Here is a 71,772-nt window from a genome sequence, read left to right as displayed (position 1 = left end):
AGGTGAGAGGAAAAGCTGCCACCAAAGCTTTAAAGCAACAACCTGGGACTGAGATGTAATATTTTTCTTTATGTTTTTATTTTATTAAACATGCCTGGTGTCACAGTCAGTAAAAGCTGATGTGGCGTGTAAAGTTCAGGTGTTGGGCAGGAGCGAGTTAACAAAAAGCGAGCCTTTATTATGGCTGAAAAACACAAACAATAAACACGGAGAATAATGAAACAAAACCCAGGAAATACTAGAAACAAGGAAGATGCAGGGAAGCACACAAACACATGGGAAAACAAGACTCTGACAAATGAAAAGGGGAAGACTGAGACATTAAAAACAGAGAGGGATAATCAGGAAACAGGCAGCAGATGGGAAGCACAGCTGAATGTATCACTAGTCGTTACCAGTTAGTCCAATTATTAAGGTTTTCATTGATGCCCGGTGCTGTAAATGGTAAATGTTATGCAGCAATCTTCCACCAGACGGAGCTGCAGCCCTGACATCATTATAAAAAAATGCCATAACTCTGTTAATGTCGGGCTGGTATTTTTATTAGGTGTAATATTGTTATTCTTGAGGTTTTACAACAGTGCACCTCCTGGGAAACACCTTCATTTCCTCGCATTTGTAAGCAGCATTGAAAGTGTGATTAGTTATTGAAGAATGTGTTTGTACACAGAAGCAAAAAACTAGAGGGACAAATGTGTTTGTGCCTTTAAAAAGACCTGAACGTAGCAAAGAGTAGGACCCAGGAGGGAACAAGTCCCAGCATTTTATGTTTCTGTCGGCCAACACTGCATGTAAAACAGAGAAATGACTGAAAGGTAATTAACACATGCAACACACCTGCACACCCATAAACGCTGCAACAACATCAGCCACTTACACAGGTTATGCCATAGCTCTACAAAGACACAGCGCTGAAGCCTGACTCAGCCGTGAGCTGGATGGGGAATACCAGTTAATAATACTGACAGGAAATAGGACCGAGATATTTAGATCAAATAAATTTGCTCATATTTTAGTGACTCCCACAAGATCCTGACAGATCCTGACAGATCCTGCACATGTACTCAAAGGTTTGGTATTAACGGGGATGTGAGTCAAAGAGTTTTTGGGGGGTTTTTGGTGAGAAATCAGAGACCGGCGTGGTGCTAACTACACTCACGGAGCAAAGATTGGTAGGGATGTCTCCTACTTGCTAATCATGCCCCGTGATTATAGGGACATAATGGATGCTGCTTGATATTGGTGGGGACGTGTCTCTACTGTCTCTACCTAATTCTACGCCCCTAATTCCAGCCAGGCTGGCCCCATACAGCACAGAGCAAACAGGAAACATGTTCAGCTTCAGACTGAATCAGAATTATTCAGGCTGGCAGATACTGGGTGTACTGGCAGCCAATACTGGTTATGCTGGTTATAGTGGGAATGCTGTGCTGCTTTGTTCATTCCACTCTCCCAACAGGAATTTGCTGTCATATATGAGTCCTTATATTGATGCTGGGATTGTTATTCCTTATACTGACACCATGATTGTTTCTCTCTCACTGATAAATTCAAAAACTCTATAAAGAAGTAGTTGGAAATGTGCACAAGAGGAATCTGAACGGGCCAATCAGAATTGTTGCGAGCTGCATCGAGCTGACGTGTGGTTACGTTTCTCAGGAGGTGCATGTCAAGTTACACCAAAAAAAAAAAAAATCCATAGATTACTGTGTTGAATTCAGAGGGGTTTCTGGTTATGGCCTGAGCACCCAAAGAAGCATAATTCCTAATGTAACATCATTTTAATAATTTTTTTTTTTTTTTTTTAGTTTTTGTCAATTACACTGTTTTTGTGATCATTTGGAGCCAAAATTGAAATCAAAATTTGATTTTCCACAGCCCTAATTTCTTGCTACTCTGAGATTAAAATGAAATCACTTTACAGTGAGAAGGTTCATGATCACAAACAGCAGAAAATAAAATTTAATTTAGAAACACAGTCTCTGCTGAACCAGTTTAACCTTAACACTGACACAGACTCACATTCCTCTTTTCCACCCACACAGAGCTGCTGCAGAGCCAGGTCTAACTTTTGGAAACGCTCTCACACCCACAGAGTGAAACTGCTGATTATGAAGCATCACTATAAGATTTAGAGGAACCTACACTGTCATGAAGCTGTACAGTCTGCTGTACAGCAGCCTGGCAGTGGCTGTTGGGAACTTTTAGATTTTTAACTTGTTAAATTTTATGTTTGGATTTTTATTTTTTTAAAGCCTTTACTTTTAACTTATTGCTTGTGTGGAATAAAACTTCAGCAAGTACATTTTCACCTACTGAAAGGAATAGATGGAGTACACCAACCTCACTTTTTTTTTAATCTGTCAGTGGATCATTGTCCTCCTGATGATCAGCAGAGTGTTTGAGGCTCTCAGAGCTCCTTCACATCAACAGTAAGTATTTAAAATGACCTCTTTCAGCCTTTTAGCTGATCTGACTGAAGTCTGTGAGCTTCAGTGGATTAACAGATTGTTCATGTTAATGAAGCAGGATTAAAGCTTCACTTTACTGCTTCCTGGTTACAGCCTCCCTGGTTCTCCATGAAGAACAAAGATCTGCTCTCTGTGGCTCCAACACAACTTAAAGAGAATCAAAGGAGGTCAAAGTTCTCTTGGTTTGATGGAGGCTGCAGCTAAATGCTGCCTCCTCCATAGTACAATCTACATTTTTATACAGGGAAATCATTCTGAAGTCCTTGATGATGATGATGCTCTTTAGTATGTAGCTGATGATTTAGCTTTAAATTCTCCTCTTTAGTTATGACGCACTTTTTTTTTGACCCACCTACGTCACTCTAACGCGACTTCGTTTCAGAGCGGCTGAATCATAAATGTGGAGTCTGAACGAGTGTCTCAAAGTCAGATCTGTGCTCACAGACAGACTTTCAGCATCATTTAAACCTTAAATTTAATCTCTTGTAGTCAGGTTTTAAAGTCAGGTTCAGGTATTCAGAGACCATCGTCCTCACACAGTTACAACAATCCACGTGTTGTTCAGGAACACGGAAATGGCTGCTGGATCTGAGTCGCTCTGCTCGACTTTGCTGTTTGTCGGCCTCTTTGTGTTTGTGTCTGCAGGTGAGATTCACTCTGTGAGGTGGAGGAAAAGTTTCAGTCTGCTCTGCATATTAATATTTAATAAAGAATTACTTACATAATGATTCAGTTTGTCTGTGTGAAGGAGACACAAAGCTGACAAAGAAGTGTGTGTGTGTGTGTGTGTGTGTGTGTGTGTGTGTGTGGGTGGTGCTCACTGTGCTGAGAATGAACTGAAACAGATTGTTAAAAGCGGGTGCTGCTATTAGAACTGGCCGTCATTCCACACACCCCCACCCCCGGTTACCCCCACAGCACCCAGGGGCTCCGTCAAAATATTTTTGATACTTTAATCCCTGATTAGTGACTAAAATAAACCTGCAGTATAAACGTTTTTAGGAGAATGCTTGTAAATCCAAAGCATTACAACATCACACTCATGCAGCCCCCAGTTTTTCAACAAAAACACTGATAACACAGCAGCAGCAGCAGTTCGACCTGCAGTCTGTTTGCACGGGCAGGCGGAGCCTTTACTGAAAGGTGAGCTCAGAAGGAGCGAATGTAAACGGTTTTCTAGTGTACAAAGCAGCAGCTTTTTTCCCCCCCTGTAACCTCCATTTAACCTTTACTGGGAAACAGCTGGAGGTCCTTCATCAACCACCTGATCAGTAAGTGAAGAAAAGAACTTTGTAGCTGCTCCATCCACCCTGTTTGTGTCACACAGGGAAAAACTTCAGTATGGAAGTTAAAATATGCAGAAGTTAAAATATGCAGATGAACTGTTAATAAGACAGAAGTATTTCTTATTCAATTACTCGATTTAAGATAAGATGATGTATATTCGTCACATGCACAGTTATATACAGTACAATGCACAGTGAAATGTATTTTGTACCTGCAGCCGAAAATGAATAGTAAAAATATGCTTTCTGTAGGCCTGTGAAAATCAAGCAGGAACAGGACCAGGAGATCGCACGCTGTAAACAAAGCTGGCCCTGCCTGGTGTTCAATTGCAAATTGCTCTGAAATAATACTACAGTGCAGCGATCTAACCAGAGAAAGAATCAGAGTCTGGTATTGACGATGGGTCACAGTGTGAGGGGTGTGTGTCCACCTGCTAATTGCAGTGATAGTGAAGATGGCAAACCGGAGCAAGGATCAGCCCAGCTCAACCTGAATTCAGCATGGCACAGCACAGGGCTGGAAGCACGTGACCAGTTGTACTTTGACCTTTAACCTCTCTGCTTTGTATTGTTCCCTCTTTCAGACCAGGAAACCATCACAGCTGAGTCTGGACAGAACGTCACTCTGACATGTCGAGCTCCAAATCACAGCATCGACATTGTAGAGTGGAGCAGAGCTGACCTGAAGTCACAGCATGTCTTTGTATGCTGGGATGGTCAGGTTCTTCCAGAAGAGCAGCATCCATCCTTTAAGAACCGAGTGGATCTGCAGGACAGACAGATGAAGGATGGAGACGTGTCTGTGAGTCTGAAGAATGTGACGTTTAATGATGAGGGAACATACGAGTGTCGTGTCCAGAGAGAGGATGACAGTGTGGAGCTCATCAGCATCATCACCCTGAGAGTTGTTGCTCCTCCTCCAGGTGAGTGAGCAGAGTTCAGTGTGTCTGTGATCAGAGGTGAAGCTGCTTCCTGGTTGTTGATGTTTGTTTCTAAAGATGTTGTTGATGAGACTTTGTAGAAAGCAGCTGGTCTGAGTGATGTGATCAGAGTGCAGTAGATAATGTCTGACAGCAGTTTGAAGAGGAAATGGATTCTGTTCTGTTCTTCACTCATCACCTACCTGACAGCTGACACCTCACACCTGTTTCTACCTGCAGGTCCAACAGGAGGAACCACAGAGGATGGAGGATCTGTTGGACTGATCATTGGTCTGTCAGTTGCTGCTGTGCTTCTTGTTGCTGCTGTTGGTTTTGTGATCTACAGGAAACATGAAGGACAGCAGAGTCAGGGTTCATATCATCCTCCTGCTGAACAGCACAGTGTCTGAAATGCTTCTACAGCTGAAAATGAAACATTTTGAAAAATGTCTCATCAGTCTTGTTACGTCCTCCAATAACGCTCTATGGTTGCAATGTTGAATTTGATTATTTTTTAATGAGCGCCTTTTTTAGAGGGTTAAAAAGATCTTGTTTTAGTCACTCATTTCTTCCAGGACAGCATTGTTGATGTGGCAGATGTGCTTCTTGACACAACCACCAAAACAGCTCAAACCAGAGACGCTGTGCCTGACAGTCAGGGTGAAATATGACCGAATATCTTTCCCTTCTTTACTTCTTTTGCAGGATATCATTAAGGTCCAGTTTAGCCTCCATTTTAGTGAATTTGTTTGAGATTCCCTTTTCAAAGCCACTTTAATGTTGGAAGTAAATGTTTGAAGGTTTTTAAAGAAGCTGTCACTCAACACCAGAGGTGGCAAAAGTACTGACATTCTGTACTTAAGTAGAAGTACAAGTACTTGTGTTAAAAAATACTTTGGTAAAAGTCGAAGTACTGGTTCAACTTCTTTACTTAAGTCAAAGTAAAAAAGTACAGGCTCCAAAATGTAGTCAAAGTAAGAAAATAAAAGTAGTTCTTTGGAGGACGTTTCTACCAACTATTTTTCTGTAATGCTAACTGAACCTCATTATATATTATTGCAATCATATAAAATAATACATGAGAATACAAATGTTATTCCAATCTAAATTGGAATAACATTTGTATTTGTGTCCTACATAACAGCTTGAATCTGTTATGTAGGACACAAACAGTGAACGTGAATTTAACCACAGCTTATTCTCTGTGTCCTCCATAGTAGAGGGTGACTGTGCCTCCACCTAAACACCAACATGAGGATACTCAGGGGTTACAGTGGGATTCAGAAGGTGGAGGAACCCTAAGATCAGCTGTAGTGGCTCTGCATGGGGAGAAGAATCACAGCTTTCTATTGTAGCTGCAGTAAATGATGTTGGTGTGCAGGCTGTGATCAGCTGACCTGCTGCTGCTGCTCTGAGGTTTACTGCTCTGTGGGGATGAAGTGAACTCACAAAGATGTAACCCAGTATTTCACAGCTCTCTGAGCTGATCTCCATCCCCTACACTGACAGCATACAGGCTGTAGAAATGCTGGATTCAGTGAATGAATCTCAGCATCAGCAGCTTTGATTCAGACTCATCTCTGCTGCACTGATGTAACCTGTAACTCTGACCATGAACACAAACACTGTGCACCAACACAGAGCTTTACTGTAAATACAGTACAACAAGCTAACCTCTTTATTACGTACTAAACTGCAGTATTTTCATATAATCTTTGAATTACACAAAGTCAGCATACTTCAGTTTGTTTTGCAGTCCTTACCTTTAAATCTAACCTCTCTTCTTCCTCTCCTGTCCTCTTTCTTACATCTTTCTCCATCTCTGAGTGAACTTCTCTCTCTGTCTTTGCTCTCCCGGTAATACACTGCGGTCAAGTGAGCCGTCAATTCTGAGCTGCGGTCAAGCCAGCCGCAGATCAGCCACCGCTTAAATTTTCTTGCACTTCTACCCTAAGGTTTATGGTAATGCTCGTCCTTCGTTGCTGATTTCTGTACAGCGGAACAAAAATAACCTGTAGTTGCTTTTGATTTATATTTGTGTTCTCGTTCCGTAAAACACTATGACATATAAAAATAACATTTATTAAATTATGGATTTTAAGACAAAGTTGTGGTGTGTGTGTGTTGTTTTTGCGAAATTAAGAGAAGTACAGCCCCAGAAGTCCTATTTTTTTTCCTCAATAAAATCAGAAGAAATAAACCCAGGGTCAAGTTATAAAACAGTACAATTGTAATTATAAATTGACAATTCTGAGCCTATTTAATGAACTCAGTCCAGTGTGGTTATATTTTTTATAAGGCCATTAAAGCTTGTCATTGATAGCTGACATAAATATTTTATGTAGATTCAGCTTCTGCCTTATCCACTCTACGTGGCAGTGAAATTTCATCTAAAGCTAGTTAAGGACTCCACTTAAATTACAGAACAAATCTGCACAAAATTCACCAAGGTTTGTTCAATTTGGAAAATATCAAATTAAAAAATTCATAAAAAATCAGCATAGGAAGTTGACGTGGAAATCTCAACAGATTATCACTCTGGCTGACCCCCTCTGCACGTGGACCCAGTTTCATCACAAATAACTGCAGGAATCCACAGAAATCCAGCAACAAATCCATTCATATTCACCCAGGTCCATTCAATATGGAAAATATTTTAAAATAAAAAAATTCATAAAAAATCAGCATAGGAAGTTGCATAATGGAAACAGCAGCTGGGTGAACAGATGGCCGACTTCCTGGAAAAAATGAAATATTTTTGGAGTACAGACGGATAATGGTGTTTGTGCTTGTGTGTGCACATGTATATTGTTTCCTGCCTGATAAATGTCAGACAGTGAAAGACAGTTTGTTCCTGTCATTGAGCTGAACAGACAGAATCAATAAAGGTGGAAACCAGCCTGAGAGCCGAGGAGGTGGGAGAGAAGTTAATCCAGTACCTCAGAGCTCTGAAACAGGCTCTGACTGATTTGGAAATCAAATGTGGATGCAAAGTTTCACCTCTTATGGTCTGTGTGCACTCTCCTTTCTGAGCTTCTGTTTCAGGATTCTGTCTGTGTATGTGTATATATATATATATAAAACTTATAATAACTTGAAGTGTCTTTTCTCATCAATAATCTGTCTGATAGTGAATGTGAGCTGTCCTGCTCGATGGCTAGAGGATCAAACATCCATCGATCATCTTCCTAATTAATCCTCAGGACACTTTTGAAAGGAAACTTAGTGAGAGAGGCCTGACTGTGTGTTCACTGTTCATGAGAAACATTTCAGTGTGAATCATTTCCTTCTCTGATGAGTCATTTTTCTATTAAACTAAAAAAATATGTCTGAGAACATGTTTGTACTCTAAGTTTGTACTCTGTATTCAGCTATTCGAGCCTCTCAGTGTTTGGTTGCAGGCACCTTCTCACGGTGTCCTGGGATCTCTGCCTGCTGACCTTTGACCTGGTCTATCATCCATACGCCAGTCAGGCCCAAATCTTTTCAAATACCCTCAACAACTGCAACTTTATGGGAGTCAGAGAAAGAGACTATATGTCCGCCAACTAATGTCAGCAGAGAGACTCATTTCCTCATCATCCGCTGAGTAACCACTGAACCACAAACTCCCACAAACCTTTGTTTAAGTTTAAGTTTTCTCCGAAACATGTGTCACATTTACTCAATTATTACTTAGTTATTACTGATGAAATAGCTAAGCTTGTTGATGAGACTTTGGAGGAAGTGAGAACATAAGGAAACACAGTTTTGTTGGTCTGCCGCTTCTTGTCTTTGCAGTTCTTCTTGATTTTTTGATATACAGGCAACATAAAAGAAAAAAAACTGAGTCAGGACTCATGTAAACAGTGTATCAGACTACATTTTTTAAATCTTTAATGTCTGTCTGTTCACAGAAGAGAACAACTCCCACATAGTTTGTCTTCTCCTTTGTAAAGTCATCATGTGATCACAGTTAAAACATCTGAAGTGGGCAAAAAGCCTGGAGATTTCTCAGCCTGACTGGAATGAGTTACAGCTGGATGTCATGTGATCCTCTGTGAAACCTGTCAGCAGATCCTGACTCTGTAACTTCATAAGATGGTTTCAGACTTCAAATGTGGAGGCAAAGTCAGTCTTATTCATTCCTCATTCACCCAAACACTTTCTATGCCTTCTGCCTAACATTCACACACATTCACTCTGAACACATCAGAGCTACTTGGGGTTCAGTATCTTGTCCAAGGATACTTTGGCATGCAGACTGGAACAACCAGGAATTCAACGACAAGCTTTCCAGTTAGTGAATGACCCGCTCTACCTCCTGGGCCCTGCAACCGGCCTGACTTGTAGGCCCTGTTGAGTGGGCTGCCCCCACTAACCAGAGAGGAGCCCACAGTGAGCTAGGTGTGGGGCCCTACCAGGGTAGCACCCAGGCCCCACAATGTGGTGCCCACACGTACACTACATTTCATACCAGTACCAGGGCCCACAGGGGGCTGCCACCTGGACCCCACAGTGCAGGGCCGGTACATGGCCCATGTAACATTACCCTACCAATTAGTGTGAACCAGAATGTTGCTAAAAAGCTACTTTTAGCCACTCACATGGTTGATTTGACAGATTTTTTCCACCTGACACAACCCCTGTGGGGCCCTTCTTTAGTTTTTCCCTTTTGGGCCATGAAGACCCCGACGAGGGTTTTTGTGGGTGCATGTGAGCACACATGAGAGAGTTGTATCTGATGCAGGCATTGTGAGGGTCCTTCAGCCCATATTAGCTCATTATGTAAAAGTAAGCAGACAGCATGGTTTATGGTTTGAAGCTTCCCCTTCTCACGCACCACTGACTTTACTCAAGAAGCTGGTTTTGAATCACCATGAAGAAAACTCTAGATTTTTTTGTTTCTTTGTTTGTTTGTTTGTTTTTAAAAAAACTCTAGTTTATAGGAACAGGTGCTGTTTAGGCTGACTCACATGCAGCGTAATAAACAGCACCTTTATCTTTGACTTTCAGGAAAGGCTCTAGTGTCATATTTTTCCTGTATTGTTGGAGTCAAGTATACAACGAAAAGTACGTTGTATACTTGGTTGTAGTGGTTGTTGGTTCTGAGGTTTTTGCCCTGTTTTTAATCCTTTTTGGAACATATTTTTTATCTCTTCATCATGCGCTCAAGTTTTTTAGACGTTTTTAAGCTTTAAATGATAAATTATTAAAAGTAACAGACGTCGCAGACGTCAGTCTTTTCACCACAATGTGTTGGAAATGCTTCAGATTCCCTCAAATGGCCTTTTGGTGGATGGATTGTCACTACAGCCCCTCTAATCAGTCTGTGTCTTGGTCCTGGGTCCTGTTGTTGGATCTTTGGTTCATTCCAACAAATGATCTGAATACAAAGGAAACAGCTGGAGCTTTGGGGCCTTCTGAGTTAAACACTATGGGACAGCTCTGATAAAAGGGAGCATGGGTGAAGGCCTGTGGTTTTAGCCATCACCTAAGAGTTGGCAGGGTCTTTCCTCATGGCTGTTGTTGAGAGTGTGCGCCTGCAGACGGACAGCAAGTGATCGAAAGCTTTCTATTAATTTCTTCATTGTTTACAGTGTCAGTGATCTGTTACTTTGTTGCAACATGTTTGTCACTGTTATTAGAATGATGAGTTATTACCAAGTAAATCCTGTTCATACGACACAGTTTATAACTACTTTGTGAGTTATTGTGCACAGAGAAGAATAAAAACTGAGCAGGTAACCTGCACTCTACTCTCATTGATTAAAGTCTTGTAGTGAATGCATTTGGTATGATGGTCAAACACTTTAACACCGCTCCTAATTTAGACCCGACCTGCCAAATATGGTAACATCCTGGTTTTCTATTGGGTACTGCCCTTTCAGGGGGACAATGATTGGGATAAGGCACAGTGTGGGGCCCAGGTGTGTGTGTGTGTGTGTGTGTGTGTGTGTGTGTGTGTGTGTGTGTGTGTGTGTGTGTGCACCCACAGATAACAATGTGCATGAAATGCAGTGTGGTAGGCTAGTATGCAGAGTCATGTGCTTTGTATATGTGATGACTGAATCAGAATGCAGTAACTGTTTGCAGTAATGGCCAAGCGCCTCAGGTTCTACTGGTTATCTCCTGAATGTGCACAAGCGAGATGCCAAAATTCCCATCTTGGAAAAACACCGGAGTCCTCATCTGACAGGAAATGACCTCATGGTGGCAGCTGAACCATCCAACCTGGACAGAGATTAACGCTGGGAAAGCACCTTCATCTCTGTTTTCATCGCACAGATCAACAGTTTTAAAAGTAACCCTTTCTTTCCAAAACAGCCTCGTTTTAACCCTCAGTGGATTCCACCTTTTGAGTTGTTGTTCGTGTCTGTGACTTTTTCTCTCTGTGGGTAAGAAAAACCAAAATCTCTGTGGCTGTCAAGTTTCCTGTGAAAATGCATCACCGTGTTTGTGTCACAGTGGTTTCTTCAGTGTCGAGGAAAAAGTCTGTGAGTGTGAAATAAACCTCAAAGCTTCAGTGTCACCTTTTTCTCACCAACTCTGTGGAAACACTTTGATTCATGACAGCTAAACATTTCACATCCCAGTTTCTGGATATTCTTTAAGCCTTTAACTGCACTTTTTCCTCGGGAGCTGTTCATTCAGAGACTACACGAACCGAGACCCTCGGTCGAAGGGTCTGATGTAGGCACGGAGAATCTCCACTTTAGCCTCACTGAGGAGAAGCTTTAAGGTCATGTTTGTAAATGAGAAATGGTTCTCAAACATTTTACCCACAACATAAAGGTTAAAAGAAAGCTGTGGGTCAGAGACAGTGAGGCTCGGAAATCTGAACACAAACGCACCACTGCTTGAACTGAGCAGGTGTGATAGATGGAGGGCAGGTGTGGTCTGCGGTTCTGACCCAAGCAAGTATTATCCAGCTGTTACGCACCCCTGCATTTCAATCCAATCTCCAGTTTTCTGCACGTTGCTGCAGCAGTGACCAATGAAGCATCACATCTGCATTCTTTTTAACGACCAGTAGAGGGCGACTCCTGGTTGTGAAAAGATGAAGTGTGTGGGAAAGAACTAATTTTGATAAATGTGAATCTGCGCTCATTGTAGAAAAGAGCTGTTATTCAAACTGAGGTGAGAGAGGAGCAGCAGTTTTGAGACCACATCGAAGCAGAAACGTGCTGGATGCTCCATCCTCGTCTGTCTGAGGGGCTGAACAGCCTTTAAGAGTCACAGATACTTCAGTGTTTGATCCTCACTGGAACATGATTAACTCTTGCTGAATGTTTCATTTTCTCTTCTATAAGTCAACAAATCCCTGATGTACAGGCTGAGATTTTCTTTATTTGATAGCCTCTGTCTCTCTGCAGAGTACACGTGAAGAATCAACCTGTAAACTGGACACAAGCTTCTGGATTTTCAGTGTAAAACAGGAAAAAGGAAATAGTGCTTTTTTTTGTTTGTTTGTTTTTTAATCAATAAAGCAAAGTAAATGGGCCTGAAACCATCCTGTAACTGCATTAATGAATAGTCTGTAAAATGTTGCAACCTGGACCACTAACTGCTGATGGAGATCAGTTTTCTGTGACACACAGCTGGATGAGAATCAGGTTCTAAAACCAAAATGATTTGAGTCAGCTACTGTTAAATAAATCAGTTTATTTTGGTGACACTTAACATTTCTACTCCTCTGCACAGGTGAGAGAGCTGAGAGAGCCTTCATCTGTGCCTGCTTTACTCTGTGCTTTCAGAGAACTCCTGGTTCTTTAGAGCAGCAGGTTCCCTGGAAACTTTATGGGTCGATTGTGATCATGAAAAACATATTTATTGATACCTGATTTTAAAAAGCTGTCAGCAAGTGTTTGTTATGACCAAACCACTCAGTCCATCAATTAATAATATTCCAGGTTTAATGTTATGCTGCTTAAATCTGCACTTACATAAACTTCATCACACACAAAACAGAAACAATGAATCAGTTTTTACTCCAACAAAGGTTGTAAAATAAACCAGATTCTTAATTAACAAACTAATAAAGTTAAAGATGAGACCTGCTCCTCACAGTCACTGCATCCCAGCAGGTGATCAGAGCTCTGTGCTCCTATTGGTCGACCTTTTAGAACTGTACAGGTGGGGTGTGGTGACATCATCAGACAGTTCCTCTTGAAAACAACAGAAGTGTGTCAGAAAGGAGCTGTCCCTGTGAGGCAGAGGGGAGGGAAGGGAGAAGATTGGAGGAAGAAAAAGACAAAGGTATGTTTCCATGAGCAGTTACAATAGTTTAGTTTGTAACCAGCTCCAAACATACTTAGCTATCGCTAGCTGGCTAAGTATGGTATTTATCATGTCGCTGTGTCTGTCAAAAACAACCTGTCAGCCTGTGTCACCTTCCTTACTCTGTTACTAGTTAAGATACTTTTTGCTTGGATCTTATCATCATGGTCATGGGCTTATGACCCAGCGTTTATAATTTTAGGACTTTCATTTTTCAATTTTTATTGTTAATGTTACTGTTTGATTCCTAGTTTACTGTGTTGTTGCAGCTTTTAATTTTTGTCTTTTTCTGCTAATTCCTGGTTGGTTTCATTGTTTCTATCCTCAGACTTCTTAGTTTTCTGAGATCTGTTCTTGGCTGTTGTTCACTTTCTATTTAATCCTGTTTCAGTTCTCTGGGTTCCCCTGTTCCCGGTTCTGTTTGGTGTTTCATTGTTTCTGGGTTTTTTTCTCCTGTTAAGTGGATTTTAGTCCTGGTCTCTGTTCCTTGTGCACATTTTTTTCTCCTGAGTCCTGTGTTTGGGTCCTTATCCTGCCTGAATCATGACTCTTATGTGTCAGGGCTGTTCAGTATTTACAAGGTTCAGTGGACGGGACATGCTAGCTTTGCATATCTTGGTTTTATTCATGCATGTTCAGACAGAACTGCATCTGTGAGCTGTGGCGGTTTATCCTGGTTCAATCACTGTTCCTGTGGTGACAGCGTTTTGTTGTTTTCACACTGTGGTCATGTTGCATGGATAGACTAGTGGACCTCACTTTTATGTCCCATTTGTGCTCTTGGAGTGTCACCATGCCATTTTGTGGTATAGTAGCGTAATGACATTTACAGTACTGGGCCCAATTGTTGACCAGTTGTGTTTAATATTATTCTATTGATGCTCGGCATTTCTGTATGCTGCATAATTATTATTTATATATTACAAATGGCATATTTACTAGTCTTTAATTAGCTGCATTTGCACAGTTAACGACAAATATACATCTTTTGGATGAAAAGAGCATGCCCAACATGCCCAAAAGCAGGTCAAACACCCTAAATTACATACTTCCTAAAAAGTCTACGCCCTCTAGATCGGATATGGAATAAATTCAACTATGTCACGGACATAGTTTTGCAATGTGTATCATATTGAAATACATTGTTTTTCAATGGGCTGAGACTGAAACAGCGATGCATCCGAAAAAATTAATATTCAGCTTCAACCTTTCAGCATTAATAACAGTTAGGCTCAGGAGACAATGAAGTGGTATGAGGGGGGCCCCCAAATCAAATTTCGCTTAGGGCCCCTTCAAGGCTCGGGCTGCCTCTGACTTCAATAGTTTCTTCCTCCAAACCATCAACATGCCTGTTAACCCCACTCCTACAAGACTTCTTAAAGAGCTACCATTAATTAAGGCTTCAATCTTAAAGGATAAGCACATTATCAATGCACTACTTTGCACACATATATTGTAAATCACCGCTCGAAAGAACAAAACTGTTATTTTTTTATGATGTGGCTCATCAATGAGTGAGCAGAAGCTGTTCTGCATGCCCCTAATCAGTATTCTGATGAAACCTGGGACATCACCAAGCTATGCCTGGGGCTCCATTTGCCTCCTCCACCACTGTGCTCTGTCCTCCTTCATCTCCACCTCATCATCCTCCTTCCTCTTCACCTCAGGTCTCGTCTCCTGAACTAAAGTCAAGGCTCTAACACAAAAACATGAATAACATGCTTTTTATTCCTGATGTTGTCACAGTTGCTGATATTTCAGCAGATCAGACCCTCCAGACAGCTGTTAAAGGACAGCTGACAAGAGCCGGTGTTGTGCCAGAAAGAGTTCACCTACCAAAAAGTGTTTCTGTGTTTTTGATGTGTGATGTCTTTGCTTACAAAAATGTGGCAGAATTTAGGCCAAAAACTAATTCACAACAGTTTAAATGCAGCCAGTCATTTTTTGGCAAATACCAGAAATAATTTTCTGTCACAGCAACAACAACAACAGCAGGTTATACGCTAACAGTGTACCAGCTCATATTACCAGGCTCCAACATCCTAAAAGTCACACGCTCCCCCTGATAAACAGCTTGTTTACATTCTCACATTGTGTGAGTGTTTATTCACTAAGTGTCACATTAGATCCACCTCGAACTACTTATGTTAGGCGTGGAGGTGGCTTGCTGGGTTAGGGTTAGACAGACTGGAAGCAGAGCTTTATAAAGTCTCTGGAGCTTGAAAAAGGCGACTGGACTTCTTTTTGTTTCTTGAAGACGTTTCACCTCTCATCCGAAAGGCTTCTTCAGTTCTCAACCAAATGGTGGAGAGACCCAGGTATTTAAACCCCTGTGGGCGTAGTCCCCTGGAGGTGGTTATGACCCTCTATTGATCATGTGCGTGAACACATGTGCCCAGGTGTGAAGGGACTAGAGACTACTATGACCTGGATGACTGAGAATCTACACAGAGCTTTATAAAACTCACCAGGTGGGAAAACTCTGCTTTCATCTTTCCATGCAAAACCAGGAGATTCTTTTAACCCTTTTACTACCACAGGGGTCACGGCCAGCAGTGACCCCTGTGGTAGTAGAAGGGTTAAACAGGAACACTGAGCCGGGCTCACTCTGAGGTTCAGCTTCAACAGGTCTCATCTCTTGACCCGTGAACACTGGCTGAGCAACAATAATATAAACACCACACAAGGGCACACACAAAACAACTGATTTATTCAGCAGAGTATATTAAATGTAAGTTTTTAGATGGAGCTGAGAGACACTGACTGCAGAAGGCTGAAGATTGTAACTGAGTACTTTTATTTTATAAGTATTTATACTCACTGATGTGTTAATGCTGCACTGATCTGAACCTCTGACTGACCAGCAGCCTCAGCAGGAAAGGTTGGAGGACTTTTATATGAAATGTGTAGAGTTTAGTTTACATGTGTTATGCAGTTAAAGCATCACTGATGACCTGCTTGTATCCATGTAGTGTTTCCAGCCCAGCAGCTCCCTCTAGTGTCCATATCTAAAGCCTGTGGGAGGATGGTGTTAATCTAAAATGTGAATCATAGTGTTCCAGTCAGTCATCAGTGTGTCTCTGCACAGCTGTCATTAACATGTGTTCAGAGGGCCTCAGTGTGTGAATGGTTCCAGTTCAGCTCCATAACAGCAGCGTCCCTGGTTTGATTCCTGTGTTTCAGCTCATATCTGCCTCTCTCACTGAGGGGGACGTCCACACACACACACACACACACACACACACACACACACACACACACACACACACACTGTGTGCACCAATAGTAAAGCTGGTGCTCAGAGGAAGAGGGCGGGGCTTTACTTGGTGTCAGTGAGAGAAATGAAAAAAAGCTCAAATGAGTGAGAAGGACGATGAAGGAAACATCTGTGCTGTGTCTGCTCTGTAAGTAGAATCTCTGTGTTTGTTTGAATTATTGACCTTTGACTGTCTGCTCTCCTGATAACTGATGATGGAGGAGAAGACATGAAAAACTAATCAGGCTGAATTCAAGTTCAAACACCATGAGGACCAACTGCAGGTCTGAACTGACTCTTTATCTTTGCTCAGGAGTCCAGGAAACACAGCAGCTCTGATTAGGCCCAATACATTTTTAATTATTACACACATTTTGTCAATAAGCAAGTGTCAATAAAGTTTGTTAAACACACCGTTTAACAAACTTTATTGAAACTTGTTGCTGCATCAACTCTAAAATGAGCAGATCTATCAGAGAGAGACGAGTTTGTGTGTCTGTCAGCTGTTTGTGTGGAGTTGTTCTTTGTGTTCACCTCAAACCAACCTGAGTGTCATTTCTCTTTAGTTCTGATCTCACTGCTGAGCTGCACAACAAACCAAGGTCAGTAACCTTCTTCTGTCACAGCTTCAACCTGATAAATGCTCACTAATATGACCTGTTTGGCTTCTTGTTTCATTGTAACCCTCACAGCTCGTCTGACTGTGAGTCCCAGCAGCTCTCAGTTCTTTAAAGGAGACTTTGTGTCTCTGAGCTGTGAGGAGGACGACAGCTCTGCTGGATGGACTCTGAGGAGGAACACAAGCAAACAACAGAGGACTCAGTGTGGAGATGTGAGGGGAAAACCAGCTGGTTCTTCCTGTAACATCAGCTACATTTTCACACGGCACAGTGGAGTTTACTGGTGTGAGTCCAGAGCAGGGTTATAATAGTTTTGGATTTTACATTATAGTTTAGTTTTAATTAGTTTTTACTTTTTTTTCTCTAATTCAGTTAGTTTTAATTAGTTTTCAGAGTGGTTTTGCTCGTTTTTATTAGTTTTTATTTTTGGTTTTATGCTTAGTTTTAGTTAGTTTCAGTTAGTTTCAGTATTAGTTTTAGTATTTTCATACTTAATCAGGTACCCTTTAAAGAAATATATTCAGCAACCAGCTGTTCACAGACAGCAGAACTACATGCTAAATGTGTGTAATATTAAGGACACACATGAACATCAACAGGGAGAAACTGCTAACAATATGAACTCCAAAACTCGATAAATTCTACAATAAACTCCCAATAAAGTTCAGCCTCAGTGCAGCAGATTAACAACACCTACATGTGGTGTTTGACAAAAACAAACTCCTTGAAGGAGTCAAAGCTCAAATCCAGCTGCATCCTGATGTTCTCACCACCTGATGCTGCTTCTGTTTTGGAGCTAGCTTGGTTAGATGCTCGCTGATTAGACTTGCAGGGTCTTTGCGGCCTATGTAGCCTACGGAAGTGTCCGACCTCATGTCCGCATTTATGCATGTATAGCTGGATTGCGTGTGTTAATTACCTTGTGGTTGTGTGCTGGGTTTTTTTTTTGGTCCTCGCTCTTTGTGCTCAGTTTTTAGGGTGCAAACATATTTGTCCCTGTTTTTTCACTTTCTTCATTTCTTCACGTCCATTCCCATAGTTTCAGCAGCTCCCTCCAGGAATTTGCTGACATTTGTGAGTCCTTATATTGATGCTTTGATTATTAGTCCTGATTATTATCTGACTGATAAAGTAGCCGGAAACGCACAAGGACTAAACACAACGTTGTGGCTGCGTTGACCCGACGAGTAGTCACGTTTCTCTGGAGGTGCAGGCCGGGTTGCCTTGTAGGATGAGAGCGGTTTCCGTAGCTGCCTTGTGTGCGCTTCTCAGGTCTACTTTGATGTTGGTGTTTTTTTTCCTGACTAAGAAGTGTTCCGTACATTTTTCATCATCCACAACAAGACACTCGCTGCTATCTGTGCTATCATAGTAAAAAAAAAAAAAAAAAAAAAACAGTCCACATGGGACTCTCTGAGGAGCAGCGCGGTCTGCGCACGCACACACATGCGCACCCATTTGCCCGACGGCGTTCCGAGCTTAAACTCGGAGAGAGGAAAAAAATGATTTCATATCAATCCACAAGACTTTTGAAAAAATAACAATATCTATAATTTCAGTTAGTTTTAGTTAGTTTTGTAAACTCACAATTCAGTTTTACTTAGTTGTCGTTTCTTCCTTTTAATTTTAGTTTTTATTTATTTCAGTTAACGACAATGTTTTTTCAATTTCAGTTTTCGTTATTTCGTTCGTTTTCGTTAACTATAATAACCCTGGTCCAGAGAGGGCGCCATCAGTAACATGGTTAACCTCACAGTCTCTGGTAAGCTGAGTGTGTGGAGTTAGTGTTGATGAAGCTGTGTGTAAATGGATGAAATGCTGTAGTTTGTCTCTGTGTTGAGGTGGATCAGTGATCCTGCAGAGTCCTGTCCTCCCTGTGATGGAGGGAGATGCCGTCACTCTGCTCTGTCAAACAAAGACCACTCCCTCCAACCTCCCAGCTGCTTTCTATAAAGATGGCTCCCTCATCAGGAAGCAGCCTACAGGTCACATGACCATCCAGCATGTTTCCAGGTCTGATGAAGGCCTCTACAAGTGTGACATCAGCGGTCATGGAGAGTCTCCATCCAGCTGGATCACTGTCACAGGTGACACACTCACCTGTCTGTGTTTCTGCAGGTTTCAACATTCACAATGTGACCAGAACTTAATGACTGTGTTTGCTTTATTTTAGAGAGACACACCACCACACCTCCACCTACATCACTCTCTCCTCTTGTTCTCTCTGTGATCTCCTCTGTTGGATCAGTCTGTGTTGTGTTTCTACTGGTGTTACTGGTTCTGCTGGTGAGACGATGTGTTCACAGGAAACCTGAAGGTGAGACTCAGACTTCTGGACTCATGGATAATTTATGCTTATTCTCAGATTTTATGTTTATGGACTTTTTTAATATCATAAAGTCTACAATCATAAAATCCACAAATTGCATTATATATTTAATTCATTTTATTGTTCATTTTGAATCATTTCAGTGAATAAAGAAGAGCCTGGAGAAGATGACACCATGCAGAGTCATCATCAGCCAATCAAACAAAGAAGAGGTAGTGTTGAGGGCTGGTTTCTGAGGTCAACAGCAAAAACACATTGGTTGCCGTGACACTGCTCCCAAAGAACCAATCAGCAGCTGAAACAGCAAACATGTGACTCTGGCTCAGGTTGTTTAGGCTCCTCATTGTCATAGTGATGCTGCAGACTGAATGGACAAAATGTTCTTTGTTCCAATAAATGGACTTTATTAAAGTTGTGCATGTAAAACCACAGCAGCAACTTCCTGTTGTTGATCTGAAACAGTTGAACGTTCTCACCACAGTGTTACTGCTTTGGCCATGCTGTGAGAGCGTGTTTGCTTTGTGCAGCTTTGTGGTTGTCCACCTGCCTTTTTCTCAGAAACAGCCCCCAGTTCTCTGTGGTCAGTCAGTGTTTCTCAGCAGAGGTGTTAAGAGGAGCAAAAACTGTGAAAGCTGAATATGTAGCAGCTCATCAGGCTCATGAAGGACACAAAGAAAGTTACAAGTTTTCTTGTTGTTGTTTGGCTGTATTGGACAAACTAATGAGAATTAAAATCCACTGAGGAAAAACAACAGATGCCTCCATGAGCCAAAAGTCATCATTTACTCTCTTCATGATGCAACATTACAAACAGAACAAATGTTTTGTCTCATTTAGCTGCAGTGTAATGATACAGCTGTACTGCTGCAGTTGTTGTTCCTGCAGTCATTTAAATGTGTTTTATTCTGCAGACACTGATTCAGCTGCAGTCTACTCAGCAGTGACAACTGAAGACATCAGTTATGGACCAACAACCATCAGATCAAGGAGGCCCAGGTACAGCTGCTCTGTAACAGAGCCAAGCTAGCTGCTGTTTGCAGCCATCATGCTAAGCTAATGCTAACCAAACCACCTGCTGAGTGAAGCTCAGTCCCAGTTCATATTTACCAGTGTGAACTGGGACTGTGTGATGCAGAGAGGTGCAGGTTGGAGGTCTTGATTGAACTCCAAAGCTTGTAATCATGTTTCCTGTCATTTGAACCCGAGATCACTGATGGTCACTTTGACCCTGAGGTTGAAGATTCTCTGGTCTGATGAAACAAGAACTATTTGTCCACACTTTATAAACATTATGGAAACCAGGACCTGCTCATCACCTACCCAGTACCATCCCAGCAGTGAAGCATGGAGCCAGGCTTGAACCCCACTGAGCATCTCTGTAGAGACCTGAAAAAGGCTGAGCACCAACAGCCCAACCTGACGGAGCTCGAGAGGAGTTGAAAACAAAAATGACAAAAAAGTGACATCCAAGTGTGCAAAGCTTGTTGCATTATACTCTAAAGTACTCGGTGCTGTAATTCCTGTCAAAGGTGCTTCAGCTAAGTACTAAATAAAGTTTGCTACCATGTTTCCTGTTGTTTGAATTGTGTTCATGTTCACACCTTAAACCAGACAGACAGCATCTACCCCACAGTTTGAGCTACACTGTTGTAGGTGGTATAAGAATGGACATGCAGTTTGTTGGAGGTTTTGTACCCTGCGGCCTGCACAGGTCAAACAAACTGAACACTGTAAATAACATGAAACTGAAAACTGCATCATGTGGATGCATCTTTCATTTCCAGCTGTTCCACTGTTTGTTTTCTCCTCTCAGCAGGCGGTTTCCTCCCTCTATCTCCACTGCTGCTGCTTTGTGTGGCTGTGATGCTCACACTAAGAGGTTGCAGTGTCAGGGGAGGCTGGCGTTCTGCACTACCCCCTGGTGGATGATTGAGGAAATACATTAGAGCTGCTAAATCAACCAAAATATTTCACATTTTATTAGATTTTAATTTCAGTAAAAATAATAGTATTAATAGACCAGTATGTGGTGACTTTTACAGAAAGGTGACACACACACACACACACACACACACACAAACGAGAACATCTTTGTCCACTGTGTAACAAAATGAACAAGATTAAGTGGACTCCACTCATCACTTGCAAGCAGCTTTGCAGCATCGTGTCTCTCATCAGTCAAAAACACTTTCAGTTCCTCCTGCAGCTCATCCACGGGTCAGTACTGTACTGCCACAACCATCATATGGAGCAATGAGGTTTTATGTGCATTATTAATAATGTGTATTGTTTTAAAGAACACTTCATTATGTTGACATTTAACTACTAGCTTACTGGCTGCTTCTCTTAAGTACTAAAGTCTGTACGGTCTCACATGTGCTCATCTGTAAAAATCACCAGATTTCCACCATCAACCAAACAATGTGCTCGAGAAGATCCCGACAGCAGGTGAGGTCCTGATGAGGAAGGAGCGTCAGCGAGTGGTTCAACAGCAGCTCAGCTTTTTAAAAAGGGGGACAGGGTCTGACTCCTCTGAAATCTGACTGGGCTGTACTGTATGAAGCAACAGTAACAACAGCAGCAGCTGTCTCAATGAACTTTATTTTTATAGTAAAAACTCTACAGCATAATAAACAGAAACTTAACGAAATAAACAGAAACTTAACAGAATAAACAGAAACTTACTGAAACAGTGGTATAAATACACACGGGGAGTGAAAAGAGGAATAGTGCATAAAAACAGCATCAACTGAGTCAACAGGTCAGAAAGTCTCTAATAAAAGAACAGAGGCAGTCATCAGTGCAAAAAAAAAAAGAAACCAGAATCTGCTCATATTCAATACTGATAGGACGTACATTTGAAAATGGATCCACTCTCATCAAAATACAAGAAAAAGTGATGAATTCCCTTTAAAATTTGATTCAGAAAACTTGAACACAGGCTTCTGGCTATAAAGTGCTAATACTACACAGTCATATGTAAAGGGTTAATGCCAATATGTGACCCACCTTCAATGGGAAGCAGTGAGTAATATCACAAACTAACCAATTCCTATTACAATTTTATTTAAATTTTCATATAAATAAATACATTCATATAAATATATAACTGTACATACTTGTGAGTGCTATCAAACTGGATGTCTGTTATTACTGTGGCCCTCCTGTAGTACCACCAGGGGGCAGCGGCCCACGCTTTGGGAAGCACTCTCCTAGACAAAGGTTGTTACATATGGAGCTGCCAGGTATGAGGAAAAGAGGAAGCCCACAGAGAGGATTCATGATGTAGGACAGGCAGAGGGCTGGTGTGAAACTGGAGGACGCTGGGTGTAGATGGAGGTAGATGACCTGCTGGGGTGACCCCCAACAGAAGCAGCTTAAAGAAGAAGAAGAAGCAGGTGTGCTCTAATAAAGCTTCACAGTACATGTAGTGCTTAGAAAACATGAAAAAAAAAAAATAGATACAAGCTTCACACAATCAACTTTAGAGGCTATGATACATAAATATGAATGATGTGTGTTTTTAAACTGAAGCAGCAGATAGTTGGAATTTAAAAGCAAAGTTAAAGAGAGGCTTTAGCTGAGCAGGAGGCAGCAGGATGGACGAGCAGGTTTGGTCCCTCCTCACAGCATCAACAGTACTTTTGTCATTCATAACCTTCTAATACTCAAATACTAATACTTTAAACAAACTCGTCTTTTCAAAGAAGAAGAAGTTTTCCAGCTGGTGTTTGTGAAGGTTATCGATCAGACAGTGAGGAGCTAAAAAAAAAAAAACCCTCTATTTTTCTGTTACTAAAAAAATTCCCTTAATGCACGTTCACATATCAAACCTGGAAATGTTTGCTGACCTGACTGTCGATGTTTGGCACCAAAAAAAAATAACATTTAAGAAGTTGTGTCATTTTTCTTTTGGAATGAATCAATGTTTAGATAATGTTCTTCTACATGCAGCCCCCAGAATGATGAAGTCTTTCACAGAGATGCTGAACACCAAAATGAGGAAACTCAGGATTCAGGTGTAAAAATCTCTGAGATGATTCAACAGAACTGTTTGATTTGATTTCTGAAGATCATAAAACCGACAGAAGCAGCAACGAGAACCACAGCAAGAACCGAGAGACCAGCTATCAGTGCCACAGATCCATCCTCCTCCTTCCCTCCATCCCCATTGCTTCCTGCTGGCTGACCTGCTGATGAGAAACAGGTAACAGGTGTGAGGTGTCAGCTGAAACAAACATCAACAACCAGGAAGCAGCTTCACCTCTGACCACAGACACACTGAACTCTGCTCACTCACCTGGAGGAGCAACAACTCTCAGGGTGATGATGCTGATGGGCTCAGTCTTCAGGTCAGCTCTCTTCCTGCGGTTTGTTCCCCTCTGGAAGACACGACATTCGTATGTTGCAGTGTCATTAAATGTCACATCCTTCAGAATCAGAGACACGTCTCCATCCTTCATCTGTTGGTCCTGCAGATCCACCCGGTTCTTAAAGGCTGGATGCTGGTTTTCTGGATCAAACCGCTCATCCCGGTACTGAAGGACATATTCATCTCCCAGGTCGGGTCTGCTCCACTCGGCAACTATGATGGGTTCTTTGTTGTTTGCAGCTCGACACGGCAGAGTGACATTCTGTCCTGGCAAGGCTGTGATGTTTTTCTGCTCTGAAAGAGGAAACAACACAGAGCAGAGAGGTTAAAGTTCAGTACAGGTGGAAATACGAGTGAGGCATAGAGAAAGCGGGTCTCTGGTGTTTGGTGGTTGAAACCTGACCATCTGCTGTTCCTGACCAAAATCTGTTAGAAGCACACAGAATACAGATGGATGACAATGAGCCACAAAGCTGCTCCTGAAAGTCTGCAGTAAAACTTAAATATGAAATACAGATTTCAGGGCAAACAAAGCAGCTTCATGAACTGATAGCTGCCTTATTAATGTGCACTCTGGATATCAGTGTGTGAAAACAACAGGGAAATGTGTCCTGTGGAAGAGACACTGGTGAGGATATACCTCTGAGCCAATCACAGCGAGTCTTGCATCAGGCGAAATCTTTCCATCTAAAACACTTTGGTGAAAGTGCCCCATAAACAAAGCAGCTTCCTACCTTTAAGAGCAGCGGTTTCCCCGGGTGAGCGGAGCAGACAAACGCACAGAAGGAAAATCCACGCTGAAAGTGAATTAAGAGTCATTGCGTGAAGGAATCTAAATCCTGCTCGGAAGATGAAATGTTGTTTAGTGCTTCTTGCAGTGGATGCTGAACGTGTGTCTCTCCAGCTGTGTTTAGGCTCGCGCCTGCCTCGCGGCTCCAGGAATGCACGCGAGCTACTGGAGTTCACAACAGCATCAGCTGATCGACCGGTCGTGGATCTGATTGGTCAAGCCCCCGTGTGCTGATGTTGAGTAAAGCCCCGCCCTCTTTCTCTGAGCACCAGCTTTACTATTAGTGCAGAGGCAGTGTGTGTGTGTGTGTGTGTGTGTGTGTGTGTGTGTGTGTGTGTGTGTGTGTGTGTGTGTGTGTGTCTGACGCAACCAGTCGCTGGTGTTGCTCTGAAGGTAGTTTGATAGAGTTAAGGCGATTTTTTGACTCGCGACTGGATGTAAACGCCGCCGTTCGCGCGCGGAGCAGCGGGGGCCGGAGCGGGGAAGCTGGAGCGGTTTGCGGTGTGCGGGCTAAGAAAACAACCACCGCACACACTTCCAGGTTTTTGCCTCGCGAACATCAGACCCATCACAAGTAAAATCGAAGCCCTGGAGCTCCTGATCGATGATCAAACGACTTTATCCAGAACTTCAGCGACGATCCCCGACACCACAGCCTACATCGCAGCATCATAACAGACAGCTGCAGGCTTGTTGTATTTACAGTGACAATAATAAGCTTTAATGTGTTCATTAAGTTTGCTTTTCTGTATAACAGTGATCGGGTTTCTGCAGGATCAATAAACTTTGCTCTCACTTGTTCTCCTCGTGGTTCTGTGGGTTCCACAAAGATCTCTGAATGGAAGTGTGGGTTAGTGCAGTGTGATGTCTGCAGTGTTCTGCGCTCTACTACAATACAGGATTTATCCTCATGCATCCTAAATATTTAGACAGTGACAGTCATTTTCAGAGGTTAGGTTGATTAATAACTTAATAACAATAAGTTTTATGGTAACATTGTATGGACAGGACTGAACTCTACAGGCTGGCTCATAATTTAGTGTAAAATATCATTTTAAGCTTCTACTTCATGAATAAAGTCATCAGAAGGTTTCCTAAAGTATAAAAGTATGATTCAAATTCAGTGACTCAGAATATTCTACCATCATAAAATTTCACTCACACAGTCATAAGAAAATTTTCTTAAAAAGCTCATTTAAAGTTTGGAGGATAAAAAATTCCTCTTTATGAGTGTGAAGTTTGCCGGTGAGCTTTATGAAACTGTTTCAGTGTGAAATACAATGAACATCGATCCATTATCTTCATGTGTACCCTCCCTCTCACCCTATGGCAGCTGGGAGAGGCTCCACAATAGGCTTTATTTATGGTAATGTACACAAATGTACAAAAAAAGACTTCCAGCTGGTGTTCAACATTGGGATGGATAAATCTGCAGGTAACGTTCTTGAACATGTCCTGAGAACAAAGATGATGAACGCAGGATGTCGTGAACTTCCATTTCAGTCTATCCTCCTCTGTGTCTGCTGTACCAGCTCTGTTATGATGGCTCAAATAATTAGGATGGTAAACGATGGCCATTTGTTTCAGGTGTGTTGGATCAGGGACACATCTAAAAGCTGCAGGACACCGGCCCTCGAGGCCTGGAGTTTGACACCCATGTGCTAGATGTTCTTTAAAGTGTGTAATGAAGAACGAAGGAACAAACTCCCATGAATGCATGTACACACTCAGCAGAGATTAAGCGTGTCTCAGCTGCCCCACACATTAGACCTGACCACAGTGCGCACTGTTGAACACTGGATTTATTGGCCTGCTTATTGGCCAATAAATCCAAGAAGGACCAATCAGAGAGCTCAGATTATCTTAGATTAGAACTAAATTAATTAATTCTAGCTAAAGTCACACAACCTTTTTATTCTGTGTGTTTGAGATCAAAAAATAAGTTTGGTGGGTAAATAATCACAGCCACTTTTCCACCACAGTTTGATTTAACACAGTGTTTCCTTGTCTGGCGCACACTCAGGGATCAGGGCCAGTTTAAAGGTTTGGTGGAGGAGAGAGGAGAGGGTGGGGGTTACAGATATAATTAGCGTGGAGTCTGGCTCTGCTGAAGCAGCGAGTAAATGCCTGCAGATGGATTTAGCTTGAATGCTGATTTTATGATCCCTCAGGGAAGTTTTCACTCATCACTCTGACAGCTGATCCCTCACAGCCGAGTGCATGAATGAAGTCTGTGTGAAACACGAGATTACTCTTCTTTTAATTTTGTTTTTTTACATTTTTATTTTTGCCTAATTTTACTGCTTTGGCTGGATTTATGATCAAAGTAGGACAGCTACAGTATGATGATGTCATACTTATGAGAAGGGCACATCTTTGGAGTCCAAATAGAGCCTCAGCCATGCCAACAAATGTGGGAAAATCTCAGTGTCAATGAACTGGAGTAACCCTGTTTTAAGGTGAGGCCATACCTTCTCAGCCAATCATAGTGGGTCTAGAAACAGGCGCCCTGCCCTAAGCCAATCACCACATTTGTTTCCCTGCTGCTCATTCTTTCTTTATGACTAACAACTTCCTCCAGCGGCGGAAGTGGTTACATTTGTTTCCGTTTCCGATTCAGGGAGTTTTTTTTTTATCTCCTGAGGCTCTCGCCTTTGTGCCTGTTGGGCTTGTGTGTCATTGTGTGATTTATGCTACTCGTTCATTTGCAAAGTAAACTACACAAAGCAAAATCCCTGAATGTTGTCAGTGTTTGTGTTTACACACTGCATCTCTCAGCTTTGATCACTTCCGCTTTGGAGAAGTTGCAGGAGATGTGTGTGAGTATGAGAGCACTGAGGCATGTGGGCAGATCAGTGGTGTGGCTTTCACACAAACACACACACACACACACACACAGAAACACAGAGTTCATGAGCAAAAAGAGGAACAGAAATGAAAAAGCAGAGCTTCATTTTCTTTAATGTCTAAGTTTTATTTATAAAACATAAACAATAACACTCATATCAAGGCACTTTTTTCACATTAATAATCCTACCACCTCAATAACAAGCAGTTGTTGAAATAGTTGAAACAGTTGAAATAGTTGAAACAGTTGAAATAGTCGTACAAAAACAAATGAGGTATAAAAAGAGGGGAGAGGAGGAGGAGGAGAGCTTAGATAAAAACAGCTTCATCTTTAAGGTGTACATTCAAAGTGGACATGTGCTGAGGAGGAGCAGAGGAAGACCACAGTCAGGATTTATGGACATAGTGAAGGAGGGCCTGCAGAGAGATGGTGTGACAGAGGAGGATGCTGGGACAGGGTGAGAGGGAGGCAGATGATTGGCTGTGGTTACCGTAATGGGAGGAGCTTAAAGAAGAAGACACAGATGTGTTCCCGGGTTTACAGCTATATGTGCTTAGAAAACAGAAATAAATAAAAGCTACAAATAACTTTAAATAATTATATATAATCTATTTAACCTTAGGCAGGAAACTGCTGGACTTTAAAAATAAAGTTATAGAGAGGCTTTAGCTGAGCAGGAGGCAGCAGGTATATTATCTCCTTACAGCAGAAACAGTACTTTTGTAGCTGATAACCTTTTAATACTCAAACCTTCATGTAAACAAACTCATCTTTCTATGAAGGTCACCCAAAGGCACAACAAAGGTCTTCACACAGTGAAGCTTGGACACAAAATGACTCTGCACTGTGTGTCCATTACTAGAAAATGCCCTTAATGGACGTTCAAATATCAACCCTGAAAATGTTTGCCGACCTGGTTGATGGTGTTTGGCACCAAATAAAATGATTAGAATTTCATGAAATCTTCTTTTGGGATGGACAAATGTTTAGATAACATGTCTGAAAGACCATGATGGAGAACTTCACAAAGGTGCTGAACTCCAAATTCAGAAGAGACTTAATTTCAGTGAACAGTGAGAAGCTGGAAGAGCAGCAGGAAAATCAGACGTTTCTAACAGGCTGCAATTCAACAGAAGAACCCTGCAGCAGCTGCTGCTGCTGATGTTCTCTGAAGATCAAAACTACAACAACAGCAGCAACAAGAAAAAGAAGAAGCACAGCAGAAACTGAGATACCAACTCTCAGTCTGACAGCTCCGACCTCATTCCCTCCATGCTTTTCTCCTCCATCCTTCTTCCCTCCATCCTTTTCCCCTCCATCCTTCTTCCCTCCATCCTCTGTGAGTCCTCCTGGCTGACCTGTAGGTGAGAAGCAAAGTCTCATCAACAACATCTTTAAAAACAAACATCAACAACCAGGAAGCAGCTTCACCTCTGACCACAGACACACTGAACTCTGCTCACTCACCTGGAGGAGCAACAACTCTCAGGTAGATGATGCTGATGGGCTCAGTCATCAGATGAGCTCTCTTCCCGCGATTTTTTCCTCTCTGGAAGACACGACACTCGTATGTTCCAGTGTCATTAATCGTCACATCTTTCAGAATCAGAGACACGTCTCCATCCTTCATCTGTCTGTCCTGCAGATCCACCCGGTTCTTAAAGGCTGGATGCTGATCATCTGGATCAAACTGCTCATCCCGGTACAAAAGGACGTATTCTTTCTCCAGGTCAGCTCTGCTCCACTCTGTGACTATGATGGAGATGTTGCTGTTTGGAGCTCGACACGGCAGCGTGACGTTCCTTCCAGACTCAGCTGGGATGAATTTCTGGTCTGAAAAAGGAAAGGTTAAAGGTCAAAGGACAGCTGGTCATTTCCACAGCAGAGTGAGGGTGAGAGAAAGAACACTGATCTCTGGTGTTTGCTGGCTGAAACCCTCAGACCTCACCATGAGACCTGCTGACCACAGCTGTAAAGCTGTAAAGCAGCTCCTGATAGTCTGCAGTAAATCCAAAACATGAAATAATATTAATAACTTAACTCTTACCCACATTTTTATATTGGATCTATTTTGTTTCTATATGTCAGTTTTGCACTCGTGGTTGGCACACTCACTCTGATGTTCAGTTACTGTAGACTGTATTTTTTCTTGCTGCAGTAACAATAATTTCACTAGTGGGATCAATAAAGGATCTATCTGTACAGATTTCTGGGCAAACAAAGCAGCTTCATTAACTGATAACTCTGTTTTTTTTTATGTGCACTCTGGATATCAGATTGTGCAGAAACAATAGAGAGAAAAGTCATGTGGCAGATACACTGCGACACAAAAGTCTGTAAACAATATGAAAGACAGGAAGTGTGTATTGTTTACACTCTTTCTGTGAAGTGGAAGTCTTCACCTTTCTGTGAAGACCTCCATTAAAGCGTGTCCTAGAAACAGAAGCAACTTCTTACCTGTCAGAGCAGCATTTTCTCCACTTGCAGGTGAGAGGAGCGGATAAACACACAGTAGAATCCAGACTGAAACTGATTTAAGATTCATTGTGAATTAATTAAAATCGTCCTCAGGAGATCAAAAGCCTTTTACAGTGCTGCCTGCAGCACGCTTTGTTGTTACATTGTGAATGAGTGAGTCTGTTGTGTCTCGGCACGCGCCTGGAGGTAATTAAAGTTCAAACTGATCAGTTTGAACTTTAATTACCTCCAGGCGCCAGGCCATGTTGAACTCATGGTGGGCTGATCGTGGACTGAGCATCTTTCAGTTGATCTCATTGGTCAAGCCCCCGTGTGATGACGTTGGGGGCGTGGTTTACATTTTAGTTTCGTTTTTATCTACGCGGTTTAGGTCTTCAGCTCGTGTTCGTCTGAAGGTAGATCAGTTGAGATCAGGTGATTTCTGACTCATGGAGAAACCGCCGTCCATGCAGTGACAGGAGCGGGGGGAGCTGGAGAGGCTAAGAAAACCACCACACACACTTCCGGGTCTTTGCCTCGACAGATCTGGCGAGGCGAAGACCCGGAGGCAAAGATAAAGAAACAACTTTATCCAGATAATAGGAGAGCTGACGACATCCGGTAACCGCAGACCACCGCGCAGCCGCCCGGAGGACAGAAACGTGACTCGCTAAGAGCAGAGTGGGCGCTGTGCACAGATCTACCACAGTGTGCCAGCGGCAGGATCGTAGCCCACCATTGAACTTGAAGCCCTCGCATTAAGAGAACTGATGATCGCTGCTGTCTGCACCCCACTCTGCTCATACTAGCACGCGCTGAGTCAGCTGGCAGCGCCATAAACAAACAGCGTGCCGGCACGGCTGGGGTCAGGCTGTTGTATTTACAGTGACAGTAAAGACAGTTCAATTTAAGAACACAGTAATATTTAGACTGAGGGAGTTTGGTGACTAAAACTGCTTAGTTTGAAAAAGTCTCGCTTTAATTCAAGAGTTAAAATAATGAGTTAAATCTCACCTGCAGGTAAGGGGAGGCAGAGAAACAGCAGAACCCAGCAGAGTAAGGCAGATTTTCCTGCACCCATCTCATGTCTTCTGCAGATCCTAAAATCAGAGTGTTATGAAAGTGTGAGGATGCTGCTGTAACTACAGTATTACCCTCCAGCCCTCTTCAAGGTCGGTGGGTTGGGGACATCACTCTCCTTTTTTGGCATTGTGGACTGCAGTGTGATAGACATCCTGTTGCAGGCATTTGTTTTTCTCTGTTTCAGCCTGGGGTTTGTGGTTTGCAGCTTTCTCCTGTCAAGACACATTTACTGCACAAGTCTAGAAAAGGCAAGACAGGAGTACTCATGTGCCTGCTTGTAGTAAATAGAAGCCGTAGTATTCAAAATATTAAGTTCCATAATTACAAAGCCCATCTAAAATCTGAATCCTGGTGCTACATGAGGACAGACTGCAGTTTATTTTCAGTCTTTGCTCAGAAATCCACACACAGCAGCAGGCACAAATAAGTCAGTATGAAAACAGCTGTTCAGAGTTATTAGGAAGTAGTGGATATTCTGCATCCCTGAACTTAGTTATTAAAAGTAGTGCAGTGTAGTAGTATGCTATATGGTATGTTATGTTTTGTTATAACATGTACAGTGAGTGCTGTTTGCATGCTGGACTGTGTGGTTTAGTTAGCAGTAACAGCTGTGCATGCTAACTGAAAGTTTCTGGTTACCAGGCAGAGCTCTGTGGGCGGTTTTCAGCTTTCCTGTTTGTGTCATGTTTGATCCACGGACTTTTTTTTTATCAGTCTGCCGGACTGATAAAATCAGTAAAGAAGAATCTAAGTAGTTTATAATTTCTGTGAAAAAAAACAAAAACTAACCAATTCTAGTCACCTTTGACCTCATTTTGGATTTCACATTTATGATGTGAAATAATTACTGCTCGTGTTTCCATGAGATATTTTAAAATCACACTCAGGTGTAATATTTACACAGTAAGCAGACCAAGTGTCCTTTAACAGTTTGGATGTTTTATGGATGTCAAACTTTTGTTGTTTCTACTCAGGCTCGTGTGGGATTTGCCATCACAATGCTGATTATAGCATGTATGTAGTGTGAGAAAGTGTCTTGGTTTTGTACATTGTGTGTTTGTGTGTGTTGTTTTGTTCATTTTCCTTCTGGTGGTGTTAATATCAAACAACTAGAGCCAACAGAGCTGCTGAAACTGCTGCAAGTTTCTAAGAAATCTTTCTGTAATGCTTCATGCTGCAGCTTGTGTGTGTGTGTGTGTGTGTGTGTGTGTGTGTGTGTGTGTGTGTGTGTGTGTGTGTGTGTGTGTGTGTGTGTTTTGTTGCACAGACAGTGATCCAGCAGTGAGCACTGAAGAAGTCAGTTTTGGATAAATCATCATCAAAGACGTACAGCTGCACTTCTTTCAGTCCACCATGAATCTGTTTCCATAAAATTAGTGTATCAGCATTGTGTGATGAACAAACACAAACTTCATGTTGAAGTGTTGCAGCAGTGGCAGGAAAAGGTGCAGCTACATTGTGACTGAAGTTACAGCCTCGTCTTTCTTACAAAACTGTGTGTGTGGTTTTTTTTTCATACTGTGCAGTTTGTGTCATGATCCTATTTTTATCGTGTGTTTAAAATGTATCGAAACAAGGCTGCGTGTCTCTGCAGATGTTTCTGATCTGATGATTTCCATGTTTTGTTGATACACCATCAGAAAATGTGTCCAAAGTTCAACATGTCAAAGTATCAAAATCAGCACAGCAGTGTGAGCTGAACATGATCTAAATGAAGCTTTAAGTGCAGTTTGTGTCTCCTGAAAGCAGTTTGATCCTTCAGAGAGACCATGTCTCTGTGTCTGAGCAACAAGTGTGAGTCCATCAGTACGTGCACATCCATACACTGCAGACTGTGGAGCAGCATCTGTGGATCTTTGCTGTGACGAATTAGCAGCAGGAAAACAGGAAGTGCTGAGTTTTACTTTGATAGCCTGTAAATTCACTTTGTTCTTCTTCTCGTGGTTCTGTGGGTTTCACAAAGATCTCTGATGGAAAATATGAGCTGTTGTAGCTGACAAATACACACAAATACACACATCTCTTCAGAGCAGATGAAGAACAAACGTAGGTTAACCTCAGCCGCAGACCAACAGCAGCTGCTCACATGTATCTGAGTTACTGCAGTCAGTCTGTGGCGTGCTGCACTCTCAGGAGTCATAACCTATCAAACACCATCTGTCCTCATTCATCCTGAATCTGCAGACACTGTCAGTCATTTCCAGAAGTTACTGAGGTTGATTAAATAACTTCATAACAAGTTTTATGGTAACACTGTATGGACAGAACTGACCTCCAGTTAAACAGCTGGACTCCTGCATCTACAGGACGGCTCATAATTCAGCTCAGACCTCTGTGAAATACAATGACCATAAAAAATGTTAAAAAGTTTGATCAACAGCATCAAAAGCTGCACAGGTGAAATTTTCCTTCCAAGAAAACTGGCAGTGAATGTCTCAGAGGCACATCTGTCTGTGTTACAGCGCCCTCCAGTGGAGGGTTGATGCAACACTGGACACGAGCTCTGAGAATGCATTGTGACACCAGGACAGTGAAAACACTATTCATGACATAAAAACAAACAAACAAACAAAAGTTGTCTTGCTTCTGTTTCTGCAGCATGTAGCCCACTGCACATGCTCAGTGCACATGCTCATTAGTGTTTCTCTTCACTGAGCCACACACTTATATATCCAACAACAGCATCAAAGCTGCACTGAGGTCCAACAGGACAAGCACAGAGATGAGTCCACTGTCAGAGGCTGTGAGAAGATCATTGGTAACCTTCACTAATGCTGTTTCTGTACTGTGATGAATTCTGAAACCTGACTGAAACTCTTCAAATAAACCGTTCCTCTGCAGATGATCAGTTAGCTGTTTTACAACTACTCTTTCAAGAGTCTTTGAGAGAAAAGGAAGGTTGGAGATTGGCCTATAATTAGCTAAGACAGCTGGGTCAGTGATGGCTTTTTAAGTAGAGGTTTAATTACAGCCACCTTGAAGGTCTGTGGTACATAGCCAACTAATAAAGAAGGTTTTTCTTTTCTAAAAGAAAAACATTAAACATTTTTAGTAAAACAAGCTATTTTCAAAAATAAAGAGATAAATGAAGACTTCCAGCTGGTGTTCAATCTTTGGATGAATAAATCTGCTCATAATGTTCTTTAACATGTCCTCAGAACAAAGATGATGAATGGAGGATGTCGTGGACTTCCCACAGGTGAGTGAAGTGGAGCAGGGACCACAGGTGATTCTTGAAGCTTCTCTGTTCAAACCACTTCCTGGTTCCTTCAGAAACAGTGCAGGAGGAGCAGGTGCCGCATATTTGAATTCATTCCACAGGTCGGTGCAAAAAGGTTATTTTATAACTGAATTATTTTTTTTATTCAGGTATATTTTGCTTCGTGATGCCAGGATAAAGGGACCACATAAGAAAGAAAGTCAGTGAGCAGCTTTCCATCAGGTTTTAGTGGAATTTGATTCTTGTCGGGTCCATCATAAAGGCAGGAGTTTAGGACAGACTGCAGGTTTGTTCAGTGTGGTTTGTTCACTCTTCAGCTTCACATTAGTTTTATTTCTGAAGCATCAGTTCATCTCAAAGCCCTTTATCTTTACAATAAAGCTCCTGAAACATTTGCAGTGCACTGATTCGGTGCTACACACCTGCATCGACCTGCATCACAAAGTTCCTGATTAAAGGAGATTCATCTGTACAGGAATAAATAATCCCACCCATTATCAGCACTAACAAGCTCACACTTGAAAGCATAATGTTCAATACAACAATGTAACAAAGCCATCAGGTGCTTAGAATTAGATTATGTTTCTAATTCATAAACTTTTTTGTTCAATATGATTTCTAAAAGAATAAGATTAAAAAGCTCCGCTTTAAAAAATTTAAAAAAAAGAATGAAAACTTCCAGCTGGTGATCATGAAGGAGCTAAAGGCACAACTTTCACTTTGGACTACTTTTCACACGCTTAAAAAAAAGGCTAATAGAAGTAAAACAAACATTAAAACTGAAACTGAAAATTGTTTGGGATGCAAAGAAAAACCCACAAATAACATCAGCTGAAATACAGGACTCTCTGAAAACTGGCAGTGTGGCTGTTTCAAGATGCACAATAAGGAGGCACTTGAAGAAAAATGGGCTGCACGGTCGAGTTGCCAGAAGAAAGCCATTACTGCACAAATGCCACAAAGTATCTCACATGCAATGTGCCAAACAGCACAGAGACAAGCCTCAAAACTTCTGGAACAAGGTCATTTGGAGCGATGAGACCAAAACTGAACTTTCTGGTCACAACCATAAACGTTACATTTGGAGAGGCGTCAACAAGGCCTATGATGAAAGGAACAGCATTCCTGCTGTAAAGCACGGAGGCGGATCGCTGATGTTTTGGGGATGTGTGAGCTACAAAGGCTTCAGGAAACTTGGTCAAAGTTGAAGGAAAGATGAATGCAGCACGTTGTCAGCAAATACTGGAGGCAAATTTGAACCCATCAGCCCAGAAGCTGTGCATGGGACATACTTGGATGCTCCAACATGACAACGATCCAAAGCACAAGGCCAAGTCGACCTGTCGCTGGCTACAGCAGAACAAAGTGAAGGTTCTGGAGTGGCCATCTCAGTCTCCTGACCTCAATATCTGGGGACATCTCAAGCACGCAGTTCATGCAAGACAGCCCAGGAATTTACAGGAACTGGAGGCTTTTTGCCAAGAAGGATGGGCAGCTTTACCATGTGAGAAAATAAAGAGCCTCATCCACAACTACCACAAACGACTTCAGGCTGTCACTGATGTTAGAGGGGGCAACACACGGTATTAAGAACTGGGGTATGTAAACTTCTGATCAGGGTCATTTGGATGTTTTTTGTTGTCATTATGATTTAATAACAGAAAACACAGCTGTTTATCAATAAATGGTTTCACCCAACCACTAAGCATGAGTGGAAAACATGTTTTTGTGTTATCATTCATATTCTCTGAAAAAAGGCCAAGAAAGCAAGAATTCTGCTGAGGTATGTAAACTTTTGAGCACAACTGTGTGTGTGTGTGTGTGTGTGTGTGTGTGTGTGTGTGTGTGTGTGTGTGTGTGTGTGTGTGTGTGTATGTGTATATATATGTATATATTAGGCGTGGGACTTGATTAAAAAAATGAATCTAATTAATTAGGAGCTTTGTAATTAATTACTCGAAATTAATCGCATTTTAATCGCATTTAAATATTTAACATGAGAAATATTAATTTATGTTTGGTTGATGAATGAATCAATATACATAAGCTTAAACTTCAAAATCTTGTTTATTTTCCCACCAGTCTGCTACACAGACCAATGAAGGGTGGAAGTGCTCCTGTGATAAGCAAACTCCTGAAATTAAAGTTAAGCATCGTAACTGGATAGTTTTATTCAACATTAATGTCTCACTTGTTATAGTTGGAAATTAATCATTCTCTCAGCTGTATTCCTTGATGTTGAAATGTGTCATGCTTGTTTTAACAGCTTATTTTGAATAAAAGACTTCAAATTAAACCACAAAAAGGAGAAAAAGTTCGTTCTCCGTTTAACCAGCTGCTTTTACACAGCTGTGTTTCGCGCTCACGGTTGCTAGGCGACAGGAGCTACATAGAGGTGGGGGCAGGTGACGCTGATATGAAGGCGCGCCGCTCACTTCCGGCCTTTGCGGTCTTCGTGGGCTCTGAAGGCTACGTGGGCCGGGTCCTTCGCAGGATGCGGCCCCTGAATTTTTGACATCGTGCGTCGATATAATCTGTATGCCGGGAACTCGTGCACTGAGAAACGTTCCACGGTGCAAAGTGCGATTAAAATGCGTTAAAATTTTTAATTCGTTATTTTCCCCGTAATTAATTAATGGAAATTAACGCGTTAAAGTCCCACCCCTAATATATATATATATATATATATATATATATATATATATATATATATATATATATATATATATATATATATATATATATATATATATATATATATATATCAACTCTGACTATGTTCGCCCTGCGTTAGCGACACCATGATTCACCATGGCAACAAGTAAACAAAGACCGGAGCTTCCATTTTAATCTCTCTCTCTCTCTCTCTCTCTGGGATTAAAATGGAAGCTCCGGTATTTGTTTACTTGTTGCCATGGTGAATCATGGTGTCTGATGCATGTCTTTCTTTACTCTCGCACGCGCTAACTCAGGGCGAACATAGTCAGAGTTGATTGAACTGACTCTGATCAGTTGCCGATATCAGAGTTGGTCAAATCAGAGTTTGTTTTTAAACTCAGTTTGTTGAACATGCTTCCTGAAATAGGGCCCAGACCTTCTGTTTGCTGCTGTCTGCTCATCACTCTGCTCATTAATAATACACTTAAATTATAACGCACTTTACAGCTGAGAAGCTCTCGGAACGGATCGCTATCCTAGCAGTTAGCTAGCGAAAGCCCCCCCGTGACCGAAAGATACGAATTGCTGCTTCGCGTGCGTGTGTGCGCGCGCTAGTGTCTTTCATTCATGCGTGTTCGCATGGCGCTTCTGCGCGCGTGCTCGATAGTGCCGTGTCTGCGAGACCGCCGGAATTCTTTGATCTTATAAGATGACGTCATGCTCGGCTCAGACCGAATGCATAAGTACCGTCGCGACTGTCTTCATTGCCCAGAGAGCGTTTGTAAACAGAGGACCAAAAAAACAACGAAAATCATTTTTTAAAGTCATAAACAAAGAAAACTTGTTACAATGACAGAACCCAACGATAAAATTACAATCTTGGTCACACCAGAGGACCTGTTACCAGTTATTAATAGCTACTTTGAGAAGCTCTCTGAATTACAGTGGAGCATGATAGAAGATGGTGCTTTGGATTCAGATGTCCAAGCACTTCTGGCTGACATGATTTCTGAAATAATTCAGATAGCTTCTGCCAGAATCCTGAGGCTTTCTCTGCCTCAAATTCAAAACCAGGCACTCAGGGGAGGAAGTCCAGAGGATATAACAAAAAAAATAAAGTCAGTATTTGGAGACTCTCAGGAGTCTCAGGAGTGTACAGGAACAGAGGAGGACGCTCAAAGTTCCAGACCTCCCGGCTTAATACCACAAACACTTGTAGATGAAGTTATTGGTTTAATACGTGATCGGCTAAATAATTTGTACTCTTCTTCAGAAACAGCACATTGCACAAAAGATGAAGAAGAAACCTCAAGCCCCCAGCATCCCTGGACACTGGTTGAAATGAGTTATGCTGAGGCTGGGACAGTCACCAGTGAAAACCTGGAGCAGTGCACAGAGGCACAGCCTGAGACAGGTCCAGCTTCTGCTCCCACAGATGAACCCACCTCTTGTGTGATTCCAGCAGAGCAGGAACTCGCACAACATTTGGACTCATTAGCTGAGACCATTTCCAGGCACCTCGTGGTCTATCTCTTCACAAAGGTCATTTCAAAGTGTAGGAATTCTGGAAAACCTTCTGCCATAAGAGTCAGTGACACCATCAACAGTCTGACAGAGGTGATTACACCAGTTGTGAAGGTGGAAACCACAAAGTTCAAATCTGCGACAGAGCTCAAAAACAACATACGTCAATTCAGCAAGGCCGTGACAAAAGGCGTCATGAAGGAGTTCAGATCTCCAGACCAGCTCTTGGAAGCTGCACTGACTTCAGAAGATTCATCTTTGAAAGTGGCTCTCCTGAAGCACCTGGAAATCAATCTTGGTGTCTTCCTCAAGCCTAGAAAGAAGTCCAAAGTTTCCAGGTTCTTTTCAGCAGTGGGAAAAACTTTGACAAAGCCCTGCAGGTGCTGCTGTAAGAGCAGCAGTGAAAGCCCTGTCGTGCCACCATATTCAAGCAAAGAGAGCCTCCAATCCAACATCTCTGAATGGTTTCCCTCCCTAACACCTGAAATGGTTGTAAATGAGATCCGCAGTGCAATAAGGAAAAACGTGCATCTCTTACATCATGAAGTCAAGGAGTGCACAAAGGCGGAGCCTGAGGCAGGTCCAGCTTCTGCACCCGCAGAGCAGAAACTCGCACAACATTTCGACTCATTAGCTGAGAGAATTTCCAGGCACCTCGTGGTCTCTCTCTTCACAAAGGTCATTTCAAAGAGTAGGAATTATGGAAAATTTTCTGACAGAAGAGTCTGGACCATCATCGTCTCTCTGACACACAAGATTACAGAAATTGTGAAGGAGGAAATCACAAATGCCCAATCTGTGACAAAGCTCAAAAACAACATACATCAATTCATCGAGGACATGACGGAAGCCGTCATGAAGGAGTTCAGCTCTCCAGACCAGCTCTTGGAAGCTGCTCTGATTTCAAGAGATATATCTTTTGACTTGGCTCTCCTGAAGCACCTGGGAATGAATCTTTTTTCCTTCCTCTACTTGGAAGATGCCAGGTTCTGTTCAGTGGAGCCCATCTGGTGCCTTTTAATCTGTCACACCCTACAATGTTCAAGCAAAGAGAGCCAATCCAACATCTTTGACGAGTTTCCCTTCCTCACAGTTGAAATGGTTGTAGATGAGATCCTCAGCGCAATAAGGGAAAATGAGCATCTCTCACTTGATGAAGCCGAGGAGGGCAGAGTGTTAGGTTCGGACCACCGTTAAATAAAGAAAGACACAGAAACCCGTAGTTGATCTTTTTACCTGCAGGGAGAGTCTCAGTCAGCCAACACGCGTGTGTGTGTATGTCTGAGGGACAGTCTGAACCTTCTTCCTGTTTGGCTCTTTTATTTTAGCATCACCTGAGTTTACACAAAGCTCAGGTAACAACATCACTCACTTCACATGATGAAATCACATATGTTTACACAAAGCTCAGGTAACAACATCACTCACGTCACATGATGGCGTTACCTGCTTTCCATGTGCATGTTTATGATAAACACATTGTGATACATAGAAAAACAGTTAAACGTTTATCTATTCTAACACAGAGAAACCTATTGGGTGGGGGGTGCAGGTTATCCTTGTCTGTACAGTTTGTCGGGAGAAGAGGATGTTATGACATATTGCTAACGAGAGTAAATGAGGAGCGGGGCTTTCCTTCAAAACTTAACTTAATGATTAAAAGAAAACGATTCACATGTGTCGTATTATATGACAAACTGGAAAAAATTCTGCCATAAGAGTCAGTGACACCGTCAAGAGTCTGACAGAGGTGATTACACCAGTTGTGAAGGTGGAAATCACAAATCTCCCCGTGTTCTTTCCCCCAACCAGCCGTGGCAGTCGGCCACCCCTGTGAGCCTGCTTCTGCCAGAGGTTTCTTCCTGTTCAACGGGAGTTTTTCCTCTCCACCGTCGCCTAGTGCTTGCTCACAGGGCATCACCTAAATGTTGGGGGAATTCTTGCCAACACACCAGGGTCCTTACATTACATCAGAAAGCACCCTGAGGAAACCTTTGTTGGGATTTGATGCTAGAAAAATGATCTTGAATTGAACACAATTTTAAGAACATTTAATATGGCATCAAATCAATACAAAAACAGATGAAGCCTACTTAAATCATATTTATACCATCAAATAAAAAAAATAAAACAATTCTAGTTTCTGTTGTGTTTTCCTGTGTTATAAATGAATCATACTTTGGGAATCGCACTGTTGCAGTACTGGGCAGACTACATCATAACACAAGCAATACGTTTTGGAGAAGCATTAGATCTAATAAATATGAGCATTTTATTATGGTTTTGATTGAAAACTATTGAGAAAAAAATTTCAATAGTGCATTTTGTGAATATGTTTTGAGAAAAAAGTCAAAATGTGCAGATTAAAATGGTTGTGAGTCAAACAACTGCCACGTGACGACTGCTATACCCTCTCCAGAACGTCATGTAGATGAGTTGATGAAACTATACTTCAGAATGGGGTTTGGTAACAAGGAAATCATTTCTCTTTTAGCACATAAACAGCATGTAGTGATAAGTATGAGGATGTTAAAGAGATGGAGCAGAAAGGTGCCCAGATGACTCTGACAGAAAGAGGTCAGGATGTCCTCAGGATCAGCAGAGCTTCACTTGATTTGAACTCCTTTCACAAAGTTTTCCAGCCTCCTCCAGAGCAACATGTGGAACGTTCTCACCGGCACACTGACAGCTGCAGAAACTCACTGCTCGGTCATTTTTAGTTCAATGTTAAAGAGTTAAAGTGGATTTATATTAATAGTAACTCTGCTGTAGCCATCAGAGAGCCATCATCTATCAGTGAAGGCTGATCTTAGATCAGATTATAAATCACTGGAACATGAAAGCAAAGCTGATGTTTTTGTCTGGAAGTCTTCTGCATCTGTAATCACACAAGCAGCAACACTTCAATGAACTTACACTGAACACATCATTTTGTAGTGCTAGTGTCAGCAATCTGATATAGGGCTGCAACTATCAATTATTTTAGTTACTCGAGGAATCCTTGCAGCCCTAGTTTAACATACAAGAATAGGTAAAAATGCCTGAAACCTTCCATCCATGCATAAATATAATAATACTTAAAAATTTGCTTATTTAACAATTTACTTGAACAATTTCTGTGTGTTTGAGGTCTTAGCTCTGACTTTATGTGGAGAATTATCTGGTGCAATGTTCCAGTTTGACCTCATGGTGGCAGTGTTTTCTCACTGTTTCTATGGCTGCGCCCTTATTCACCGTGAAACACACATTTTAGTTCAGACATCTCTTCATGTTACCTTTGTGCTCTTAGTGAGACTAAAAATACCAAAGGTCAGCATGAAGCCTGTGAGTCCTGGCTACACCCTCTGACCTCCATCGCTCCACTGGTTCTGTGAACACAGCATAAGTCGTCACAGCAGTAATGAATGAGTGATGACTCGTGATGAAAGCACAGTGTGAGGGGGTCCACGTGCCTCCCAGCACCCTGCAGGTATTTTACTGATGACCACAGACACAGGGCTGCTGCTCAGTCGTGTTTTTACAGGATCAGGAGAGAAGCTGTCCGCACAGAGGGGGGCAGACAGTCATCTGGAGGTCTGTGTTTGTAAATGATAGATGGTGCAACTCCAGACATCTAACCATCAAAGAGATGCTCTGCAGTAAGGACATTGAACTGCTCGCTGTTGGTATGAGACCGCACTATCTTCCTCGGGAGTTTTCACATGTTATTGTGATAACTGTGTATGTGCCGCCCTCTGCTAACGCTGCTGCAGCCTGCGATGTCCTCCATGCTACTACCAGCAGACTCCAAACACAGCACCCACAGGCCCTCTTTCTGATCTCAGGGGACTTTAACCACGTCTCCCTGTCCTCCACTCTCCCCACCTTCACCCAGTATGTCACCTGCCACACCAGGAATACCAACACACTGGATCTACTGTATGCCAACATCAAGGAGGCATACAGCTCATCACCTCTGCCTCCCCTGGGGGGCTCAGATCACAACCTGGTTCATCTCCAGCCTGTGTACAAACCCTTGGTACACAGAGAACCAGTTGTGACACACACAGTGAAGAAATGGTCTGAGGAGACTGAAGAAGCTCTGAGAGACTGCTTTAGCTCCACTGTGTGGGAAGAGCTTTGTGCCCCTCATGGGGAGGACATCGACAGCATCACGGACTGCATCACTGATTACATCAATTTCTGCGTGGAAAACACTGTGCCCACCAGGAGGGTACGGTGTTTTTCAAACAACAAACCCTGGATCAACTCTGAAATAAAGGCTCTCCTGAAGGAGAAGAAGAGAGCCTTTAGATCAGGAAATAAGGAGGAGCTGAGAGCCGTGCAGAAGGATCTGAGAAGGAAAATCAGGGATGGAAAAAACATCTACAGGAAGAAGATGGAGGACCAGCTACAGCAGAGCAACATCAGTGGGGTTTGGAGGAGTTTGAACTCAATTTCAGGCCACAAACCAAGCCCTAGGGTTGTGGGAGACTTAGAGTGGGTTAACAACCTGAACCAGTTCTTTAACAGGTTTGACCAGCCACCCACCCCTCCCCCAGCCCAGTCCCCCCTGCTGGTAGCCCCACCATCTTTAATGACTGCCAACCTTTCTTCTTCTTGGGACCTCACACCTCTCAGCTCTCAGCCATCACCCACCCCCTTCACTTCTGAGGACTCCATCTCACAACCCCCATCCCCCACCTCCATCTTGTCCCTCTCAACTCATCATGTGAGGAAGGAGCTACGTAAGATCAAGGTGCGAAAGGCTGCTGGTCCAGACGGCATCAGCTCCAGGCTCCTGAGGTGCTGCGCAGATCAGCTGTGTGGCATCATGGGATACATGTTCAACCTGAGCTTGAAGCTGGGGAAAGTACCACAACTGTGGAAGACCTCCTGTGTGGTACCGGTACCAAAGACCAAACATCCAAAGGATCTCAGCAGCTACAGGCCGGTAGCCCTGACATCGCATCTAATGAAGACTCTCGAGAGGCTGGTCCTCAACCATCTACGCCTCATGGTGTCGTCTTCGTTGGACCCGCTGCAGTTCGCCTACCGGCCTGGCATCGGGGTGGATGACGCCATCATCTACCTCCTGCACCGAGCTCTGACCCACCTGGAGAAGCCTGGAAGCACTGTGAGGATCATGTTCTTTGATTTCTCCAGTGCTTTTAACAACATCCAGCCAAGACTTCTGAGAGACAAGCTGGAACTGTCAGGAGTGGACCACCACATCTCCGAGTGGATACTGGACTACCTCACTGACCGCCCACAGTACGTGAGGACACAGGGCTGTGTCTCTGACAGGCTGGTCTGCAGTACGGGGGCCCCACAGGGAACTGTGCTGGCACCGTTCCTCTTCACCCTCTACACTGCAGACTTCTCCATCAACTCCCCACGCTGCCATCTGCAGAAGTTCTCTGACGACTCTGCCATAGTTGGCCTCATCACAGGTGAGGATGACTCAGAGTACAGACAGTGGACTCAGGACTTTGTGGACTGGTGCCAGCGGAACCACCTCCTGATCAACGCCGCTAAAACCAAGGAGCTGGTGGTGGATTTCCGCAGGCGCAGACCCACCACACGGACACCGGTGAACATCCAGGGAGTGGACATTGAGATAGTGGACTCTTATAAGTACCTGGGTGTTCACCTAAACAATAAACTGGACTGGACTCATAACACTGATGCGCTCTACAGGAAGGGTCAGAGCAGACTCTACCTGCTGAGAAGGCTGAGGTCTTTTGGAGTGCAGGGGACACTCCTGAAGACCTTCTATGACTCTGTGGTGGCATCAGCCATCTTCTATGCAGCAGTATGTTGGAGCAGCAGCTTGTCTACAGCTGAGAGGAAGAGGATAGACAAGCTCATCAGGAAAGCCAGCTCTGTCCTAGGATGTCCTCTCGACTCAGTGCAGGTGGTGGGAGACAGAAGGACTCTGACCAAAATAACATCACTGATGGACAAGGTCTCCCATCCCATGCATGAAACTGTTGCTGAGCTGGAGAGCTCCTTCAGTGACAGACTGCTGCATCCTAAATGCACAAAGGAGCGTTACCGCAGATCCTTCCTCCCAGCAGCTGTAAGACTTTATAATCATCACTGCTCCCAACAAAAACCACAATAGCCTACACAATGTAGGATAATATATAATATACTGTAAATAGTCCGGCACATCATGCACATTGTATATAGTGTTATTATTATTAGTAGTATTAAGGTTAATATTGTTTGTTGATTTTATATATATTCTTTTCTTAATAGTGTGAATTATTATATCTTTATTTATATTTATAATAACTGCGGCTGCTGTTACACCCAAATTTCCCCTCTGTGGGACAATAAAGGCTGTTTCTTCTTCTTCTTCTTGTTCAGTTCAGAAGTTTCAGCACCAAGGACAGCGTGCAGCACTGGCCTTCAGCAGCACAGATGGGCCCAGACAGGAGAGCTGTCTCAGTAGCACACACACACACACACACACACACACACACACACACACACACACACACGCACACACACACACACACACACACACACACACACACACACACGCACACACACACACACACACACACGCACACACAGCTGCTTTAAATGGGAGCTGAACAGATTCCTGCTTAATAAATTGATGTCAATCAGCTGTTACGACCTGAGTCTGCTGCACCAAAAGGGGGTGGCACCTGAGACTGGAGAGAGGAAGCCACACCCAGTGGGTCACAGAGTCACAGCAGGCCCTGCTAGGGCTGTAACACCCCGTCCCATAAATTCAAACCAGTCTCTCTCTCTCTCTCTCTCTCTCTCTCTCTGTCACACACACACACACACACACACAAACTGAAAAACTGTAAAAAGAGCTACATGCGGGATCGCTCCTCCCTCACACAGATGCAGACAGTGATGAGCAGTTGCTTACAGCCAGTGTTGCTCAGAGAGAATAATTACACTGACAGACAGTGACAGGTCAGTCAGCCTGACATCAGCCTGTCCTGCCTCTCTTATGACCAGAGGTGGCAAAAGTACTGACATTCTGTACTTAAGTAGAAGTAGAAGTACTTGTGTTAAAAAATACTTTGGTAAAAGTCAAAGTACTGGTTCGACTTCTCTACTCAAGTAAAAGTAAAAAGTACAGGGCAGGCTCTGAAAAGTACTCACAGTAAGAAAGTAAAAGTAACTCTTTGGACAGAAATAAAAACTTTTCTCTGACATGTTAAAAAGTAACGAGTCTGTTTGAAAATGTAAGAAGTAGAAAGTACAGATACTTGTGAAAAAATGTAGGCAGTAAAAGTAAAAAGTAGTTAGAAAAATGAATACTCAAGTAAAGTACAGATACCTGAAAAATCTACTTAAGTACAGTAAGTATTTGTTCTTCGTTACTTCCCACCTCTGCTTATGACCACTGGCTGGAGGACACTGAGGGACTGTAGAGAAGTGTGTTCAAGATTCAAGATTCAAGAAGACTTTATTGTCATTATATGTAAACATATAATGAAATTTGCGTTCCAGAACACCCATTCAAGAGAGATACAAACACAGAAACAAACAGGGGGGGCAGGTGTCTGAGGTCATGCAGCCATTTTACCAGCGCTACCTTTAGCAGAAAAACAGAAAGAGATACACTGGGATAGGTAGGTTCAAAGAAATCATCTGGTACTGTGTTCATTATGAACACCTTACGAGGTTCCAAAAAAACACCTCAGCAAAAGCAGTGGAGTGCCAGTGGAGACAAGCAGGATACTGTGATGGCCAATCAGCTTCCAGACCAGCAGTTCATGATAATGTTCATGATAAGATGGTATAGTCAGCCTTGGTTGCCAGGATACCAGTTCATACAGGTCACAACACGAGGCGGGGGGGTGAAGAGCATCTGTTTACAAACATCTCCAGACAGCATCCAAGGCCGTCTGGGAGCCAAATTCCAAATAGTGCAATTCATTTGGTTCAGGCCGTCATAACTATTTGCTGACAGACTTACAGTTTTCTGGTTACTTCTCAGAAGTCCAATAATCCGAATTTGGTTCTACTCCACCATGTAGAACAGAGACTCCAACACTCCTCCAGATGTAATCCACTTCAATTCAGCTCTACTGAGTCTGATTGAGTTTGTACTGTTTCTGCATCCCTCATAGGCAGCCTTACTAGGGCCTGAACAGCTGCCCGGATACCAGGTATCCCCAGGTCCAATTCGGGAAAAGAAATCCTGGTATCAATATATATGCCACGTCCACACAGTGCAGCCAGGAACGTTATCTTCCATCCCCACAGGAATCCATAACATAACCAGCCGGGTGTGTAGTCGGACCAGAGGAAAGAGGGTTCCCCTTCTCCCAGTCTCCTCGTGATGAGAATTTGGCCATCAGTAATGTTGAGAGGCCAGCTGACCAGATCCATAATTTAATTTCCAGTTCGGGGATGTGTGAAGAGATGCTCTAAGCAGCGAAAAGCAGGGGTAGATAGGGAAGGCTGGGGAGAAGAGAAAAATGCGTCCGTCTCCACCGAGAGCAGCAAGAAAAAAAAAAAAAATTTCATCAATGTCCGGCATTGATGACAGTGTGAATCTGTGAAGTTTATTCACTTTCTGCCAAGAACACAGCTGTTACAGCAGAGAGACGCTGTCAGGCCTGCAGTGATAGCACCAGCAGCTCACTTCCTCTCAGCTAAACCACAGTCAGCTACAGGAAATGGCTTCTTCTACTAATCTGCAGCACCATCAACACAATCAGAGTTTGAGAGGAGGACGGTTTGACTTTCTGTGACTGTGAACTGATCAGAGTGCTGATGTGATATCACCGAGAGGCAGGATGGAGAAAACATCTGTGCTGTGGGCGCTCTGTGAGTATGCAGTGATTATTTTTATCTTTTGTTTCTCCATCAGACATGAAGCTGCACGAGTGTTTAAACAGCGTTTAATATTTGATTTAAAAAGTGCTGAAAGAAGCATTTAGATTCTTTACCTAAGTCTTATCTAATAGTACAAAAGGTTTTAGCACACAAATAATTGATTAAAGTTTAAAAATAAACAGTATGAAATACAAAGTGCAATATTTACATCCACCTACCCGGACGCCGCTGTGGGGCCAAAGATGAACCAGAGAAATGTTTCCGCCTTTGTGTGTTCACCTCAAACCAACCTGAGTGTCATTTCTCTTTAGTTCTGATCTCACTGCTGAGCTGCACAACAAACCAAGGTCAGTAACCTTCTTCTGTCACAGCTTCAACCTGATAAATGCTCACTAATATGACCTGTTTGGCTTCATGTTTCATTGTAACCCTCACAGCTCGTCTGACTGTGAGTCCCAGCAGCTCTCAGTTCTTTGAAGGAGACTTTGTGTCTCTGAGCTGTGAGGAGGACCACAGCTCTGCTGGAGGGATTGTGAAGAGAAGCACGACTGCAACTATGATCTCTCTCTGTGGGACTGGGTGGGGGAAACCAGCTGGTTCTTCCTGTAACATCAGCTCGGTTTTCACATCTGACAGTGGAGTTTACTGGTGTGAATCTAAAGGTGGAGCAAGCAATATCATCTCGCTCACAGTCTCTGGTAAGCTGAGTGTGTGGAGTTAGTGTTGATGAAGCTGTGTGTAAATGGATGAAATGCTGTAGTTTGTCTCTGTGTTGAGGTGGATCAGTGATCCTGCAGAGTCCTGTCCTCCCTGTGATGGAGGGAGATGACGTCACTCTGCTCTGTCAAACAAAGACCACTCCCTCCAACCTCCCAGCTGCTTTCTATAAAGATGGCTCCCTCATCAGGAAGCAGCCTACAGGTCACATGACCATCCAGCATGTTTCCAGGTCTGATGAAGGCCTCTACAAGTGTGACATCAGCGGTCATGGAGAGTCTCCATCCAGCTGGATCACTGTCACAGGTGAGGAGCTTCACTCTGACTCCACCTCTTATTTCTACCACACAAAGTATTCACCTGATGGGATTCTCTGCAGGTAGACCTACAACAACCACCTCACCCACCACCTCTACAGCTCTTCGCCCTCCCCCTCACTCCCTCCATGCTGTGATCAGACTTGTCCTCCACCTGGTGGTGTTCTGTCCGTACTTCATCTCCACCCTCCTCATGGTGTCTTTATATCGGCGCAGAGCCAAAGGTAACACTCTGACTCTCCTCGAGTGTTCATCAAGCTCAATTGCTTTTGCCTTATATTAAAATGTCTGATCGCCTCATGTGACAGGAAATGACCTCATCATCCCCGTGGCAAATGCAACCAGTGCTGAGCAGTGATTGGCTGAGGACTATGATGACATTGTGATGGTGACCACTGAGCATCAGTTCTGAGCTGCTGAGTTCATCCTCCATCAGCCTGATGGTGGTCATCACATCACGATGAGTGAAATCACAAAAGCTTCTTTGTTACTTTGTTTCTTCTGTTTTCTTGTGCTGTCAGAGGGAGACCTGCTCATGTTGTTGTTACATTTTTAATGTGTTAATGTCAAAAAATGATGCAGGCTTGATTCTGTATGTCATCCAGCTCTTCTTGGATGTTGCACATCCTGGTCAGCAGCCCCTCACAGGGCTGACACACACACAGAGACAAACAACTGCACACCCTCACACATACACCTGCAGCCAGTCCAGAAACATTAGTCACCATAACATGCATGTCTTTAGACTGTGGGAAGAAACCACAAAGGCTCCTCTCTGCTGCCCTACATTCAAATTCAGCCTGCAGACTTGCGTGTGACACTTTCTCTGCAGTGCAAACTCATACTGTGGCCCTACTTCAGCCATCTGATTTGTCTTCTTAATAACAATATATAGCAATCATGGTTTTTGCTATTGAGATATTTTATTCATACTATGGTTTGTGTCATCAGCACATCTGCATCTAACATAAAGCCCATCCACTCATATAGAAGGAAGGACAGACACAGAGACTAATCGTTTGTCTCTTTCTGCAGCTCTTAGCCTTCATTCTGAGGGTCTGTTCATCGTTTTGTCAGACAGGGTGGTTGTGTGTCTTTCTGTCTTCAAGCATACAAATCTGACAAATAGCTTTTGGAATAACTGACGTACTGACTGATCTGAGGTTTTGTTATCTTGGAAAAATCTGTAAGAGCATGAATGCTCACAAACCTCGGGTGTTATTTAATACAATTAACTCTTATCTTAAACCCCCTCAATATGAATTTTTTAATTCTCCGTCAGCCTCCTGCGAAAAAGTTCTCCAGTTCTTTGTGGACAAGGTTACTATGATCCGAACAAATATCTTGGCTCCGACTTTTGATCTGTCTGTTTTTGTTAAATGCCCTGCTGTTTTCAGTCAATTTGAACCGGTGTCTCTCACTTTTCTTGAGAAAATAATTTCTGAGCTAAAACCCTCAGCCTGTCCCACTGATATTATCCCGACTCGCTTATTCAGGGAAGTTTGGGACACCATCAGGCCTAATATACAGTCTATTATAAACAGTAGTCTTGTTTCTGGTGTTGTTCCCTTATACTTTAAACAAGCAGTGGTGCAGCCTTTGATGAAAAAAGCAAATCTGGGCACCTCAGTGCTTTCTAATTTTCGCCCAATCTCTAAGCTCCCATTTATTTCTAAGATTTTAGAGAAAGTGGTTCTTCTACAGTTCCAACCTTTTTTAGATATGCATAGAATCCTTGAGGTGTTTCAGTCTGGTTTTAAGGCATTTCACAGCACAGAATCAGCTCTTTTAAGAGTTTTTAATGATATTTTACTGGCTACAGACTCTTTGGATTCTGTTATTTTAATGCTTTTAGATCTCACAGCTGCCTTCGATACTGTTGACCACAGTATTCTCATTTCTCGCCTTGAGCACTGTGTGGGGGTAAAAGGCAAAGCTTTGAAGTGGTTTAAATCATACCTGTCTGAGAGAAGTTTTAAAGTCAGTTTTGGAGGCTCAACTTCTTCATCTGCCCCACTTTTATGTGGAGTTCCACAGGGTTCTGTTTTGGGGCCGATCCTTTTTTCTTTATATCTACTTCCCCTAGGATCAATTTTGAAAAAATATGGTATCTCCTTCCACTTCTACGCTGACGATTCCCAAATTTATCTGCCCCTGAGAGGAAACAATGGCAGCTCTCTGAAAATATTAACTGAATGTCTGAATGACATTAAAGCCTGGATGGCTTTAAACTTTTTACATTTTAATGAAAGCAAGACTGAGGTCATCATCCTTAGACCCAGTAGTTCGAGTGGTACTGCGAAATTGGACCTGGGCCCACTTGATCTTTATGTAAGGCCCATAGTAAGTAACCTTGGTGTGAAAATAGACTGTGATCTAAAGCTGGAGAAACAGATTAACTCTGTGGTGAAATCAGACTTTTACCATCTCAGGCTCCTTTCTAAGGTCAAGCCCTTCTTATCTTTTAGTGACTTTGAAAGAGTTATACACGCTTTTATTTGTACTCGGCTTGACTAGTGTAATGCCCTGTATGTTGGTATAAACCAGTCCTCTCTTTCACACCTTCAGTTGGTCCAGAATGCAGCCGCTCGCCTTCTTACTAGAACTCCTAAAACTGAGCACATCTCCCCTGTGCTGGCCTCCCTTCACTGGCTTCCGGTATGTTTTAAGATTTTATTGTTTGTTTTTAAATATCTAAATGGGCTGGCCCCATCATACCTCACCGAACTCCTAACCCCTTATGTTCCCTCTAGGTTACTGAGATCTGCAGACCAGCTACTTCTCAGTGTTCCTAAAACTAGGCTTAAGAACAGGGGGGACAGAGCTTTCTCAGCCATAGCCCCTAAACTATGGAACGAGATGCCCCTTTATGTTAGGTCAGCTTCTACTCTGCATGCTTTTAAAGTGCGTCTTAAAACTTATTTTTATTCCTTGGCTTTTAAATCGGAGTGAGAGCTATCTCTGAGCTGTTGTACTGTTGTATATTTTAGATGTGTGTGTGCTTGGTGTGTTTATTTTATTTTTCCTATGTACAGCACTTTGGTTAACTCTGTTATTTTAAATGTGCTCTATAAATAAATTTGGATTTGGATTTGGATTTGGAATGTGGAAACAAACAGCTGCACAGAGTCCATGTTTGGGGTTTTTCTTGTTTAAAAATCATCTTATATTCATCACCAAAGACTTTTATACTTCTATGAGCAAGAAAATTTCATAAGCAGCCAATATATATATTTTTCAAATTGAAAATTACTTTAATATCATGAACAAAGAGTTAAAGGATCCTGTATTTATGTCCTACTAAATAATCAATAAACACAGTAGGGATGGGTAGATGAGGCGTCATGAAGCGTTTGACACATTGCCAAACTGTATCGATACTGTGTCACAGAACACTGACACCTGCTGGAACTTAAAAACCCCTACAGGGGACAGATTGATGTGATGACCTAGTACAGGGCTCTTCAACTCCAGGCCTCGATGTCCGGTGTCCTGCAGGTTTTAGATGTGTCTCTGCTTCAACACACTTCAGTCAAATATGGAAGTCATCAGCAGGACTCTGGAGGACTTGACTGCATACTGAGGAGGTGATTCAGCCATTTGATTCAGGTGTGTTGGATCAGGGACACATCTAACACCTGCAGGACACCGGACATCGAGGCCTGGAGTTGAAGAGCTCTGACCTAGTATATACACAATAATGTAATTTAAGTCATTGTATTTTATATTGTATTATTTCATATCTTCATTTAAATTTAAAATATGTGTGATATTTTTAGATACAGTCAATAAATAATGTGAACATGTATCATAACATGAAAATAGAAGTGAACGTGTTGTGAACGGATGCTTGTGGACTTGGATTTTGCTCTTACAAATTTTAACTAAAAAAAAAAAAAGTTTCTGCCAAGTTTTGAAATTGAGTCTGTCATGTTTTTTGATGCAACTTCTCCAGCTGTAGGAAACACCCGCTCACAGGGCACAGATGAGGCTGGAGTGCAGAGAAACTGTAAGGAAAGGCGGAAGAAGTTTGGATAGATCGCAAAGGATCCTGGGACCTCTGCCAGGTATCTCTGCACCTACTGGTTGGCCTCAGCTGTGGTACTTTGGGTCTGCCTGCCCACTTCGATGTCGAGATGTTGCCAAATGTTATCTAAAAAAAACCAAAAATGTCATTTTAGTACCTGATTTCCAAACAACAACAAACAAATAATGCTGAATAACATGCCTGAAGTGGGTGCAGAAAGCTGTTGTGAAGACGGTCCCAGCTGGGGCTCATTTGTATGAGGGGCCGTTAGGGACATTATTACTGAAACACGCTCTCACACACACTACTGAAACGCCTTCCTGTTTACACGAAACGCCTTCCTGTTTATTCGAAACGCCTTCCCGTTCATTCGAAACGCCTTCCTGTTCATTCGAAACGACTTCCTGTTTACACGAAACGCCTTCCTGTTCATTCGAAACGCCTTCCTGTTTACACAAAATGCGCTCACAAACACTACTGAAACGCGCTCTCACACACACTACTGAAACGCTTTCACAAACACTACTGAAACGCGCTCTCACAAACACTACTGAAATGCTTTCACAAACACTACTGAAATGCTTTCACAAACACTACTGAAACGCGCTCTCACAAACACTACTGAAATGCTTTCACAAACACTACTGAAAAGCTATCACAAACACTACTGAAACACGCTCTCACAAACACTACTGAAATGCTTTCACAAACACTACTGAAACGCTTTCACAAACACTACTGAAACGCTCTCACAAACACTACTGAAACGCTCTCACAAACACTACTGAAATGCTCTCACAAACACTACTGAAACACGCTCTCACAAACACTACTGAAATGCTTTCACAAACACTACTGAAACGCTTTCACAAACACTACTGAAATGCTTTCACAAACACTACTGAAACACGCTCTCACAAACACTACTGAAATGCTTTCACAAACACTACTGAAACGCTTTCACAAACACTACTGAAACGCTCTCACAAACACTACTGAAACGCTCTCACAAACACTACTGAAATGCTCTCACAAACACTACTGAAACGCTCTCACAAACACTACTGAAACGCTTTCACAAACACTACTGAAACGCGCTCACAAACACTACTAAAACACGCTCTCACAAACACTACTGAAACGCTCTCACACACACTACTGAAACGCTCTCACAAACACTACTGAAACGCGCTCACAAACACTACTAAAACACGCTCTCACAAACACTACTGAAACGCTCTCACACACACTACTGAAACGCTTTCACAAACACTACTGAAACGCTCTCACAAACACTACTGAAACGCTCTCACAAACACTACTGAAACGCACTCACAAACATTACTGAAACGCTCTCACAAACATTACTGAAACACGCTCTCACAAACACTACTGAAACGCTCTCACAAACACTACTGAAACGCTTTCACAAACACTACTGAAACGCTCTCACAAACACTACTAAAACACGCTCTCACAAACACTACTGAAACGCTCTCACACACACTACTGAAACGCTCTCACAAACACTACTGAAACGCGCTCACAAACACTACTGAAACGCGCTCACAAACACTACTGAAACGCTCTCACAAACACTACTGAAACACGCTCTCACAAACACTACTGAAACGCTTTCACAAACACTACTGAAACACGCTCTCACAAAAACTACTGAAACGCTCTCACAAACACTACTGAAACGCGCTCACAAAAACTACTGAAACGCTTTCACAAACACTACTGAAACACGCTCTCACAAAAACTACTGAAACGCTTTCACAAACACTACTGAAACGCTCTCACACACACTACTGAAACGCTCTCACAAACACTACTGAAACGCGCTCACAAACACTACTGAAACGCGCTCACAAACACTACTGAAACGCTCTCACAAACACTACTGAAACACGCTCTCACAAACACTACTGAAACGCTTTCACAAACACTACTGAAACACGCTCTCACAAAAACTACTGAAACGCTTTCACAAACACTACTGAAACGCTCTCACAAACACTACTGAAACGCTTTCACAAACACTACTGAAACGCTTTCACAAACACTACTAAAACACGCTCTCACAAACACTACTGAAACGCTCTCACACACACTACTGAAACGCTCTCACAAACACTACTGAAACGCGCTCACAAACACTACTGAAACGCGCTCACAAACACTACTGAAACGCTCTCACAAACACTACTGAAACACGCTCTCACAAACACTACTGAAACGCTTTCACAAACACTACTGAAACACGCTCTCACACAAACTACTGAAACGCTCTCACAAACACTACTGAAACGCGCTCACAAAAACTACTGAAACGCTTTCACAAACACTACTGAAACGCGCTCACAAACACTACTAAAACACGCTCTCACAAACACTACTGAAACGCTCTCACACACACTACTGAAACGCTTTCACAAACACTACTGAAACGCGCTCACAAACACTACTGAAATGCGCTCACAAACACTACTGAAACGCTCTCACAAACACTACTGAAACACGCTCTCACAAACACTACTGAAACGCGCTCACAAACACTACTGAAACGCTCTCACAAAAACTACTGAAACGCTTTCACAAACACTACTGAAACGCTCTCACACACACTACTGAAACGCTCTCACAAACACTACTGAAACGCGCTCACAAACACTACTGAAACGCGCTCACACACACTACTGAAACGCTCTCACACACACTACTGAAACGCGCTCACAAACACTACTGAAACACGCTCTCACAAACACTACTGAAACGCTCTCACACACACTACTGAAATGCGCTCACAAACATTACTGAAACACGCTCCCACAAACACTACTGAAACGCTCTCACACACACTACTGAAACGCGCTCACAAACATTACTGAAACACGCTCTCACAAACACTACTGAAACGCTCTCACACACACTACTGAAACGCGCTCACAAACACTACTGAAACACGCTCTCACAAACACTACTGAAACGCTCTCACAAACACTACTGAAACGCGCTCACAAACATTACTGAAACACGCTCACACAAACACTACTGAAACGCGCTCACAAACATTACTGAAACACACTCTCACAAACACTACTGAAACGCGCTCACAAACACTACTGAAACGCTCTCACACACACTACTGAAACGCGCTCACAAACACTACTGAAACCCGCTCACAAACACTACTGAAACCCGCTCACAAACACTACTGTAACGCTCTCACAAACACTACTGAAACGCGCTCACACACACTACTGAAGTACACACAGTACTGAAGTTTCTAAGAAATTTTTCTGTAACGCTTCATGCTGCAGCTCGTGTGTGTGTGTGTGTGTGTGTGTGTGTGTGTGTGTGTGTGTGTGTGTGTGTGTGTGTGTGTGTGTGTGTGTGTTTAGTTGCACAGCCAAGGTTGACACAGGAGTGAGCACTGAAGGCATCAAGCTGCAGTTCTTTCAGTACAAAGGCCATGAATCTGTTTCCATAAAATTATGTATGTATGTATGTATCAGCATTGTGTGATGAGGAAACACAAACTTCACGTTGAAGTGTTGCAGCAGTGGCGGGAAAAGGTGCAGCTACATTGTAGCCTCGTCTTTCTTTCTTATGAAACTGTGTGTGTGGTTTTTTTTCATACTGTGCAGTTTGTGTCACGATCCTATTTTTATCGTGTGTTTAAAATGTATCGAAACAAGGCTGCGTGTCTCTGCAGATGTTTCTGATCTGATGATTTCCATGTTTTGTTGATACACCATCAGAAAATGTGTCCAAAGTTCAACATGTTAAAGTATCAAAATCAGCACAGCAGTGTGAGCTGAACATGATCTAAATGAAGCTTTAAGTGCAGTTTGTGTCTCCTGAAAGCAGTTTGATCCTTCAGAGAGACCATGTCTCTGTGTCTGAGCAACAAGTGTGAGTCCATCAGTACGTGCACATCCATACACTGCAGACTGTGGAGCAGCACCTGTGGATCTTTGCTGTGACGAATTAGCAGTAGGAAAACCGGAAGTGCTGAGTTTTGCTTTGATAGCCTGTAGATTCACTTTGTTCTTCTTCTCGTGGTTCTGTGGGTTTCTGATGGAAAATATGAGTTGTTGTAGCTGAAAATGAGACACAAATACACACAAATACACACATCTCTTCAGAGCAGATGAAGAACAAACGTAGGTTAACCTCAGCCGCAGACTAACAGCAGCTGCTCACATGTATCTGAGTTACTGCAGTCAGTCTGTGGCGTGCTGCACTCTCAGGAGTCATAACCTATCAAACACCATCTGTCCTCATTCATCCTGAATCTGTAGACACTGTCAGTCATTTTCAGAAGTTACTGAGGTTGATTAAATAACTTCATAACAAGTTTTATGGTAACACTGTATGGACAGAACTGACCTCCAGTTAAACAGCTGGACTCCTGCATCTACAGGACGGCTCATAATTCAGTTCAAACCTCTGTGAAATACAATGACCATAAAAAAAATTATATGATTTAATATCTGAATATTAACAAGCTTCATGTGAAGCAGCAATAATGCCAATTTTATGAAGAGCAATTATATTTGTCACAGGGATTAATACAACATTAATTCATATTTTTAAGATAAACCTGGATACAATGGATACAAGTCAGATTTATTCACATAAATAAATACTTTACAGAACTAATAAACTGCATTTATATACAATTTCTTATAAGCACACAGGTGAAATTTTCCTTCCAACAAAACTGGCAGTGAATGTCTCAGAGGCACAGCTGTTTCTGTTACAGCGCCCTCCAGTGGAGGGTTGATGTGACACTTTTTTTTTTGGAAACCTCTGTGGATTTAAATTCCTAATAATATAATAAGTTTATTGATCGAGCCTCCTTACATTAGGAGCTGTTCTGTCAGCAGTCAGTAATAGTACAACATGTGGTAACAGGTGTGAAGTCACCTAAAAGCAGACGATAGTTTAGGCGGCACTTTTCACAAAAGTCTGATCTTTAATGAGAAGCTGATGCAGCACCAGGTCAGTCCAATGTGGCTCACCAACGCCTCACTTTGCTGCCATCTACTGGCATCAAAGCGCTCCAACAGGCTCCAACTCTGAGTCTGTACCATTGAAAGTTTAATATCTCCCTGCTTTATGAATGTGCTGCAGTTGTTTTCTTTCCAATATAAACTTCACAAAATGTTTGCTGTAAATACCTTTTTGTGAGTTTGTAGACACCTGCTGTTCCCAGGCTCACACCCAAGTGCTAACCATCCAGCTGGGTCCAACCTGCTCAGCTTCTGAGCATCAGGGGGGCTTAGTGCAATGCTTCACATATTTTCACAGCCACTGAATGTCACAAGACATATAACCACAGTTACATGGTCACATTTTTAATTGTGGCAATGTACACTAGCAGACAGTTTATTAGGTACACCTTGGTAGCACTGGGTTGGACCTCTTTTTGTGTTCAGAACTGCATTAATTCTTCAAGCCCATTTGAGTACAGTGAACTCATTGTTATGTTCAAGAAACCAATCTGACATGATCAGCTTTGTGACATGATGCCTTCTCCTGCTAGAATCAGCCATCAGACTTTGGCAGTATATACGTGGCTTACTGTACCTGCTGCTCCTATCTGATTGTGTCATTTCCAGGCTTTGGACCTCAGTCTCCAGCAGATGTGATTGCTAGTGGCTCTCTGTTGAGGTGCTCAAAACAGTAATTGTTTTCCAGGATAGCAGAGCAGCGAGCCTCTGGCATTCATACAGGCTGTGTAAGGCAGGTGTGGTAAGTTTCTTTTCTCTCTTTCTGTGCTATGCATTGTGTTTCTCTTTTTTCTCTCTGGACAACATGACACTCGTATGTTCCAGTGTCGTTAATCGTCACGTTCTTCAGGATCACAGACACGTCTCCATCCTTCATCTGTCTGTCCTGCAGATCAAGAATCAAGAATCAAGAATGCCTTTATTAGTCCCACAAATGGGGAAATTGCAGTTAACAGAACATTCATCCAAAACAAGCATAAACATAACACAGACAGGGGGGACAGATGCCTGAGGTCATGCAACCGTTTCTCAACGGCGCTACCTTTAGCAGAGAGACAGAAAGAGATACATTGGGATAGTTAGGTTCAAAAAATCATCTCATACTGTGTTCATAAAGAACACCTTACGAGGTTCCAAAAAACACCTCAGCAAAAAGCATATTGCACATATAAAGCCGGGATAGCAGTATGGTGGGTAGGGTCAGGGTCAGGAGGGGATGCAGACGGAGACGAGAGGGTGGGGGCATTGTGGAGCCCAGATGCCAGCTCCCAGCCAAACAGTTCGCTGATAGTGATGGAAGTTCATCATCAGATCCACCCGGTTCTTAAAATATGGATGCTGGTGTTCTGGGTTAAACTGCTCATCCCGGTACAAAAACACATAATCTGACTCCAGGTCAGCTCTGCTCCACTCTACGACTATGATGGGTTTGATGTTGTTGTTTGGAGCTCGACATGTCAGAGTGACGTTCTGTCCAGACTCAGCTGTGATGTTTTTCTGGTCTGAAAGAGGAAACAGCACAGTGCAGAGAGGTTAAAGGTCAAAGTGAGGATCAGAGAGAAACAGCTCGTCTCTGATTTCTGGTGGTTGGATCCATCAAACATGACCTTCAGACCTGAATCTGTTAGGACAAGAACACAAAATACAGATGAATAAAAACAAATTATAAACCATCTCCTGACAGAACAAAGTATCATGCTAAATATAATGTTGGTAAGGGTTTTGTTTCATATCAAACACAGTTAACTGAAATCTTAATATTGTGAAATCCAGCTTATCAAACCTTAATGTTTCACTGTGTCCAGATCAGATTGTTTTAATTTGCTTACTGAGCACATGGATTTGATGGGCTGCAGCCTTATTGCTGTGAGAACCTCTGCTGGGTCTTACAGGTTTTACTTGGGAATTGATGCCATGGGACACATTTAAAAATAAAACACTATGAATTATGATTAAAAAATAACAAAAAGGGCCCTTAAAAAGGAAGAGGCTGAAGGGGCAGGTGCTTGAGTGCCACCTGGGGTCGATCAGTGCATGTGTCTGGTGCCTCTAAAGGCAACACTTTTGCATGTTAGTGATAAATGTCACAGCTAGTTGTCTGAGGTGAAAGTTGATCTTTTATTTGCACAGTGAAAGTTACTGAATAATGGGCACAGAGCATGTGCAGACAAGCTGACAGGGGTCCTGAGTGGATCTTCAACACCTCCCCGTCACTGGCTCAGGTCCCATCCTGTCTAAAGGCCTTTTCATGACTCGTCCTGCAGTACATCAAACCCTGCTTTCCAGAGTCCCATAATAAACATTGCCTACAGACCAAACGGGTCCGCAGAAGATGTCATCAGCACCACACTCCACTCTGCCCTAACCCACCTGGAGCTGCCAGACCCTCATGTCAGGCTTCTGTTCTTCAGTTATAGCTCAGTGTTCAGTACCATCATCCCCAACATCCTGACTCAGCAGCAGAAGTAACCAGGACAGCAGGAAAGGCCGTGGGCAATTCTCTGTCCACCCTGGAAGACACCGCTGGCTCCCACAGGCTTTGCTGGGCCACAGACACCACCCACCCCAACCGTGTACTGTTCAACCGTCTGCCATCGGGCAAACGGTTCAGGTCAGAAATGCAGAACAACTGAAAAACAGTTTTTATTCATGAGACTCCTGAACACATCACAATAACTCACCTGCTCCTCCTCTGCACCACAGTTCACTTTATTAAGACATATTTATGTAACAGGCACCCTCCCTGCTGTGCTGTGTGAATGCTGATTGTCTATTGTATTTTTAGCCTTGAACTCGCTCTCTCTCTCTCACACACACACACACACACACACACACACACACACACACACACACACACACACACACACACACACACATATTTGTGTACTGTATATATTTTTCTTTCTTCCTGTAACGCACTGACCAGCAGTGACTCTCACAACTTTGCCAGCACCCGTGTTTGATGACCATGACGGCTTCAGATCCTGATTTCAGTGTAATGAGTTTGTTGTGTAAATAAAGTTACACTGAGGATTTTGTAAGAAATGGGTGAATAGAAACAAAGTATTTCTTACCTTTCAGAGCAGCGTTAGTTCCAAATGGGAACAGTGGAAAAGTGCAGAGTTGGAAAATCCTAAAAGATCTTTGATCCATTGTGTGGAAATAAAATCCTCCTCAGGACATAAAATGCGTGCTGCAGCGCTGCCTGTGGGCGGACTCCAGCAGCGGATCTTTCTCAAACCTTGTTCTTCGGGAGAGGTCAGTGATGCCGGGTGTGCCACGTGACGTCACCCCGCGATGGGCCGCGGTTGTTCCTGTGTCTGTTTAATTTATTTATTATGAAGTTTGATTCTGTTGTGTTAAACCTGATCAGAGCTGCATTTTGCGTTGCTGCATGACCAGTTATTTTGTAATTGTTCTGCAGGATAAAACAGACCAACTCTAGAGGGATCATCCACATCAGAGATCACAAAGTTCTTCTAAAGAAATGTTTAATTACCAAGCTGTGCAGTAAAACTATAATTTACAGGTTATTTTTTCATCTTTTTCATTTTGCACTGAAGGAAATGCACAAATCACCTCATCATACACAAAATTATTAACACCAGGTTGAGAACCTCAACAGTGACACGAACAGTGTGGAGCAGTTAATCCAGCCTCAAAGATTCATAAAAACAGAGCTCTCAGATATTCAACACATTAAGATGGTTTCATGTAAAACAGCTGAAGAACTTCTGTTACGTTTGCATGAATCTCCTTGAACTGGTCCACACCAGGCTGTCCCATATTTATTTTATTGTATTTCACACCAATATTTCCTTTTATTATAACTGATTATCCCTTAGGAGTCCTCCCTTAGGGCGAGGAGTGCAGCCATTCAGGAGGGGCTCAGAGTAGAGCCTCTGCTCCTCCACATCGAGAGGAGCCAGTTGAGGTGGCTCAGGCGTATGACTAGGATGCCTCCTGGGTGCCTCTTGGGTGAGGTCTTCCAGGCATGTCAGATTATATCTCTCAGCTGGCCTGGGGATGCCTTGGGGTCCCTCTGGATGAGCTGGCTGAGGTGGCTGGGGAGAGGGAAGTCTGGGCTTCTCTAATTAGGCTGCTGCGCCTGCGACCCAGCCCGGGATAAGCAGAAGAGGATGGATGTATGGATATAACTGATTAACACATACAAAAATCACATATTTGGCAACTTTTAGTGGATCTAAAGACTGTTTCAAGAATAACATTTGACTGGTTTAAGAAACGAATGAATGTCACTTCAAATGTGTGCGGGAAGGACGACACAACTGTAACATAACTGCACAAAGACTGTACAAAGAGAATACTACATACTAGTATTGTGTGTCAATGTGATTTCAAAATGTAACTTCTAAAAATGATTAATTCAGAGTTTTAAAAACCCAAATACACCCACGCACAAATACACACCAGGACATTGTATGAAGTTTCAACATTAAGCTACTAAAGGTCAGGTCTGTCTCATGTGTCCTGAAATTGGGTCCATCCCTGCCATCCACACAACCTAACCGTGACACTTTATCAAAGTGGGGTTCTGGTCAGATTTATGTGTGTGATCCTCGGGCACTGGGAGTTTGAGTGTTCTCTGCAGTATCTCAGCTGATCCCAGCACTGCGCTCCTCTGGACAGAGCCTGAAATCTGCTGGAGCCACTGACAGATATAAAATCACAAAATGTTTTCTGTAAATACTGTTTACAAGTTTGTCCACACCTGGTGCTCCCCAGCACTCTCACAATCAAGTACTAACAACCGAGGCACCAGTGATCCAACTACTAACTCAGGCCTACCTGCTCAGTTCCTGAGGATCAGAAGGGCCCAGCTCTTAGAAAAAAATGTCACACTTATTTTCACAGGCACAAATATGTGTTTGCATTTTATATTTAAATGTGTTAATATTCACTCACTGCTCCCTTTATTAGGTACATCTTGCTGGTACTTCTACTTTCAGATCTGCTTTAATTCTTCATGCATCGATTCAAGAAGGTGCTGGAAACAGTCTGTAGACATTTTGGTCCATATTATGTGAATCTCCCATTCCTACACATCCAGACATGCTCTATTAGATTGGGATCCAGTGAATATGGAGCAGTGAATTCTGTCATGATCAAGAAACCAGTTTGAGATGATTTGACTTTTGTGACATAAAAGGATGGACGTGGTCAGCCAAAATATAAAGCTAGGCTGTGGTGTTTGAACAAAACTCAGTTCATGCTAAGGGGGCCAAAGAACACCAATCAGGCTGTTTGTTTGTGGTTCTAAACCCAAAACTACCACATTACAGTCAGCATGATATCAGCATGCTGTGTTCTCACTACATTCTGTGAGCCCTCAATTACTGTACAAGAAAGCTCATTAGTCACAGTATAAATAACCGCTTCTGTGTTTATTTATTTATTTTTAAACAGCAAAGTGAGGAGATCCAAATGCCTCTCGTCACCCTGGAGGTATTTTACTGATGATCACAGACGCAGGGCTGCTGTGGATGTGGTTCTTAACTGCCTCACAATCAGGAGAGAAGCTGACGGCACAGAGGGGGGCGGAGCATTCTCTGGAGGTCTTTATTTGGGTCAGCTTTTTCAGCACCATGGACAGTGCACTGTGAGCTTCAGCACCTCCGAGCCCACAGACACCCACAGACAGACAGCAGTCTGCAGCTGCACAGCCACAGACACACAGCTGCTTTACATACAGTAACAGTCCTGCATCAGCCTTTTGCTCTGTATTACTCCCTGACACCTTAATGCTGCATTTTCTTACTCTTTACTCTGTAACAGAGTACTAAAATCATGCCACAATCCACTTGATTATGGTGATCTGGATTATGTGCATGTTTTGAATTAAGCCCCTTAAGTCTGTGTGTCAGAGGTGGTTCTTGTGGGTCATTCCTCACAGCGAACAGAAGAGAGCAGCATTGCTGCAGAAAGGACCTGCTCTGCCTCTGCTGTTGTTGGACACATCATACAATTGTGTGTCTCTGTCAGCCTTTTCTACATCTCAGAGAGTCACAAGGTGGCGCTGTGGCTAAATGGAAGCAGGCAGACTCGCTGTGAGTCTGTGCTGTTGTGGGATGTGTGAAAAGAAAGAAATGAAGAGTTTCCTCCTAAAAATCAGACTGAATGTCTCACACGAAGTTAAAGTCATGAGGAAACAGCACACTCTGAACCAGTGAAATAATATTTCAATGACTTTGACCCATAATTTTTGTCTTATTGAGTTACTTAGCAACCAAATGGGCTCTGCTGATGTCAGGTCCAACTTAACTCCGTCTAATCCAGCTGAGCCGTCTCAGCTCTGGGTTTGAAGACATTTGTGAGCACATTTCAGTTAAATCTGAAACACTGAAAAATCCAATCTGGTCACATTTTTACATCCACAGGCAGTTAGATGTTCTTCAGATGCTTGAAGGTTTGAACTATTAGTTTTTTTAAGTAGGAAAATCTTCTGCATCACAGCAGGAATGACATCAGTGTGGAAAAACACTTCCTCTGGATCACATGTTCATTTTTCTCTCTAACACTCACATGCTCATTAAGAGCTGTGCAGGTTTAATTTTAACCAGTTTCCTTCTTGTAAGCTGTAGTCAAAGGTTAATGTCCAGCCACTATCAGCTGTTACTGGACAACAGGCAGGACTTTGTTCAGCTGATAATTAATATGAAGCCTCATTTATGACTTTATATCAGCCAGCGTGTCTGTGTGGGTGAAACTGATCACCTGTTTCTAATCTTTTGGTGCTGCAGTTTCTCTCTGTGTGGTTTTCACCTGGAGCTGAGCTCAGGTGGTTTGTTGGTGTCTCCTGGCTGGATCACGCCTACCATCAAACTACCATTGTCCCAGCAGCTGGAAGACCAGCCAACATCTGTCATTCACTGACTGCCAAACCTGGTTTCATGAATTTCATCACAATATCATTTTTATGCTGCCTAATTTACTGGTATCATTATTGTTGAAGCTGTTTTTAAAGCATTGCAGAGCTGCTGCAGAGGGTTTCACTGTGGATGGGTCGATCACGGGGCTGTTATTCATGACACTTGTACAAGTTAAAATTCCTTTATCGGAGGAGCTTTCGCTGTGATTCCTGCTTCCTGGAAAAACTGAAAGTTGCTTCAGAGAAACTTATCGGGTTGCACACATACATAAACCAATCAGATAATCTGCTCTGAGATCCTTTAATGCTCTTTGAGATTAGAGTCCTGAGTCACAGTTGAACACTCAGATAAAAATCCCGTCCTCAGTCTTCCACATGGACATCGTCATTTCTTCAATGGAGAATTAATGATGTTCATGTAGAGAACCAAAACAAAGCTGCTTAATAATGTGATGATGGATGTTTGAGTCAGCCATGAGAAGATGAACTAAAAAACTCATTTTGGATGCTTCACATCATGTTTATGTTTTATGAATATGATGTGGAGAACCCAGTGAAAGAATACTTCACTCAAATCTGTAATACATTATTTACCACATTATAACTAATGTGGATTAGCACATTCTCTGAATATACTATACAGCAACTACATTATGTGCCTATTAAACATTACTTTAATAACTAGAGGAGGTAGACATTAGTTGTAATAATAATCAGATCAGAACATGTTCAAAGGTGTTTTATTTCATGAATAGAAAAGCAGGAAAGTGTCCACGTTCAGCTCCTTCTCACTGCATCAGACACTCTGAGGGTTAGCTGTATGAAGACGAGTGTGCTGCAAGCAACAACCTTGGAAGCTTCACGTGAATGATAGCTGCACCATTTATAATATGTTGTAAATACATTAGTGACATGGCACTGACCTTTGTGTCCTCTACAATAAAACAGTAAAGTTGAACATAATCTTTTATAGTCAGCTGCATTTCTGCTGCTCAATAACTGTACAAAGATGAAAAAAGCATCATGATGACATGATTTTAATCTCATATCTTTGAACTCAAAGAAACAGCAAACACATGGAACATTTTCCACTGCTTCAGTTTAATCATCTCTGTGCTCAGTTACAGTTTAAAAGGTTACTTTCTACGCATGTATGTGAACAAAAAAAACACAAATGAAATATTTACAGCGTGTAAATACTGATAAATGCTGCAGTGCATGTGAATTGCTCTTAGTCTGGCTCATCCTCTGGGACCTGTTTGTCATGGGAAACCCTACCAGGAGCTGGATGCTCCAGACAACTCAGCTCCCAGGATCCTCTGAGCTCACAAACCCCTCCACCACGATAAGGTGGCAATTCAAGGAGGGGGAGTATTTCAATTCTAAAATCATTACATTTCATCCACGGTTTTGATCCATCCATCTTCTTGGATGGATTGATGGAGTTAATTCAGAATTAATTAACAAAATTGGTGAAGATGTTACACAAGTCTCTGCTTTTGTACAGAAACGCAGCCGCATCTGTTTAAGACAGGATGAAATGGGGAATATTTTTTCTATTTCATCTGTATTTTTATAGATGGCAGCAAAAGCAGCAAAAATAATCATCACAGCAGCAAGTGACAAACCAATGATCCGTCCAACACATCCATCCTTTGTGTGTCCTCCTGGTGGACCTGCAGGTGAGAAACAGGTGTGATGTGTCAGCTGCTTTCTACAAAGTCTCATCAACAACATCTTTAGAAACAAACATCAACAACCAGGAAGCAGCTTCACCTCTGATCACAGACACACTGAACTCTGCTCACTCACCTGGAGGAGGAACACTCAGGTAGATGGTGCTGATGGATTTCCATGAGCGTGTTTCCTCCATGAAGACACGACACTCGTATGTTCCGGTGTCGTTAATCGTCACATTGTGGAGGATCAAAGACACGTCTCCATCCTTCATGTGTCTGTCCTGCAGCTCCACCCGGTTCTGGAATGATGGATGCTGTTTGGCTGGGTCAAAGTGCCCGTCCCGGGTCAAAAGCACATACTCTGGCTTCTGGTCTGGTCGTCTCCACTCTGCAGCCGTGATGGAGGTGTTGGAAGCTCGACATGGCAGAGTGACGGTGTGTCCTGCTGTGATGTCATTGTGGTCTGAGAGAGTGAAAACAACACAAAGCAAAGTGGTTAAAAAGGTCAAAGTGCAACTGCTCATTTCTACAGCACTGATCAGAGGATTTATTGAAGTAGGTTCTATCAGATTAGTAGAAGTGCTGTTTACATGCTGTTCTGCTGCCCTTGTGACCTTTGAAATTAAAGCTTTATAACTGCCTAAATTATCACTAAATCCTTTATTTAAACAAGTTTGACACATTTCTTGTACAGATTTGTATATCAATAAAAGATATATAACCCCAGCCGCTCCTCCACACCTTTAAAGTCATAAAATGAATGAATGTGAGTCCCAAAATATGAAATACTGCCATTGGTCCACAAATCACGCATCAGTGGAATTTACAGCCTCCATATGTTTCCTAAAAAATAATAATAAAAATATCTGCAGCTCCTAACAGGCTGCAGGCTGTTTGCAGATTTCAGTCAGAACAAACAGGGTTGAATGTGTGGGTTCATCTTACCTTCAGAGGCTAAAATCACGCGGAGCATGACCCACGGCACCGCCGTGAGGGCTGCGCGGATGCTGTTACGCATGTTCTGTGTGTGCGCAGAAAGCGCTTCAGGCGCCCTTTCAGCTCTTGGCTTGGCGCAACAGAGGCGCTCTTTGGATCAGTCCAATTGTTTTTGATCCCGAAATGCTGTCTGTGGTTTTACCAAATCAAACACTGTGAATCTAAAACTCAGTGAAAACAAACCCGAGGATTTCTGAGCGCACACAGAAGCAGCGACAGTTTGTGAACCGTGAAGAATCAAATAGAGGCAATAGGAGTACGTAGTTGTTACAAGGTGGACTAACGCCTTTATACCCTCCGTGCAGCGCCCTGCGACAAAGTTGACGTCAAATTGACGTCGCCTCCGTTATCGCTAGCGGCCGTGAATCATTTCTCATCTTCTCACCTGTTCCTGAATCAGCACAAATCCACGGAGGGTGAACACAGTGAAGCTTCAAATGATCTTGATTCACGTGTAAAATCTGCTGCCATCTACTGGTCACACTGGGGTAGCTGCAGATTATACCACATGAAACATATAAATCAGTCTAAATGTATTAAAATGTTAATGGCCAATTTATTTATTACTCATTAATATGTTATTTTATTGTCAGATAAATTTGATTGCTGTGAAGAATTTACGAGGGTGAAGATGAAACAACGTTTTCAAACTTTAATAACACCCAGAAAGGTCGGTATCTCCTTCATACGGTGGCTCTGAGGTGCAAAGCACAGCCTCCTCGCTTCCCCTCCTGCAGCTTTAACGCTCACAGCGGCTGCTGCGTTGCATAAATCACCCAGCAGGTGGCAGCACAGCCGCTTCAGCTCATCCAACATCACATGATGTATGAGGATGCAGGGTCTCAGGACTTAAGATTACACACTGGATGACGATGTTTGAGCTGTGCTGTCGTGTCATTAATACTCGAGGTGGTAGGAGGCGGGTGCTCTCATGGCGTTAATGACAGAGGGAAATGTTACATCACACTGGGGCTTCAGAGCTGCTGTCAGCTGGTTCATTTGGGAGGAGGATGATGGGATGCATTTTTTATTTTTTTATTTTCTAGAAACCAGGAGAGCAGCCATGACAACAATGAGCACAAGAAGTAAATAACCAGGAGCCAGAAGTGCAGTTCATAACACACATCCCTCCTGTCCATCACTGCTCTGCTCATTAAACACAACTACAGAGCAAAATACACATTAGACATGCTAGAAATCCATAAATTAATGACTCTCCTGTTGATAAGTCGGACCTCTGACCTCAGACAGGCCCCAGAGCTGCAGCTGCTTCATGTGTGCTGTTTGTTGGGAATGACTCACGTTTATCTGCAGATTCAATCTGCAGGAAAGCTTCTTTGGAAAGAAAATAAACCCTTCCTGTTAGACTGCTGTGTGGGTGCGACCCCGACTCTCCGCCCTTCCTCTCTGCTGTTTCTGCTAAAGTAAAAGTTGCGTTGAAAGCGGCGGCTGATTTCCCCTTTGTGCTCAAAGGAAGTTTCCTTCCTGTTCTGACAGGAAATAACAGTTTCAAGCTCACACCACGATAATAACCGAACAGACCGGGACATGCGATGAGCTGCACGTTATTTAAAGACTTCCCTCCTTTGTCTTTGGGTGAGGATTTGTTGACTGAAGGAACGATGTGAGCTTTCCTGACTGCTCTGACACTGGGCTGATTAATAAGGAGATGCTGCTGATGTGGTTTGATCATGTTGAACCTCCTGAAGCTTCAATCAAAATTTGAAATTTTGTTTTCATTTTTTTCAAAGGTTTAGTTTGTTTTAGTTAAATCTAGTTTCAGTTAACTATGATAGGTTTTACAGTTCATTAAGATCTCAGCTCCTCTCTCCCCCTCATGTATTCTCTGGTGTGACAGAATAAAGCACTAATAACCAGCAATGATAATCACCATCAATAATCTGAGTTATTGTAGTTTCTGGATGGCTGAGAGAACAAAGGCGAGACAACAGGCTCAAACACACAGTTTTATTATCAGCTCTGCAGAACAGAAGCTGCAGTCAGGCTGCTCACGTTCATCATGAAGATCACACAAAGCACTGAGGAGAAATATCAGTTCATCAAATTCTGATCAATGAACTGATTACCAAGCTGCTGCTTTCAGTGGACAGTAAAATATAAAACTGTACGTGCTTTACACAAACCTCCTGATAACATACACAACAACAACATTAGCATTTTGATTTCTAGCTGCAATGAACACATTGTGTTGAATGTCAGTGCTACATTAATATAACAGCTGAAGTTACAGGACACCTGATACAGATTTCACCTGTAAAACAGTTCAAAAAAACATGCTGTTAAATTCAGTTACTGTCAATCCCATAATATTCACGTAGCACCCGTTCACAACAACAGTGATCTGAAGTCCTGTGCACGAGTTCATGTGCATACAAAGTACTCGAGGTACTTCTTTGGTATTTGTATGAGTTCATGTGCTCTTAGCCTGGCCCTACCAGCCATCATGTGACTGTAACCTCTGTGTTTGCAGCATTTCAAGCCCATTTATTATTTATTACATTTACTTATATCAAAGTTTTTCTTTTATTTTCTCTGGTTTATAAAACCAGAAATCTCACTAAGGTCACTGGATCAGATTCAGGCTCTGCAGACACGACTGAAACGATCAAGAATAAGTTGTTGAATTGCTCTTAGTCTGGCTCATCCTCTGGGACCTGTTTGTCATGGGAGACCCTACCAGGAGCTGGACGCTCCAGACAACTCAGCTCCCAGGATCCTCTGAGCTCACAAACCCCTCCACCACGATAAGGTGGCAATTCAGGGAGGGGGATGAAAGAGGGTCACTAGCATGACGCGTACATGTCAAAATGTGCACGTCACATCAGCAAGCCTTAGACATTTGTTAATGATACAGGAACATCCGATTTGTCGCCGAAAAACTGTCTTACATGTCTAAAGCAAGACTGAAACAGGGGAATTTTTTCTGTTTTAGATCGAATTTTATAGATTAAAAAGGCCACAAAAACAATCACAGCAGAAACTGAAACAGCAGCTATCACTCCGACAGGTCGATCCTCTCTGAGGGCTCCCGGTGGATCTGCAGGTGAGAAACAGGTGTGAGGTTTCGGTCTCAACAACATCTTTAGAAACAATCAACAATCAGCTCTGATCTCAGACACACTGAACTCTGCTGACTCACCTGGAGGAACAACTCTCAGGTAGATGATGCTGATGGATTTCCATGAGCGTGTTTCCTCCATGAAGACTTGACATTTGTATTTTCCGTTATCGGCAGTTGTGACGTTATTCAGAATCGAAGACACGTCTCCATCCTTCATCTGCCTGTCCCGCAGATCCACCCGGTTCCTGAATGACGGATGCTGGTTGTGTGGGTCAGGCCTCTGATCCCGGATTAAAAGCACATACTTTCCTCCCAGGTCAGCTCTGCTCCAGTTCACAGTTATGAAATTGTTGTTTGAAGCTCGACACGTCAGAGTGACGCTCTGTCCGGACTCAGCTGTGATGTTTTTGTGGTCTGAAAAATAAAGGTCAAAGTGCGACTTTGTGAAACAATCCAGTAACCACAAAAATGGCAAAATGGCAAAAAAGGCCAATCAAGGAGAAGCATTAAGCGGTCCAGGCCAATCATGTTGCTGCACTGAGGCACATGGAGGCTCAGGTTAGTGAACATGTAGGTAAGAGTCCTACTTAGAGCAGCTTTTTTAAAAATCAGCTGTGATTATTGGTTACATGAAGGTAAAATTTCACAGCAATTATAAATGTTCAAACTTTGAACCAAAACTTTCTTATGCGAATGGGAGGCAGTGGAGCAGAAGACCCGTGCTGATCTGAGGAGGAAGGATCCTCCCTGAGACCTCTTAGAGGTGATCCTCTCTCCACATTCATAACAGCTGCGCACATCATTAATAAACCCTTTATAGACCCGAAACCTTAGCGGGCGCTTCGCCTGTTCTACTGCAAAGCCACAGCAAAAAGTGAGACTTTAAAACCTGAAAAAAATAAAGCTTTACCCCCCCACCCCCAGCAGCCCCACCTCTGACGGTCTCTGACTTCAGTAAAGTTAGAAAGATATAACGTCATAAGACAAATGTTGGGAACTTTTTTTAATCAGTGGACAACTAATTATGAGCAGACTGCCATCGGACAGAGTTCAGGCAGAATAACCTTGAACTGTTAAATGTGCGGTTTCCACTCACCTTCAGCGGCTGAGACGAGGGCCCACAGCACGGCCGTGACGACCGTGCGGCTGATGTCAGCCATGTTCTGTGTGCACACAGAAAGTCGCCCTTTAATCCCTCAGACTGTTTTAAAGTAGAAGTTTCTTTTTTTGATCCCGTAAACCGGTTTAAGATGCTGTCAAACAAACACTGCGCACTCAAAAATACAACACACAATGCGACTTTCCATTATACACACAGAACCATCAGTAGCTCGTTTCTGGGGGGGCTGATAATTTATACCAGGCAGCGGAGTGATACGGAAACAGCTGCACGATCCCCATCCCAGCGAGAGGCAGAGTGCACCCTGCTGTTCATAACCCAGTTTGTGTCTGCGCTGTATAAAGTCTCATTCAGACTTCTGCCTGATCCAGATATCAGAAGATCGACGTCTGACCTCATTCATTTGAGTTAAATGTGTGTTTAATTATCAGCAGAGGGCACCCGATGAGGTACATGTGCTGCCACCAGGATCTAACATAATGCTTCATACAGGAACTATTTCTTCTTGCAGACCGATCTTAACTTCCTCACCCCGCTGCTCTCAGCGGGAGGCACCAAGAAGAACAAACTGATCTGAGAAGATGACTTAGACTCACAGCGGCTCAGTGAATTTCAAAGAAAGAAACGAGAACTTAGACAGAAGAGGAGCCCGAGTCTGTCTGCACCCAACAGGACATATTTACTTATCCAAAATGAGTTCTACATGAAGTTTCTATAGACTATTCTTATTAGTGTTTTTTCCTTCCTTTATTTATTTATTTATTCTATTGTTCACACAAGTGTGCGCGCAATATGGCGACACCGGAGCAGACAGGCAGGAAAAAACAGGGGAAAGTTTCCGTCTGGATGGGCTGAAAACTTTAGGAATAAAGAAGAAATCTTAAAGTATTTTTACTTCAGCTGTGCAAACAGTAAAAATCTGCCAGAAATGATTCTGCAGCTTTTTATTGCACTAAAAGAAGCTCATTGTTCTGTCCAGGAAGCAACTTCCTGATTTTGTGCTGTAGTGAG

At 42.7% G+C, this 71,772-nt stretch overlaps 3 protein-coding genes and 1 long non-coding RNA gene across 4 annotated transcripts; 2 read left to right on the top strand and 2 right to left on the bottom strand.

Annotated features, from left to right (window-relative positions):
* Window positions 1-2,843: 2,843 nt before the first annotated feature.
* Window positions 2,844-5,628, top strand: LOC115778045 (coxsackievirus and adenovirus receptor-like). The gene is made up of 3 exons (XM_030726070.1): window positions 2,844-3,116; window positions 4,342-4,680; window positions 4,918-5,628. The coding sequence occupies exons 1-3, from the start codon at window positions 3,047-3,049 to the stop codon at window positions 5,085-5,087; spliced, it is 579 nt and encodes a 192-aa protein (XP_030581930.1). The 5' UTR covers window positions 2,844-3,046; the 3' UTR covers window positions 5,088-5,628.
* Window positions 5,629-19,082: 13,454 nt separating this feature from the next.
* On the top strand, window positions 19,083-20,647 carry LOC115778048 (uncharacterized). Its single transcript, XR_004019743.1, has 3 exons — window positions 19,083-19,129; window positions 19,285-19,353; window positions 20,053-20,647. It is a non-coding gene; the product is annotated as an uncharacterized LOC115778048 (long non-coding RNA).
* Window positions 20,648-22,013: 1,366 nt separating this feature from the next.
* LOC115778041 (polymeric immunoglobulin receptor-like) lies at window positions 22,014-66,581 on the bottom strand. Its single transcript, XM_030726066.1, has 9 exons — window positions 66,509-66,581; window positions 65,697-66,026; window positions 58,312-58,497; window positions 57,798-57,892; window positions 36,745-36,782; window positions 36,315-36,345; window positions 28,619-28,979; window positions 23,442-23,807; window positions 22,014-23,331 (listed from the first exon to the last, which is right to left on the bottom strand). The coding sequence occupies exons 1-9, from the start codon at window positions 66,579-66,581 to the stop codon at window positions 23,183-23,185; spliced, it is 1,629 nt and encodes a 542-aa protein (XP_030581926.1). The 3' UTR covers window positions 22,014-23,182.
* A 2,776-nt stretch (window positions 66,582-69,357) lies between these two features.
* Window positions 69,358-70,952, bottom strand: LOC115778044 (uncharacterized). Its single transcript, XM_030726069.1, has 3 exons — window positions 70,738-70,952; window positions 69,720-70,055; window positions 69,358-69,617 (listed from the first exon to the last, which is right to left on the bottom strand). Exons 1-3 carry the CDS (start codon window positions 70,799-70,801, stop codon window positions 69,412-69,414), a joined length of 606 nt encoding a protein of 201 aa, XP_030581929.1. The 5' UTR covers window positions 70,802-70,952; the 3' UTR covers window positions 69,358-69,411.
* Window positions 70,953-71,772: the final 820 nt, after the last annotated feature.

This window comes from Archocentrus centrarchus, unplaced genomic scaffold, assembly GCF_007364275.1.
Source record: "Archocentrus centrarchus isolate MPI-CPG fArcCen1 unplaced genomic scaffold, fArcCen1 scaffold_98_ctg1, whole genome shotgun sequence".
In the NCBI taxonomy this organism is placed as follows: domain Eukaryota; kingdom Metazoa; phylum Chordata; class Actinopteri; order Cichliformes; family Cichlidae; genus Archocentrus; species Archocentrus centrarchus.
Note: the sequence above shows the minus strand (reverse complement) of the source record. Positions and strands in the feature narration are given on the sequence as shown.

What these genes read in the sequence shown, in the direction of transcription:
- LOC115778041 (XM_030726066.1), bottom strand. Translation starts at nt 66,581, where the DNA reads ATGCGTAACAGCATCCGCGCAGCCCTCACGGCGGTGCCGTGGGTCATG. An exon ending in TCCATATTTTAAGAACCGGG is followed by an intron (nt 57,893 to 58,311) that starts TGGATCTGATGA and finishes GATTCTTGATTC; the next exon opens with TTGATCTGCAGGACAGACAG. An exon ending in GAACATACGAGTGTCATGTT is followed by an intron (nt 36,783 to 57,797) that starts GTCCAGAGAGAA and finishes TTTTAATCCCAG; the next exon opens with AGAGAGAGAGAGAGAGAGAG.
- LOC115778045 (XM_030726070.1), top strand. Translation starts at nt 3,047, where the DNA reads ATGGCTGCTGGATCTGAGTCGCTCTGCTCGACTTTGCTGTTTGTCGGC. An exon ending in CTTTGTGTTTGTGTCTGCAG is followed by an intron (nt 3,117 to 4,341) that starts GTGAGATTCACT and finishes TCCCTCTTTCAG; the next exon opens with ACCAGGAAACCATCACAGCT. An exon ending in AGTTGTTGCTCCTCCTCCAG is followed by an intron (nt 4,681 to 4,917) that starts GTGAGTGAGCAG and finishes TTCTACCTGCAG; the next exon opens with GTCCAACAGGAGGAACCACA.
- LOC115778044 (XM_030726069.1), bottom strand. Translation starts at nt 70,801, where the DNA reads ATGGCTGACATCAGCCGCACGGTCGTCACGGCCGTGCTGTGGGCCCTC. An exon ending in CCTCGTCTCAGCCGCTGAAG is followed by an intron (nt 70,056 to 70,737) that starts GTGAGTGGAAAC and finishes TTTATTTTTCAG; the next exon opens with ACCACAAAAACATCACAGCT. An exon ending in CCTGAGAGTTGTTCCTCCAG is followed by an intron (nt 69,618 to 69,719) that starts GTGAGTCAGCAG and finishes TCTCACCTGCAG; the next exon opens with ATCCACCGGGAGCCCTCAGA.